Below are 67,943 nucleotides of genomic sequence, written 5' to 3' on the forward strand. Positions count from 1 at the left end.
TGTGCATTCAGTCCCCTGCCCCCTACACCGAGCTCTGGGTCCCCTTTCCACTGCCCCCTACCCAGCGCCGCCGGCATGCGGGCACCGGGCCCCTTCGTGCGCGTTCAGCCCCCGCTGCCCACACCGAGCTCTGGGTCCCCTTTCCACTGCCCCCTGCCCAGCGCCGAATGAGGCGGGGGGGGGGTTGACACCAGGGTGAACCCTCCACAGGGCAGAGCCCGTGCCCCAGGCGGTCCGCGTTGGATACTGTATCTGTGCACAGGGAGGTTATGTCACGGCAGGGCTGCCTTGAGCCTGGGGGCTCATGGGGTCAGTTGAACGCCCAGAAATCAAGAGCACCAACCCTCAGTGGTGCTGTGACCTCCGGTTTGGCCTGGTTGCCCCTCCGTCGGCGGCACTGCCATCCTGTGCGCCAGATTACAAAGCGGGGAGCCAGGCCGGTAGGAGCTGCTGCCCCAGGGCGAGTGTGGGGCAGACGTAGCGCACCCACTGAATCTGGAGGCTATGGCCACCCGGCATAAAGGCAACTCGGTCTCAGAACTTGTCTACACTCAGCTGTAGCACTTCAGTGTGGACACTACCCACCCCACAGGAGGGGCTCTCCCGTTGGCCACCTCCCCACGGGGCAATAGCTACGTCCCCAGAAGAATTCTTCCATCCATCTAGTGCTGTCTGTGCTGGGGGTTAGGTTGGCTAAACGACCTAAGGGCGGGGGGGCGGGGGCAATGTGTGGTTTTTCACACCCTTGAGTGAAGTCATTAAACCAATTTAATTTTCTAGTGTAGACCAGGCCTAAATCAAAGCCTCTGGGTAATGCCAATGCTAAACAATAATGGATTTGAGAGACCAGGTGAGGGAGGTAATATGTTTTATTGGACCAGCTTCTGCTGGTGAGAGAGATGAGCCACACGGAGCTCATCTTCAGGTCTGGGAAACCAACTCAGAACATCACAGCTAAATACAAGGTGCTAAAGAATCGGTTCCACCCTGTATTTAGCTGTGATGCTGGAAGTGCCTTTCCCAGCCCTGCAGAAGAGCTCAGTGTAGCTCGAAAGCTTGTCTCTGTCACAGAAGTTGGTCCAATAAAAGATATTCTTTCTAATCTCCTGGGGCCGACAGGGCTGCCATGTCTATTGCTGTGTTGGCAATTTCAGGCCTTCATAAATGATGAGCTTGGCTTAACAATCAGGAGATTCTAAAACCAGTAACTGCTGCGGTTGGTCTCCGTGGCCTTGTGGCTTGTCAGGCCTCGGGATTCATGTTTTCTGGCTTTTCTCCCCACCCACAAGGTCTAGAAACCGACGTGCTTCCCCTGAGAGCCCAGATTTTCACCCCGTCACTGGACTCCAGGAGCTGGGGCTTTGGGAGACATGCCAGGGGCGGAGAGATCAGACACAGGGGCTAGGGGCAGGGGAAGCCCGACAGGAGCGGAGGCAAGGGGCAGCAGCGCAGACACCTGCGGGACAGAGCGAGGCCGCACAGCCCCAGGGTGCCATTGCCAATAATCGCTGCATAAAGGAGACACTGTCTCTTTAAATGGTAACTCCGAGGAGAGCGGCGGTCGGCCCACCCCACAAACACGGACCGGACAGAAACCAATGCGCCTGCGCGAAAGGACGGGCGGCCTCTCGCTGTAAGAGTGCGCAGGCGCCAAACTGATCCTCGGGCCTCCCTTTGGACGGCTGTGCGCATGCGTCTGTTGCCGCACATGCGGGTGGGGGAGGGCAAAGGCGCCGGTGGGCGCGCGTGCGCAGCAGCGCTTGGACGCGGCGCGGGATGTCCGGCCGGGTGAAGCGGGAGCGGGAGGCCCGGGCGCCCCCGCGGAGCTCGGGCCGGGCGAGGCGGGAGCCGGCGGCGTCGCGCGGCTCCTCCCGAGGGAAGCGCGAGGCGGAGCCCGAGCGGGTCCGGGTGAAGCGCGAGCCCGAGGACGGGCCGCCCCGGGCCAAGCGGGAGCGCGAGGCCGAGGAGGAGCCGGAGCCGGAGCCGGAGCCGGCGCCGGCAGGTGGCGGCGGGGCTGGGGGCGGGGCGGCCCCTGGGGTGGGGGCGGGGCGGGGCCGGGGGCGGGGCCCCTGGGCTGGGGGCGGGGCTGGTGATGCTAACCTGGCTTTGCCCTCCCCAGGTGCGAAGCGCCGAGCACTGCGGGTGGGGGGCGCTTTCACCCAAGTGGGGAACGAGGGGGAAGAGGTCGTTTCTCAGCTCTTTAGTCAGTGTAAGTGGTGCTCTCGGGTAGGCAGCCCTTGCGGAGTGTGGCGTGCTGGTGTCATGCTCCCAGCAGCCTGCATGGGCTACTGTCGCCTGAGGAAATGCTGGGTGGTTTTGGGGTTTCTCTCTTGCCCTTCAGCGGCAGGTACCGCTTCAGGAAAACGGTTAATTTCCTTAGACCTGGGAGTGATGCTTGAGTTGTTTCTAATCCATTTGTGTGGGTCTTCGTTCCAGTGAGGTACGGCCGATTTGACCCCGAGGACCGGCGCAGCAGACACTGCCCATACCTGGACACTATTAACAGGTCAGTATAGAGACAAAGCAAACACTTGTAACACAGGGCATGGCAGAGCACTGGCCTAGTACAGTGGTTCCCAGCTTTTCCAGACTCCTGTACCCCTTTCAGCAGTCTGATTCGTCTTGCATATTCCAACTTCACCTCACTTAAAAACTACTTGCTTACCAAATCAGGCATAAAAATACAGAAGTGTCACAGCACACTAATTCTGAGAAATTGCTGACTTTCTCATGTTTAAATCAATTGTAATATAAATATTGTATTTACTTTACAAACAAGTCATTGTCTGTTTGAAAAAAGAAAAGGAGGACTTGTGGCACCTTAGAGACTAACCAATTTATTTGAGCATGAGCTTTCGTGAGCTATAGCTCACTTCATTGGATGCATTCAGTGGAAAATACAGTTTGAAATTTTAGTTTGTACTGACTTCGCTAGTGCTTTTTATGTAGCCTGTTGTAAAACTAGAAAAATATTGAAATGAGTTGATGCACCCCCTGGAAGACCTCTACGTACCCACTGGCCTAGCTGTTTGTTAGTACTAGATACATAAATGTCTGTGAGTGTATTAGGCCCTATCTAGTGCCTACAAAGAACCACAACTGTTTCTGGAATAGCAGTATCTGCTCAAGATTGGAATAGTAGCTGTTGCTATAGGGCAGGAGTGAGCTGCATCCGCAAAGGTTTAATAATGCCATCAGGAGGAGCAGGACTGGAATAGCAAGGGATGATGCATGTCAGGATTGAGATGCAGTTCTGATTTTTAAAATGATATGAGATCTTAGTTCCTCTGAGAGCCCAGAACCGGGAGGAAGGGGCTCTCTCATATTTGAGGTACTGTCACGTGCAGCATGGTACCAAGCAGCCTTCCAGTACTGTAGTGTGGGTCACACGTGATAATTTTTCTATTGCGCATGGTTCTCTTGAGTTCTGTCAGATTCATGAGAATGTAGGATTGGAGGGGACCATTGGGTAGGCAATATTTGTCTGACTGTTTCAGGGTAGCTCTGCTAACTTGCTATTAACCTGCTGTTTCAGGAGTGTTCTGGACTTTGACTTTGAGAAGCTGTGCTCCATCTCACTCTCGCATATAAACGTCTATGCTTGCCTGGTGTGTGGGAAATACTTCCAGGGTGAGTTCACTGCTGTACTGTATACCTGCCTCTGCAGCAAACAGAAGCACTGAATGGGGGTGTTACCCCGGCTATTTGAACACTTCGGGGTTCACTTAAAGAGAAGGACATTCCATTTGTCTTAAGTGGGAATTGTCTTTTGCCTTTTCCTGTGGGCCCTGAAATTCTAAAGCTATTTTACCTTCAAATCACTGTCAGAACGTGGGCAGATCCTGTTCTTAACCATTGCTGTGGCTTGTGCAGGGGATATAGTACATGTGAGTGGCTGGAGGTCAGTTCTGCATGGATTTATTGCTCGTCTAAACACGTGTTTAGGTGCTGTTCTATGGTTCCTTCTTTGCAAAGTCCCCTTGAAATCAACATGGCCAGTGGCTTATTTCATTTTACTGAAGCCATGTGCTGTTTATAAGAAAATAGTGTGGTAAGTAACTGAATGTGGGGAAACTAATTGTCAGTGTTGCAACAAGGCTCCCATTTTAACATTGGCAGGAATCCTCTGACTGGATCCCAGGGTTTTTGTAGCTAAATCCCACTCTGCCTTTATGGAAATTTACCTCCTGAGCATGTGTAGCTGTTTCAACATTTATTTTCCTTCAAAATACCCCCCCAAAAATTGCAGTTACACCTGGGAATAGGCCTCAGGTGGGTTAGATGTTCAGCAAAAGTGTCTAAAACCGGAGGATTCTAATGTATTCCCCCTGAATAAAATTAACAATGAGAGTGGGGTGTGGAGGTCTCTGGGATTCTCTTTTTGGATTGTAAACTTGTTTTACTTGATCTGTAAAGCACCATGTGCACCCATGATACGATACAACCATTTCCCCACCATCCTCTGTCACCTCTCTGCTTGAGGAAGGCTACGTATTGCTTTCCCAGAGTTCACTCTTCTCTTTGAGAGTCTGTGATTTCCTCCACTTGTTCCTGTTTCCAGAGGGCTGAGCAATCTTCCTCTAGCGCACAGCCAACCTCTCTCTAGGGAGGGAATGAACTGAGGTGAGGTGTCGGTAGCAATGCAGCATGCTGCACCTCTGTAGTGGAGATATCATTAAAACAATTGCTGCAGTCCATGCTGCTGCTCAGCACTTGCAGAAGGCAACATTTTTCTCTTACTAGTTCACATAGTTTCCTGAACATACGCCAGTGAAGGACAAAACCAAATACCGCTCAAGGTATAGAGAGCAAACCCTGGAAATTCTGTTTGTCCAGCTCATCAGTTGCCTTTGCAGTGAAGTTTAAGCCATTGGACATCTAGTCCGTGCTGTCCCTTTGGCTTCTCTTGCTGCGCTCCATGTTCCTGACCTGCCTTTTTTGTCCCTTCCACAGGCCGTGGGTTGAAGTCTCATGCTTACATTCACAGCGTACAGTTCAGCCATCACGTCTTTCTGAACCTCCACACGCTCAAGTTCTACTGTCTGCCAGACAACTATGAGATCATTGACTCCTCGCTGGAGGACATCACTGTACGTTGCCTTCTGGAGTTTTGCTGTCAGTAGTGCACAGGCAGAGGGGAAGGGAGGAAGGTGACTCCCTCCTCTCACATTGGAGGGCATAAGAATGTGCTCTTCGAGTATACAGTTCAGTTTGTACCTGCATGGGCACGCTGCCTGTTGTACTGTGTGGTCCAGATATGCACCTGCCCATTGATTTCCATGGGGACAGGATAGACTTGGTCAGACCAGAAGAGCTGGTGGAATTGCTCCTGTAACTCACTGTGTGTTTGGGGTAGAAGGGCCTGAATTAGATGGTTGCTTGTGATGCTGTATGCAGAGTGCGGGCTGGATACATGTGTCCCCAGGCCCAGGAATTTTTGCAGTAGAAAGGAGCAGTCTGCCAAAGGCATCAGCAGGATATTGTGGGAATTAGGGGCAGAGCTGTTATGAATGAAGCATTATCGGAAGAGGAAGGATGGGGCAGTGGCTAAGGCATTATCCAGAGACTCGGGTTCAATTCCTGCCTCAGACTCCGTGTATAACTTGGTCAGTCATTGAATCTCTCTGTGCCTTGGTCCCCGTCTGTAGCTTAACCTAGCCCTGGTCCTTCGCTTTCACGCAGCACTGCTTTTGATCCCTGTCAAACCTTCACCTCCTCCGCAATTTTTTGTAGATGTCCATGTTTCTGCGGCTGGTCTGGAGCTGTCTCTGCACAGCCTCTTTGCCCCACAGGCCCAGGAGATTCAATACCTCCTGCCTGCTCCAGGAAGGAGTGTGTCTAGAGTGTGTAGCCAGTTTGGTCAGTCGGACAGCTGCACACAACAAGGGGGAACTGCGAGGTGTGCTCGCCAAGCCAGACAGTCGGGGAAAAGCATTTTGAAAATAGGTGGGGTGTTTTAATTGGGGTGTGGCTCCCGGTTTCCTGACCAAACTGCTTGCCTTCTATGACGAGATAACTGGCTCTGTCGATACGGGGAAAGCGGTGGGTGTGATACATCTTGACCTTAGCAAAGCTTTTGATACGGTCTCCCACAGTATTCTAACCAGCATGTTAAAGAAGTATGGGCTGGATGAATGGACTATAAGGTGGATAGAAAGCTGGCTAGATCGTCGGGTAGTGATCAATGGCTCCATGTCCAATTGGCAGCCGGTATCAAGCGGTGTGCTCCAAGGGTCGGTCCTGGGGCCGGTTTTGTTCAGTATCTTCATTAATGATCTGGAGGATGGTGTGGATTGCACCCTCAGCAAGTTTGCAGATGACACTAAACTGGGAGGAGTGGTAGATCTGCTGGAGGGTAGGGATAGGATACAGAGGGACCTAGACAAATTGGAGGATTGGGCGAAAAGAAATCTGATGAGGTTCAACAAGGACAAGTGCAGAGTCCTGCTCTTAGGATGGAAGAATCCAATGCACTGCTACAGACTAGGGACCAAGTGGCTGGGCAACAGTTCTTCAGAAAAAGACCTAGGGGTTACAGTGGACGAGAAGCTGGATATGAGTCAACAGTGTGCCCTTGTTGCCAAGAAGGCTAATGGCATTTTGGGCTGCATAAGTAGGGGCATTGGCAGCAGATTGAGGGACGTGATCATTCCCCTCTATTTGGCATTGGTGAGGCCTCATCTGAAGTAGTGTGTCCAGTTTTGGGCCCCAAACGACAAGAAGGATGTGGAAACATTGGAAAGAGTCCAGTGGAGGGCAACAAAAACGATTAGGGGGCTGGAGCACATGACTTATGGGGAGAGGCTGAGGGAACTGGGATTATTTAGTCTGCAGAAGAAAAGAATGAGGAGGGATTTGATAGCTGCTTTCAACTACCTGAAAGGGGGTTCCAAAGAGGATGGATCTACACTGTTCTCAGTGGTACCAGATTGCAGAACGAGGAGTAATGGTCTCAAGTTGCAGTGGGGGAGGTTTAGGTAGGATGTTAGAAAAAACTTTTTCACTGGGTGGGTGGTGAAGCACTGGAATGGGTTACCTAGGGAGGTGGTGGAATCTCCTTCCTTAGAGGTTTTTAAGATCAGGCTTGACAAAACCCTGGGTGGGATGATTTATTTGGGGATTGGTCCTGCTTTGAGCAGGGGGTTGGACTAGATGACCTCCTGAGGTCCCGTCCAACCCTGATATTCTATGATTCTAGACTCCTGGGCAGTGAAGTTCACAATTGTGACTAGAGCAGTCACTTGTCAGGTGTTGCAGGATAGCTGCTGGAGGACTGTAGGGGTTGACCTAGATTGCACAATGTGCACACTTGTACTGTTTCAGCCTCTGTAGGTTGACCATGGCTCAACACCATTCGAGGAGGTGGTTTTACTGCATCGCTGTAACAGTGCGATTACATTGCTGGGAGACGAATCTGAATGTAGACACTTACATAAATAGGTCAATGCAAGGTGGCTTACATTGGTATAACTATAGTCATTAGGTATTTAACCTTTCATGTCTGAAGATGCTGACCATCCTAATTGTCCAGTGTGATCTGCCCCATGAGTCCCTAGGCCTTTCAGTGTTGGGTATGTGTCTTTTCATGCCAGGGTACTGGTGATGTTCTAGGGGCACTTTGAGCTTACAGATGTCTTTACTTCAGTTACAGGGAGGACTTTGCATTCTTCACACTGAATTTTAAAAATACAGATTTTCTCACTCTGTTTATTTCCCTTTTTGCATTTTCCTTGCTTGGCCAGAGCAAATTAATGGAATCTGTTCCACTTCCATTTATCATCAGTTTCCCTTTAGACACTGCTGCCCTAATGTTTGTGCTGTAAATGCTTTTGGGCATGTATATTATTTAAAACTGTTTCCAGTGAAATTTAAAAGACAGGAGGAAACTCATGTTGGTCTTACATTTTGTTAAAACCTTATTTTTTCAAAATCTTAATTCTGATCACTTAGAATTGGGTGCCCCTTTCAAGTGATAAATTAGTTGGAATAAACCTGTCCTGGAAATATCACCCAGTAATAAATATGGAACATGGTGCTGGAAGTCAGATCCCAGGAGCTGATGTAAAGAAGCTCTTAATTCTAAAGATGACTGGCTTGCTCCCTTTCTTTTTCAGTATGTGTTGAAGCCCACTTTCACCAAGCAGCAAATTGCCAATTTGGACAAACAAGCCAAACTTTCGCGGGCATATGATGGCACCACTTACCTGCCTGGCATTGTGGGGCTGAACAACATCAAGGCCAATGACTATGCCAATGCAGTACTCCAGGTACAATAGCTGTCGTCCTGCAATCTGTGGGGAGAAGCATAAAGAGTGGGCAAACTATGTGCATTCCCCCCCGCCCCAGAGGTTCTACATTTCACACCCACCCTCCCTCGGGATGAGTGGAATGATGTGTCCGCTTTTCTTGGCTCAAGATGGACTCCTGATTGCATGCTGAGATTTGTACTCTCTTTGGCCTGTGCCTCTGTGGTCAAAAGGAGTGTCTGCAGCTTGCTCCATTGTAAGCCAGTTGGACTCTTTCTCTAGGTTGGCCAAAAACTGGGTCTCTTAGATTTAAAACCTTTGTTTAGTTAATTGCTGGGGAATTCCCACGTGCAAAGCTAACTTAACGTGGGCCACATCAGTGTCTGAGTGGGAGAGCATTGTACAAATGTGTCTGCTGGCATGGTGCCATGCTTTTGAGAACAATTGCGGGGCTTTTCTTCCCTTTTAATTTAACTGTATCATAAAAGTACTGAAATAATAAATTATTCCTACAACAAAATATGGCAAAAAAGATATTCTCTATATATGTTCTCCAAAGTTACCATTGATCTAGATCTCTTTATATAGAGCCAAAATATTAAATTATCTTGCATGAGAATTTGAATCTCTGCAGATTTTCTCTGCCCCTTATCCTCATGTCCTGTGGGAGTACAAGGGAATCCTTCACCTGAAGCATGTTTCTACAGGAAGCACAATCAGTTGATCGGTTTGTACTTAATCAGTCTTCATTTGCTTGGAATCAAATCAGGCTAGAGGTCTGGAGAGCTCTGGCCCTTCTGTCAGTGGGCGTGCTGGGCTGAGTGATCGCTTTGCCACTGACCTTTGAATGTGTGTGCCCAGGCCCTGTCTAACGTCCCACCGCTGCGGAACTCCTTCCTGGAGGAGGAGAACTACAAGAACATCAAGCGCCCACCAGGGGGCATCATGTTCCTGCTCGTCCAGAGGTTTGGAGAGTTGATGAGGAAGCTGTGGAACCCCCGAAATTTCAAGGCTCACGTCTCTCCCCATGAAATGCTGCAGGCCGTGGTCCTGTGCAGTAAGAAGACCTTCCAGATTACCAAGCAAGGTGAGACCAAGGGGAGATCTTTAGCACACTCTTTTCCTTCAGCCACGCAGCAGAGCCCTAAAACATGGTTGCCTGGAGCAGTGGTTTGCACACTGGGAGGGTGGGTTGCACTGGGAAGGGGATTTCATGCATTATCTGCAGTGTGACACTGCAGAGGGTAAAGCAGAGCTCACACTCATGCTAGTCTGAGGTCCTGGGTGATATGTGTTTGTCCCTGGGCCAGGATCAGAACAATGCTAGATCAACGGACCTGCGATGGATGAGAGACCCGAATTCTTGCAAAACTGCAGGGCTGAAAATGAATGCTTTTTACCACTTGCAATCTGCTCTTCCTGCCTTGTATAAAGCATTCGTTCCTAGCCCTCAAGGTCTGTGAAGCAATGGACTTCAAATCACATCTTGATTTTTCTCTTTGGATTTCCTCCACTTGGATTCTAATGTGATTCTCTCCTGAGTATGAAATGGACATTCTGTGCTATCTGAATGCTGAGAGCAGCCAGCTCTGTGACCCTCCCAGCCCCAACTGTGCCAAGATATATATGTGTACTGCAGTAGCACCTAAGTCATGGACCAGTCCTCCTTCGTCTGAAGTGCTGTACAAACATAGAACAAAAAGGTGGTCCCTGCCCACAAAGGCCTTACAGATAAGTTTGGGACAGGAGACAGCAGGTGGGGACAGACAGACAGGGAAGCATGAGGAAACAGTGAGCTAGTACAGACCAGCATGATGGGCCGTGGCTGTGGCATGCCAGGTTCCTTATGGAGCAGCAGTATGAGGTTGAACTGGCAGAGCATTAAACACTTTTCAGTGTGATTGCCGTCATGAGGTGCCAGATAACAGGATACGGAGAAAGAAAAGGAGGACTTGTGGCACCTTAGAGACTAACCAATTTATTTGAGCATAAGTGAGCTGTAGCTCACGAAAGCTTATGCTCAAATAAATTGGTTAGTCTCTAAGGTGCCACAAGTCCTCCTTTTCTTTTTGCGAATACAGACTAACACGGCTGTTACTCTGAAACCCGTCAGGATACGGGGAAAGGAGTTTAACTCACTGACTCTGTGTAAACTCCTTCAGTGTTGGTTTTCTCTATTGCTTTGTTGCCCTGACTCATTTTCCTCAGTGTCTTCCTGTCTTCAGGTGATGGCGTTGACTTCCTCTCCTGGTTTCTAAATGCCTTGCACTCTGCTCTTGGTGGGACAAAGAAGAAGAAAAAGAGTAAGTTGGGGAAATGATGGTGTTTCTGCAACTGCTGCTTCTTTAACCGGATGTTAAATCATGTTTGGCCTAGCATGTGCTGATGTGGATTCTCTGGAGAATAGGTGTCCACGAAGTTAACAATTTTACTTTGCTTGTTAAAAAAGAAAAACCAAAAATAAATCTCTCAGCTAAGGCCTCCCCCCCCAGATTCCATCCTAAGATACTTGGTTTGTTTCAGAAGCAAGTGAGTTTCCTGTGCGCTCCTAATGCTTGTTTCAAACAGCAGCCACAGTGTAAAAGGAGAAGAGATATTGGCATGTATTCACAAGTTAGTTGGAATATTTACAATTGTAAAGAGTCCGAAACGAACCAGGCTTTCAAAAATAAGATGACCACTTTGAAGTAACTAAATCCAGATAATAAAAATCTCATCTGTGGTAACTAAGTGGGGTTTCTAGCACATCCTCTTTCCTCAGACTTTGTATTCAACCCTCCCTCCACCCCCCAATCCCCTGCACCAGCCCACACAAAACTCCTACCAGAGCAAAGACTTCCTCAGCTTGGCCCTTTTGTCTCATCTCTCCAAGTTAGGATTCCTCCCACTTCAGATGGAGCTGCTGAGCTCTTAACCCTGGTTAAACCATCTCTTCCCCATACAGATTCCAACTGAAGATACTGGCTTCTTTACTTCAGAGTCCTAAAGTAATCTTGGTGATTTCAGCAGTGCAGCCAGCGGCTCACTCCCTGGCACCTGTCTGTTAGCCACACGTTCCCTCAGCATTCTCTTCTCTAATCGTTCAGTGCAGTGTAACAGTCAAGGCAAGAAACCCATGACAAGAAAACCACGTCCAGCAATCTGTTTCCTGTGCAGCTCTTGTACATTTCACACGTTCCTCTGAACGTGCTGTTTCTGCATGTGCTGGTCTCAGGAGCTTTCTGTCTTGGGAATTTGCACTGCCCCAGCAACTGGGATGCATCAGAACTGGCTTTCAGACCAGAGCCTTCTCTTCAGAGCTCTACTTGATCACTTGTAACGTTTTTTTGCTCTGTGTGTGTGTTTTCACAGCCATTGTGACCGACGTGTTCCAAGGCTCCATGCGGATCTTTACCAAAAAGCTTCCACACCCTGACCTGGTGAGTTAACTTGGTCCTGACCTCTCTGGGTTTGTGCCCATCCTTCACACAAGGAAGGTCCAGGAGCAGCGGATCCCATGGTTGCATTGGGGGGCGTGCCACACATGCACTCCCCAGCAGGCCTGTTGCTGTACAGTTCCTGGGCGTTACTGCTTGTGACTGGGAGCCAGCTATTGTCACTCAATTAGGGTGAACTGCAAAGAATGGGGCAGACAATCCCCATAAAGCTGGTGGATATTCATGAATCTAAGTATTGGAAGCCAGCATAAAACAGCTGCCTTATTACCTTACTTGTTACTTGAAGTCCAAACAACACAGTTCCCTTAATGTGGTCCAGCCTCAGGCCTCCATCCAGGCACCTACATAAAATATGATGAAAATTTCTGTAAATCTTATTTCATCATATAAAAGAAAAGGTTCTACCAATCCCAAAGGATTGGACGCATTACCTCCCGGGTTATTAAATGTTTCAGATCTTACCCAAATACACACTATAGCCAATTCTTATTAACTAAACTAAAATTTATTAAAAAACGAGAGAATGGTTAAAAGATCAATATACATACAGACATGAGTTCAATTCACTGAGGTGCAGATTCATAGCAGAGATGGTGAGCTTTGTAGTTGCAAAGAGTTCTTTCAGAAATAATTCATAGGTTATAGTCCAATGTCCAAATATCATATTCAGGGGGTACCAGCATAACTGGGACCTCAGTCTTGCGACTCAACCTTCCCTAATGAAACCTAAGCAGATCTGAGATGACAGAATCAGGACCCAAGGATCTTTTATATAATTTCATGTCTTTTGACAAGTTGGAGTTCAAAAGGTAATTAGCATGACTTTGAAGGAGGTCCATCACCGGTACTTAACTATAGAATTAACATAAGGCCATTTGCTTTTTCCTCCACCATTCACAGATTATTTGCTATACATTTCAGAGAGAGATGAATACAGAGATATCCCGTGTTTACAGTTCATTTAAATGCTAGGATGTTCTTTCCATCTCTGAATTATCAGAATACAGCAGAGATAGGGACTGTTGGTTACATTGTCAACCCTACTCATACATATGTAAATACACAGAAACACAAACATTCTCTCCCCACATGTCTTTTGACGGTTATTTATTTTGCAGGATGTTTAACCCTTTCTAGCCATGCATGCTATAGGAAATTCTAGTGGAGGTTGCAGAGGCACTTAGAGGAGCTACAGAGAAAGCAGATCACCTCCCCCAACCCTGTTATCCTTGTGTCTGCATTGCCCATTGCAGAGCCAATGAAAGAGATGTCCAGCAATGAAGGTTTGCTATCCAAGACTGTCGTAATACAGGATCAGGGCGGACCTGTCTAGTCTGCGACCCTTTCCTTGTACCCAGTTCTACTGGGATGGGAGCATAGATGATCTGAAGTTGCTTAGAGACACTAGAGAGGCAGGGTGGGTGAGGTCTTATCTTCTATTGGACCAACTTCTGTGAGTGAAAGAGACAACCTTTCAAGCTTACACAGAGCTCTTCAGGGCTGGGAAAGGTACTCTGTGTCACAGCTAAATACAAGGTGGAACCGGTTGTTTAGCATAAGGAGTAATGAGTGTGGTAAGAGACCATTCAAGGTGAAATGTGCAGTCATAAAACCTGCAGTCATAAGACAAAAAAGGGGGATTAGAGGGTTATCGATTGTTGTAATTAGCCAGAAATCCAGTGTCTTTATCAAGTCCATGATTTTTAGTATTTAGCAAAGTTATGAATGTAGGCTCCCCCACTCGTCGTTTGCAGGTGCTGTGCAGGTTTCCTTTGAGGATTCGGACTGAGAGGTCAGATAGGGAGTGATCGCTTTGTGAAAAGTGTTTGCTCATGAGTGATAGTGTTTTTGTCTTTTATCACTTTTCTGTGTGAGTTCACTGGAGAGCGCAATGGTTTCACTCACGCAGTTGTTGGGCATTTAGTGCACTGGCTGAGGTACTCCACATGTTGTGACAGGCATGTGTAGGACCCATGGATCTTGAGTGGTGTGTTGTGGGGAGTATTGATCATCATAGCAGTGGAGATATGTCTGCAAGTTTTGCATCTGTTCTAGCAGGGTCTGGTGCTGCTTTGGTTAATGGGGCCTGGTCTGTGGGGAGTTTGTTTCTGTTGATGACCTTGGCAAGATTGGGGGGTTGTACGAAGGCCAGAAGAGAGGTCTGTGAAAGTAAGTGTGGTGATCTTGTATGTAGTTGTGTGTGAGGCTACATTGTTGAAGTTGATGCTGGAAGCTTTCCAGAGTGAGTTTAATGGATGGGTAGTGGTGGTTGTAGTTGTGTGGAAATTTGAGGGGGTTCAGATGGTCTGTCCAGAGGATGAAAATATCAGAGATGTATCTCAGGAATATCGCTGGTTTCATGGTGCATTTGTTCAGAAATTCTTCCTCAACGTGGTCCTTGAAGAGGCTGGCATGCTCAGGAGCTGTCCTAGTACCCATGGCTGTTCCCATGGTCTTTGGACAAATTGTTGCTGATGTAAAGTTGTTATGGGTGAGGGTGAAAGGGATGAGTTGTTGTCCATTGTAGATACTGGAGGTGGGCCGTGATGCTGTCATTGGGAGCAGTGGTGGTGTATAAGGAGGTGACATCCCTCAGAATGCCACTCTTACCACCTTGGAAGTGGTTACTGTTGCAGAGTTCCTAGAAGAAGTTGGTTGTGTCCAGGAGGAAGCTGGCCCTTTGCATGTTGAGTGGTTTGAGGATGGTTTCTATGAGTCCTGATATCCCTTCAGTCAGAGTGCTGTGGCCAGATACGATGGATTTGCCTGGGTTCCCTTGCTTGTGTGTATCTTGGGAAGCAGGTAGAAGGTCCCTCGGGAGGGTTCAAGGGGGATGAGATTGAAGAGTTTCTCTTGGAGTTGTTTGGGGAAGGATTTGATAGTATCCTTCAATTCCTGACTGAACTGTGGCGTGGGGTCTTCTTTGAGTTCTTTATAGCAGGTGGTGGTGGAGAGTTGCTTGTCCTCATTAACATAATTGTCATGGTGGAGGACTGTGATGGCATTCCCTTTGTCTGTTGGTCTGATCACTATCTGGAGGCTGGGTTTCAGAGACTGTATAGCTGGTCGAGTGATAGTCAGTGGTGGATGTGATGTTTAAGGATTTCACAGTGAACTTCCTGAAGCAATCAATGTAATGATCAAGTGTGTGGTTTCATCTGTTCTGGGGTGTCCAGTCAGATGGTTATTTTTGTGTGTGACTGTCAGTGGGGACCTAGTAATTGTGGGGGTTGGTGGTGTGGAAGAATTCTTTGAGATGGAGTTGGCGAAAGAATTCTTTTAGCTCTCCACATGTTAGTATGGTGTCTGGTTCCGTTGGGGGGCACAAGTTCAGTCCCTTGGAGAGTTGGGGGGTAGTCTTGATAAAATTGATGATGATGGGGGTGTCGCGTTGTGTCCACTTGGGTCTTGGTTCTATGGTTTCTCCCAGAGATGGTGTTCTGTGGCTTGTGGAGTTGTGGTTGGTTCTGCTTTCTGTTTTGGATGGCTGTCCTTGTGGGTTTTGATTGTTGTTTTGGGTTTCTTGCATAACCTCTAAGTAGGTTCCAGATTTTTTTTTCCCCCCTTCCAGTATGTGGGAGTGTGTGGTGATTCCTGGTTTGAGGTAGCCCCTTCTGGAATACGTAAGGTGCCAGAGAGAGTTCCCCAGTTTTTCTGAAGTCCTTCTATAGAGTTGGTCAACATATTTGGAGTTTTGTGTAGGGGCCAGAGGGTAACAGATGGTGAGCCCTCTGGGAATGATTTGCTCAGCTATTAAGTTTTGCTTTCTTTTTCATCTTCTTGTGGACTTTCCATGTCCATTTGGGGGACACTACACAGTATTGCCACTAGATGGTGCCAAAACTTAATGCATCTGTCCTAGACTAGCCTCACATACAGTATTGTCCATTCAAGGGTACAGGAGGCACTTTCATTCCTCAGCGGTGCTGGAAACTTTTACATTACAGATATGGTATGTTCTATTCGGAATGGAGCGACATTATTATTTATTTGTATTGCAGTGGCTTTCAGAGGCCCCCAGCTGAGATCAGGCCCCCATTGTGCTGGGCACTTCACAGACACATAGTAAGACAATCCCTGCTCCTTAAAAGCTTATGGTCTAAATAGACAAGAGAGATGCAGTTTTTAGCTCTTCAGTGCTACAAACCGTGAGGTTCCATTCACAGTTCTGACCCCTGCAATCCCCTGAAAAAACTACCATGGAGTCTGATTGTATAACAGGCCAACTTCTCAGGGGAAACATTGGGCCACAAGCCAAAACTAAAAGCTGCTGCTACAGATCTCTGCTTCAGAGCAAGCTGTGCAGCCTGCAGGAGTCACTGCAGGACTGCTGGAGTGGGAGGGGGGTAGGCCCTTCTGAGACACGTCACTTGAATTTCCTATTCAATTAGAAGAGACCATGAGCCGTCTATGACAGCTGGTCTTGGTTTGGTGCATGTGTAGATTAACTCTGTGGTGCGATTTCTGGTGTCTGTTTCAGATCATAGGTTTCCTTACGCTGGGGAAATAGCAATAGCTGCAAACGCTGTAGAAAAACAGTTCACAAATGGAGCTGGCTGATATGAGATGAACACTTGATGCTGTGTAGCAGACCTGGTTTTGTGCTGGGGCTGGTGGTGCAAAGATGTCCCAGTCCTGCACCTGCTGCAGAGCTAGGGGTCAAAGCTGGAGTTATTCTAGTGAAATTGGTTCAGTTCCAAAGCTCCCCCTCACCAAGGCCCTCATCCTACCGGAAAGTCATGCAGGCAAAGCCCTGTGGGTTTCCTTGCAGGATCAGGGCTGATGTCCTCATATAACGTAGCAGGGATAGTCTTTTCTTAATGATAGGTTTCAGAGTAACAGCCGTGTTAGTCTGTATTCGCAAAAAGAAAAGGAGGACTTGTGGCACCTTAGAGACTAACCAATTTATTTGAGCATAAGCTTTCGTGAGCTACAGCTCACTTCATCGGATGCATGGCTGCTGAAGATTGGAATGGAAGGCGATGCAGGTTGGGGCTGGGATGGCAGTGGATCCTTAGAGGGAACTTGCACTATGGCTAGCTGTAGGTAGTGCACACTGTATTAACTCTGGGCTCCACAGAATCATAGAATATCAGGGTTGGAAGGGACCTCAGGAGGTCATCTAGTCCAACCGCCTGCTCAAAGCAGGACCAGTCCCCAACTAATCATCCCAGCCAGGGCTTTGTCAAGCCTGACCTTAAAGATATCTAAGGAAGGAGATTCCACCACCTCCCTAGGTAACCCATTCCAGTGCTTCACCACCCTCCTAGTGAAAAAGTTTTTCCTAACATCCAACCTAAACCTCCCCCACTGCAACTTGAGATCATTACTCCTTGTTCTGTCATCAGCTACCACTGAGAACAGTCTAGATCCATCTTCTTTGGAACCCTCTTTCAGGTAGTTGAAAGCAACTATCAAATCCCCCCTCATTCTTCTTTTCCGCAGACTAAACAATCCCAGTTCCCTCAGCCTCGCCTCATAAGTCATGTGTTCCAGTCCCCTAATCATTTTTGTTGCCCTCCGCTGGACTCTTTCCAATGGTTCCACATCCTTCTTGTTGTGTGGGGCCCAAAACTGGACACACTACTCCAGATGAGGCCTCACCAATGTCTCACCATCTCCCAAAATGTATGGGTTAGGTCTGTCTGTCCCACAGTGCTTTGCTGTGCTAACCCAGGTGGTTGTGTCCCTGCCTCCCCTCAGCCAGCAGAGGAGAAGGAGCAGCTGCTGCAAAATGACGAGTACCAGGAGACAATGGTGGAATCCACCTTCATGTACCTGACCCTCGACCTCCCCACTGCTCCGCTGTACAAGGACGAGAAGGAGCAGCTGATCATCCCCCAGGTGCCGCTCTTCAACATCCTGGCCAAGTTCAACGGCATCACTGAGAAGGTAACTCCGCCCCTTCCCTGACTCTCCTGCACTGCTGCCCTCCTGCGTCTAGAGGCACACTTCCCTGCTGCCTGTCCCTATTAGACGCTTCTGCTCTGCAGTGCAGCTTGTGTTTGGGGGACAGCAACAAATGTGCTAAGGCGCCTGGCAGATCTAAGGCAGCATTGTTGGTGCTGGTAGCGTGGAGTGAGGGCTGGTGTGCTCTCCTATCCGTGTGGTACCTCTGCCCTGGCCATGTGTGGGTCTCTGGTTGCTGAGGGTTGTGTGTCTCTGTTCTTGCTCCAGGAGTATAAAACCTACAAGGAGAATTTCCTCAAGCGTTTCCAGCTGACCAAGCTGCCTCCCTACCTCATCTTCTGCATCAAGAGGTTCACCAAGAACAACTTCTTTGTGGAGAAGAACCCCACTATCGTCAACTTCCCCATCACGTAAGTACCAGCTCGGGGGGCTGCAGCTCCGTCTGTGCTTTCTATAGAAAACCCCTGGCTCTGGGAGCTGCGGCACTCGCTCTGAGAACAGAGTTCGTCTGCAGGGGATGAGCCCCAATGCAGCCCGTCTCCAGGTGGCAGCAGATGGGCGTTGGCGCCTGAATGGCGCTGCCAGGAGCTGGTGCAGATTACACCCTTGTGGGATATATTGGTTGGGTGCTCTCTGATCCTCTAAGGATTCCCTCCAGGCGTTGGTTAGCAGCTAGGCCTGTTTGGCTAGAAACATATTACTTACATGGACACTCGACCCTGGCAAACAGCCCTGTTTAGCAAACACTCACTCTGTACAGGCCATGCAGGCGTGCTGATACCAAGCACTGAGTTGTGATGGAAGGAGTGGCTTGTGGGTAAGCACAGGACTTGGACTCTGGAGACCTGAGATCAGTTCCCGGTTCTGCCACAAACTCCCTGTGTGACCCTGGGCAAATCCCTTCCTTTGCTGTGCCTCAGTTTCCTCTTCTGTAAAATGGGTGATCCTTCCCTGCCTCCTAGGGGTCTGTTGAGGATGACCTCAGCACTGTCTAGGGGGGGACTGTAGATACAGACACCAATGGAGCTCAGCCTTGTGAGGTCTTGTTTGGACCCCTCTTGGCTGCAGAGCCACGTGCAGTCGGCTGTTCTGCACCTGGAGCTTGTAGGCCGGCGTGTTGTGCGTCCATGTGGAGCTGACCTTTATACAGCCTCCGGAGTGGAACTCCCTGTTTGAATGGGTGCTAGGGCAGGGGTGGCACAACACATCCAGTTATGACTAACGGGGAACGTGACGTTTGGCTACTGCCCTTTTCTGGTGGCCAGAAAAGTCGTCTTTCTCTTTTGCTTTGAGTATTAAAAATGATCTGTGCAGCTTCCAACTGAACTGTGCAGACTGGTCTTGGCCAGAGCATATCCTCCCTCCTTGTTCTAGTGCAGTGCTGGGCTGTCTGCTGTGTGCTGGTGATCCAGCCTTGCATGGCAACAGAAGAGACAGCTCGGCGATAAGTGACTCCATGAGGAAAGCTGGGTGCTTTGTTCTGATTTACATGAATGTGGGGCTGACAGCTTGGTGACTGCAATCTCAGGTAGCTAAGGAGCTGGCCCCCGGGGCATCAGCATGCAATGTACAGGGGCACACTGGAACTCCCTGCCTTTTCAGGGCCTAGTGCAGCTTGCCCCTTGCACTCACAATGCTGCTGTTCCTCCTGCCGCAGGAACGTGGATCTCCGGGAGTACCTGTCTGAGGAGGTGCAGGCCGTGCACAAGAACACCACCTATGACCTTATCGCCAACATCGTGCATGATGGGAAACCCACCGAGGGCTCCTACAGAATTCACGTGCTGCATCACGTGCGTGACCGAAGGGGTGGGGTTCAGTGTCTGCTGGACACTGTGGGGGCTGGAGTAGCATGCACAGCTCCCCTCGTCCCTGCTAGCCCAGTGGCTTGCAGTGTTCCCTTGAGGTGTGACTGCTCCAGTCTCTGGGGGATTTAGCCCACGCAGAGGATGGCTGACACTAACTCGCTGCCTAAGGCTGATCTCTCGCAGCTGTTGTACCCGGGAGCTGAGGAGCTCTCCCCAGTTCGTTCTCCAGCCCTGCACAGCAGCTGAGGGCAGCACTTAGGGCTTGCCCCAGCAACTCTGCTCCCTGAATAGCCCCACAACTGACCTCAGGTAGCAGCTGGCCATAACCTGCTCCCCCAGTCCAGACGCATCTTGCTGCGATGTGCTGGGAAAGCAGTTTGCCTGCCCCGGGCTTCTGTGCTCATTGCTTGGTGCCAATCTGGATGATTGCTCGGGGAGCTGGGGATGAACTTCCTAGTGCATGCTTTGCTCTGTTGCTATGGCGAGGCTCAAAGCAAGAGGCTGGGCAGAGTGGATCTCTGGCACCATGCTGGAGCCTGGTGTGTCAGAACTAGCGCCATGGTAAGACCTGCTGTCACAACTCTCCTCACCCCTTTTGCAATGGCTTTTGGCAGGGCACGGGCAAGTGGTATGAGCTGCAAGACTTACAGGTGACCGATATCCTGCCCCAGATGATAACGCTCTCAGAGGCCTATATCCAGGTAAGTGCACTGTTCCCTTCAGCGCCGGGCTGTCTATTCCACTGCATGGGGTGACTCGTTCTACATCTGAGGGAATATACAAATCCCTGGTGACCTGACCAGGTGAGCTCTGCTGGCTTTCCTGCTGTCCCAGGTCTCTGCACAGCACAGCAGATGTGAGTTGCTTTTGCAGAGCTATTTAAAGCAAACTTGCTTTGCCACAGCTGCTCTAGCATGGTGCGCAGGCTGAGGCCCTCGGGGAAGGAAGTGGTGGTCCCTGTGTGGGAAGGAGGGCTGTGTGTGTGATGAGTCATTCAGTGCCTATGGTAAGTGCTGACCCCGTGGTGCAATGGTGGGACATGGGGGAGGCGTTGTTGTCACACCTGTGCTGGTGGTCATGTTCCTGTGCCTCTCATGCAGCATGCCCGTGATATGGACAGTGCTGTTGCACTCTGGGATGCGGCGGCAGCCCATGGGCTCTGGTCAGCAAGTCAGTAATGACTTAATGGGATAAATGATGTGGTAGAACAAAGGTGTGGGGGTGATAAACTTCTCAGGCAGGCAGCATTTGAGTCCCTGCACACAGAGGGGCCTACAGCAGCCTTGTGTGTCCTGAGGCAGGGAGTGGCGGCCTGAATTTAGCAAGTGGAACTCAAAGTAATACTTAGCGCTTCTCATCTGTACAGCCCAAAGGGTGGCTGGATTGCCCAGTGGTCAGGTCACTAGCCTGGGGCTAAGGAGAGCCAAGTTCAATTCCTGGCTCTATCACAAACTCACAAGAATGGCCAGACTGGGTCAGACCCATGGTCCATCTAGCCTAGTGTCCTGTCTTCTGACAGTGGCCAGTGCCAGGTGCTTCACAGGGAATGAATAGAAAAGGGCAATTATTGAATGATCCATTCCCATCATCCAGTCCCAGCTTCTGGCAGTAAAAGGCTTAGGAAGTTGCGTCCCTGACCATCTTGGCTAATAGCTGTTGATGGACCTATCACCCAGGAACTGATCTAATTCTCTTTTGAACCCAGTTATATTTCTTTTGGCCTTCACAACATCCCCTGGTAACAAATTCCACAGGATGACTGTGCGTTGTGTGAGGAAGTACTTCCATTCTTTGTTTTAAACCTGCTGCCCCCTTAGGGTGACCCCTGGTTCTTGTGTTAGGAGGAGGAGTAAATAACACTCCCCTAGTCACTCTCTCCACACCCATCATGATTTATAGACCTCTATCGCATTGCCCCCTTAGTCGCCTCTTCTAAGCTGAACAGTCCCAGTCTTTTTAGTCTCTCCTCGTATGGAAGCTGTTCCACACCCCTCATCGTTTTTGTTGCCCTTCCCTGTGTGTTTTCTAATGCCAGTGTACCATTTTTGAGATGAAGCAACCAGAACTGCACGCAGTATTCAAGGTGTGGACACACCGTGGCTGAATATAGTGACATTGTAATATTTTCTCTCTTCTTATCTATGCCTTTCCTAATGGATCCTAACAGGCTCTTAATTTTTTTGACTGCTGCTGCACATTGAGCAGATGTTTTCACAAAACTGTCCATGATGATGCCAAGATCTTTCTTGAGTGGTAACAGCTAATTTAGACCCTGCAGTTTTTTACATATAGTTGGGATTATGTTTTCCAAGGTGCATTACTTTGCATTTATCAACATTGAATTTCATCTGCCATTTTGTTGCCCGGTCACGCAGTTTTGTGAGATTTTTTTTATAGCTCTTTGCAGTCACCCTTGGTCTTAACTGTCTTGAGTAATTCTGCAAATTTTGCCATCTCACTGTTCACCCCCTTTTCCAGATAATTTATGAATATGTTGAACAGCACAGGTCCCAGTACGTATACTTGGGGAACCCTGCAATTTACCTCGCTCCATCGTGAAAACTGACCATTGTTTTCTGTCTTTTAACCAGTTAGTGACCCATGAGAGAACCTTCCCGCTTATCCCACGACTACTTACTTTTCTTAAGAGCCTTTGGTGAAGGACCTTGTCAAAGGCTTTTTGAAAGTCCAGATATACACCCTTGTCCACATGCTTGTTGACTCCCTCAAAGAATTCTAACAGATTGGTGAGGCATGATTTCCCTTTATAAAAGTCATGTTGACTCTTCCCCCAACATACTGTGTTTGATCAGACTCAAGAGATATTCTGTTTACTATCGTTTCAGCCAATTTGCCTGGTACTGAGGTCAGGCTTACTGGGCTGTAATTGCCAGGATCGCCTCTGGAACGTTTTCTTAAAAATAGGTGTCACAGGAGCTAACCTCCAGGCATCTGGTCCAGAGGCTGATTTAAGCGATAGGTCACAGACCACAGTTAGTAGTTCTGCAGTTTCACATTTGAGTTCCTTCAGAACTCTGGGGTGATACCATCTGGTCTCGGTGTTTTTTTTTTTATTGTTCTCAATTTGGTCAAAAACCTCCTCTACTGACACCTCTTGGACAGTTCCTCAGATTTGTCACCTAAAAAGAATGGCTCATGTTGGGATCTCGCTGCATATTCTCTGCAGTGAAGACCCATGTAAAGCATTGATTTAGCTTCTCCGCAGTGGCCATGTCTTCCTTGAGTGTTCCTCTAGCACCTCGATTGTCCAGTGGCCCCACTGACTCCTAGGCAGGCTCTCTGCTTTTGATGTACTTCAAACATTTTTGCTGTTTGTGTCTCCTTAGCTAGTTGCTCTTCAAATTTTTTCTTGGCCTGCCTTATTATACTTTTACACTTGACTTTCCAGAGTTTATGCTCCTTTGCATTTTGCTTAGTAGGATTTAACTTTCAATTTTTAAAGTACCCTTTTTGCCTGCATCCTTTTACTCTGCTATTTAGCCCTGGTGGCATTATTTTGGTCCTCTTACCATTTATTTTATTTGAGGGTATACATTTAGTTTGGCCCTCTATTATGGTGTTTTAAATAGTCTCCATGCAGCTCACAGGCATTTCACCCTTGTGACTGTTCCTTTTCATTTCTGTTTAACTAGCTTCCTCATTTTTGTGTGGTTCCCCTTTTGAAGTTAAATACTACTGTGATGGGTTTCATTGGCATTTTTCCCCTTACAAGGAAGTTAAATTTATGGTCTCTATTATCGTGTGTTCAGCTAGATTCACCTCTTGGACCAGATTCTGTGCTCCATTTAAGACTAAATCAAGCATTACCTCTCCCCTTGTGGGTTCCAGGATTAGCTGCTCCAAAAAGCAGTCGTTTATGGTGTTTGGAAACTTTATCTCTGCATCCTGTCCTGAGGTGACATGGACCCAGTCAATAGTTGAAATCCCCCATTATTGCGTTTTCTGCTTTTGTAGCCTCTCTAATCCCCCTGAACGTTTCCCAGTCATCACCACCATCCTGGTCAGGTGGTTGGTAGTATGTCCCAACTGTTATACGCGCATTGTTTAAGCGTGGAATTTCTGTCCCTAGAGATTGTATGGCACAGCTTGATTCATTTCAGATGTTTACTTTATATGCCTCTATGCAGTGCCATCCCCCCACTAGCGTGACCTACTCTGTCATTCCTATGTATTCTGAACCCTGCTTTTACCACTTCCCGTTGATTGTTCTCATTCCATCCTTTTTCCACGATGCCTGTTATAGCGATACCCTCATTCAGGCCTGGCACTTCAGTTCACCCATCTTAGAATTTAGACGTCTAGCATTTGTATAGAAGCACTTGTTCATTTTGTCAATACTCAGCTGGTTGTGTTTAAATGGGACTCATTAATGTGTGACTGTTCCTCACTAGCTCCTGTCTGTGCTCTACCAACTCCCTTCCTATCCTCTCTACTAGGATATGGAGCTCTCCCTTCCCTAAGGGGGTGAATGTATTGAAGGGGGAAATCCCTGGGCAAGTTATTTGATGTTCTCAGTTCCCCATCTGCAGAGGGGCACTGCCTGGCCTTGTGGCGGTGAGAGGATATGTACCCTCTAGATTGTGAAGTGCTTGGATACTGTGGTGACGGGGGCCAGATAAGAACTGCAGGGGGGTTAGTGAGGGAGTATCCCTATTTTACAGAAGGGGAAACTGAGGCACAAGTGCCTTGCCCAAGGTCACTCGGAGTCAGCGTTGGTCAGTAGCAGAGCCTGGCTTTCCTGACTGCCGCCTTGTGCCTTTTCCACTCGGCCATGCTGCCTTCCTGAGCTCTGCTGAGGGCAGGAAATGAACCCCAAAGTGATGGGTTTCTTTTCTCTTTGCAGATCTGGAAGAGGCGGGATGAGGATGAGACCAACCAGCAGGGGGCGTGAGAGGAGAGCGGAGTGCCACAGTTGTTTTCCACCATCCTCTCCCGGGTTTTGGGGGAGAGACTGGGATGCTGCCTGCCACCCGCAGCTGGATGGTGCTTCTCATCCCTGGCCTAGCACAATCCACAGTACGTGCCAGCAGGACTCAGCCCGATCAGCTTCTCCACCAGCCTCTGAGGGCACAGTGGGATGGAGTCTTGCATCACCCAGTGCCCTTTTGCTGCTCAGCTGCTCTCTGGCTGCACACAGGCCCTAGCAAACACTGGCCTGTGTTGCCCGTGGCAGAGGAAGCTGATCTCGGCTATCGCAGGCAGCCGTCTGTCTGGAAAACTCTTCAGGGAACCCAGGCTGTTCCCCTCATTTCATGTCTCACTGACGTCCCCATTCCAGCTGCACTGCCGCTGGCTGGTGGCTGGAGCAGACCGTGCCCCGGGCACAGTGACTAGCGAGGCCTGGAGCAGGAACGGCCTCTCTTCTACTTGCCAGTCCTGCTTCCTCATGTGCATTAAAGGAGTTCAGGCCTGTTTTTTATTTCCCTCGCCTGGCCTCATTGCTTCTGAAATCCCATCTGTTCCGTGCGCCTGCTTCTGTCTCCACTCAGGAGTTGCGGCCAAGCCCCTGTGCTGCCCCACAGCGGTGGGTGGGGCCAGGAGGAGTGCGGGATCTCACACACCCTGTCAGAGCGGTGAGAAGCCTGCCATTGGCTGTTGGAGTTCGGCAGGGCTTTCCCACCTAGCCCAGCTTCTGTTTGAGTGCCTCCTTTACAAACTGCCCAAGCGCATCCTCTCCCCCTCCTTTTCTAAACGAGGCACAACTCCTTTCCCTGGATCCAGGGTCTCCCCTTAAGGATCGTGAGAGGGCCCCTCTCCGCTCCCAGCTCCCACTTTCCTAGGGAGCCAGCAGGGGCCAGACCCTCCAAGGTATTTGGGTACCAAACTCCTATTGAAATGGATGGGACTCAGGCACCCCAGTACCCTTGGGGGGCTGGGCGTAGCTCCCCTGACTGCTCTCGGCCTCTTCCTGTTGTGCCCCTGCCTCCCCTGGAGAAGGTGCTGGTCGGGTGTGGGGGCGCCCTTCAGAAGGGGAGGAGCGCTCGCCCACCACATCTGAGGGGGTCAGAGTGGAACCAAACCGCTGGGGTCTCTTTGAAGCGGTCCCACGGTCTCTTTGAAGCGGTCCCACGAGCCTGTTGATGGAAAAGTCTCAGCTGCTGATGGTGGGAGATAGCAGGTGGAAGCTGGTCACTGTGGCTTTAGCAAGTCAGGGAGGTGACAGGGCTATTTGTGTCAGTATGGAAACAAAGGCACGTAACCCTTTTGCTGCTGCATGTTGGAGACTCTGCAGAGGCAGGCCCTGGAGGAGCCCTGCGGCGGGTGGTGCGTGTATGGAGCGTATCCGCTCAGGAGGCTGCTCCTGAGGCCTGCTGCCTTCCCTCTGCCACTGTGTAAATGGCCTGCTTTCCTGCCCAGCCTCTGCTTCCTGTGTATGGCTCTGGGTTCCCAGGGCATGGGAAGGGTGGGCAGAGGATGATGGGACACATTCAGGGCTTGGTGGCAGTAAGTGTGAGAACTGCCCTTCCTGTGTTTAAGCCAGCAATTGCCCTACCCTCTTGGTTTCACCCTGTTGTGCTATAATCCTCCTCTTAGGCCTTGTTCCTGCTCCGAACAATCGAAGGTGTGGTTTGACACTGGTTTCAGACGGCACTGTGGGCACTTGCTTTGAGAGGCAGTGTGGCCTAGTGGATGGAGCACTGAGCTGGGACTTGAGACCTGGGTTCGAGTGCCGGTTCTGCTGCTGGCCTGCACAGTGACCTTGGGCAAGTCACTGTCTGTCTGTGCCTCAGTTCCCTCATCCTTAAAATGGGTTGATGGCACTGACCTCTCTAAAGTGCTTTGATGAAAAGCACTCGATAAGAGCCAGGATTTGACTCTAAGCTACAGGCTGTCCACAGGGGCTGGCACAGCCGGAGCTAAGCTGATGCAAGTCTGTGTCTAGAGAGGCTCTTCAGTCACTGTTAAACGGGTGCAAACCCCTGAGTGTTGCTGCTCTTGTTCCAGCATCACAGCGGCTCCTTTCCCTTCCTCCAGTCACCTGGAGCTAAATCCCAATGAGCCTCTCTGAAATGGAAATAAGAGCAGCACCCGGCATGCTGCACTGGTTTAAATTCACATGTTGCATTGTGCTGGCACATCTTCCCCCAGCAAGGAGCTCCTAGGACCTTAGTGTCAAAGGGTCAAACTAGGTGATTTAGGAACCTGTATCCTGCTTTCACAAGGGATTTAGGATCTTAGAGCTGGATTTTTAACAGTGTGTGAGCAGCTAAAACTGCAGATAGATGCCTGGTGGTTTTCAAAAGTGCCCCATCTGCCCCTTGAAATGCACAGGTAACTGAAATCTGTCCTGCCCTAATACCATCTCCCCCGGCTTGGAGCATCCGCTCTTTGTCGTGGTTGGTTCTTGGCAGGTTTTACGCTCTGCTGCTCTGACCGTGGGCGTTACAGCAGCTGATAAAGCTACAGCAGCTCTAACCGCACCAGTGAAAACCAGCAGGACTAGCCTGAGCCGGGGGCCTGGTTGGCAAATTGTCCCTTTTTTCACATACCCCCTCCCAAGTACAATCTTCATGAAACTGCTTCCTGCTCTGTTGTTTACAGTCACCGACAGCCGGGCCCATGAACCTACAGCCAGTGCAGGGAGCCTCTAAAAGAGGTGTATTCACCATCCTGTGTTTGTGGGGGTCGAATGGAAATTCAGCTTTATGCTCAGTGCAGATGAGCAGCCACAAGTGCTGTAGAGCTACTAAAAGCTTGGCCAGACACTTTTGAGAAAAAGTGCCTCGGGGGGATGGCGTCTTCCCCAGCCAGGAGATCGGAGGAACTGCTTGCCGTGAGCAGAGGGCACCATGGAGGCCTGTTCGGACTCCCATGGGAAGTTGTCATGTGGGAGCCAAGTCACGTGAGGAAAGAGGGCGGCTGAGAGAAACCTTTTGAACCCTTCGCAGGAGGGCAGGCTGGTGGCGGTCGGTCCCACAGAGCCACTGGAAGCAGCAGCCAATGCCAGAGCGGAATGGAGGGGCCTGGATTGGCCTTGGCTGCCAACACTGGCACGGGAAGGATGTTAAAAAACAAACAAACAAACCCCAGCAATCATCAATGGGGGGTAATAGAGAGTGAAGAGGGGACGTGAAGGGCTGTAATCTCACCCTGGCCAGCCAGTGTGAATCCAAAGCTTTATTTGTCAGGCACATTTCCCCATACAGCAAGCTGGAGCCTTCACCCACTATACCAAGCCAGGGGAGCAGAGGGGCTGACCCTCGGCGGTGGGTTTCTGAAGCAGCTGAACCTTGGGGGCGTTTCAGACGTGCAGTTGGTGTGTAGAGGCTGCTGTGGGTTTATCTCTACAGCGAAGCTCGGAGTGGGGGGAGTTTGCGTCTTCGGATGTGGGAGCCAAGCCAGCGTGTGGTTCTTGCTGAGACTCTGCTGCCGTGAGACTCTTCTCTTGTACAGCAGGCAGCCCCCCCCGGCTCCCTTCTGCCCCAGTGCCCCGTGGCCAGCGGGCTCTCAGTGGCACTGGGGCAAGGAATAGAGTGTGCTGTGTTTTAACTCCCCCCCCCCCCCCGGCCTCAGCCAATGGATGTAATGCCTCAAAATCTTGGAGCCAAAGTTTTGCAGGGGCCATGTCCCTTGGAGGCTGCTCCCTTTGTGAAGGGAGGGGAGGAGGAGGCGGCAGCTGCATCGCACCCGGGCCCCTTGCTGGCCCAGGGGTGCAGGAGCAGAGCGGTTAGAATATGCTTCCTGCAGGTGCATGAAATACTGTGTCATGCTCCCAGTGCAGGATGGGATCTGCCCAGCCCCGGGGTGGGGGGCGTCTCCTCCCTGCAGCAGCCGCGCCCCTCGTGGGGGGGCATGTTAAGGGCACAGTTGGGCTGGTGTTGCTGGCAGTGGGAGTTGTAAGTGGACAGGCTGTGGGGCAGCTCCCCCTTTCTGAGGAGCACTCGGCGGTGGCCCAGGAGGGACAGAAGCTTGGCAAGATTCAGAGCTTGGCCACTTCTCCTCTCCCACCCCTGTCTACGGTGCAGGTCTCCCAGGACCAGGGCCCAGAGTGCTCTCTGGGGAGCCAGCGCCCTGCACAGCGACTGCCTAAGTTGCTCGCAAGTGGGGTCTCAGCACGTAGCTGGATCTCAGCAGGGATTCAGGCCACGGCTGCCTGGGAGATGTATCACGTGCCAAACGCTGCCTTGGACCCCCTTTATAGGCATGTGAGGGAGCTGCCCGGTGGGGCTGGCCTAGCCTGGCAATTCTAGCCAGGGGCCTTGGAGGTCTGACATTGGCTCCGGCTCTGCACAGGAATCTCAGCGACGCAGCTCAGCCCAGCTGCTCGCCCTGGCCCCAGCTGGCTAGTTACAAAGGCAGGTGTCTCCCCAGCAAGGAGGCCACTTGGGGATCTCTCCAAGCTGTTGTGAGCCAGCCCAAGGCCTAACCCAACAGCCCTGGAGCCGCAGGCGTCACTCTTGGTGCACGCACCCTGGGGCAGAGCATGGGCGTGGGACAGCAGCACTGAGGAGGTAGCCAAGGCTGGCCAGAGAGGGGGGTGGCAGAGGGGAAGAAATCGCTCTCGAGGGGGTGAGACTGAAAGTGGAGGCTGCCCTTGGTGGAGGAGGGGGATCGGCTGGGCTGGGGGCGCAGACAGGGGAGAGTTGGCTCAGCAGCCTGGCGTGTCTCCGGCTATGCCCAGCCATGGGCCTGGCAGTGCTGCACAGCCTGGAAGGGAACGGGGAGAGGAGACGTTAGAGCCAGACAGGGTCCCCTCCCGCTCATGTTCCAGCTGGGGTGACCTGCCCAGGCAGGAGGAATCTGGGCCCCAGTGCTGATGGGAAAGAGACCCCCATGCCTCACGATGGACCTGGAGCAGGGCTTGTGTCCCCTGCCTGCCTGGAGGGTGGGGAGCTGGGGTGGAAAGGGGCCTCTTAGGGGATTGAGGGGAGGCAAAGCTGAGTGTGCATCTGCTGGGCCCTTGCCCGTCTCCACCTCCCCTGGCACGGTACTCACCTGGCACTGCTCGGCAGCCTCCAGGCTGGAGCACCAGTAGGCTGGTCCCTGCGTGCAGCCCTCGGCTCCGGGAGCAGGGCCCGTCCCAGCCTTGCACGCGCCCAATTCCTGTGTGCAGGTGGCAGAGAAAGCACAAGGCCCGTCAGCCTCGGGAGCAGGGCGGGGGCAGCTCGCCTCTGAGTGGCGATGGAGGGAGCTGGGGAGGGGAGCCCGGCTGGGGGCCGCAGTAGCTCAGAGAGTCTCCCAGGATTTTCCTTTCAGGTCCTGGCGCCATCTGGCTGGGGCAAGGGGCCTGGAGCCCTGGCTGGGGATGGGGGTGTTTGTGGCTACGACACGTCACCAGAAGGTGGCTCTTACCTGGCACATGCTCTGGGGGTCCCAGGCCTTTGGCAGCAAGGTCAGCAGCCGGGGCTGGTGCTGCTCGATGAAGCTCTTGCACTGGGGAGGGAGGAGGCGGGTTAGTATCTCCACCTGGTCTTCTGTCTGTGGAGCCCCAACTCCCTCCCCACTGACGCTCTCCTGCCCCCCGGGCGCTCCTTGCAGATCTCAGGGGCACGGCTGGCTTCACCTGTGAGGGTCTCGATCCTGCAGGGAGAGCCACGTGGGCCAGACCTCATGGCCCCAAGGGCGAGGCCTTTGGGACCCCGCCAGGCAGGGAGCTCAGACAGTAGCACAGCACGGACCCCATCTTCCCAGAGAGCCCCTCGTGTAGACCCTCCAGCCCCGCTCTGCCTGCCAGGATCCCCACTCATCATGTCACGTCCCTCGGCACTGACCACCATGTCCATGGAAACAGGACATTGGGGAGGAGCTGGGAACTAGGAGCCAGTTGGGGAGGGCACCCAATGCCTCTTGGCCTCATCCCTCCTGCATCACTGCCAGCAGCCTTGGCACCCACCTCCTGCCAGCCCAGGTGGGCACCGCTGCAGGCCCCAAGCAGAGCTGCCTCCACGTCTGCCGCAGTGCTGTTCACCTGCACGGTCGACTTCGCCAGGCCCGTGACAGTGACGCAGGCCTGGCACTCGGTGCTCCGGGCAAGGAGCGGCACCAGGGGCGGCTCTGCAGGGGCAACAGGGAGCAACGTGAGAGACACAAAGGCTGGGGCAGCATGGCAGCAGCCAGGGGCAGGTGTGAAACACACACGAGCCGCAGGGAACGTCTCCCCCAGTGCCCTGGTCTTGCCCCCGTGGGCCATCACAGCCCAGGACCAAGGCAGCCTGGCCAGGACAGCATTAAAATACAATTTATTTATAACCTTCCCCCATCCCAGCATGCCTTGGTGCCACAGACTCCACCTCCCGGCATCGTTTCAGGCTACAAATCCCAGAATGCCTCAGTTCTGGGCTGCAGCCATGATGGCCTAGTACTGGGTCGGGGAATTGCCGTTCAAGGGCCAGCACACCCTGCTCTCTAGCGTGTCTACACTGCAATGTAAGCCCATAGCTTGAACCTGGGCTCAAGCCTAACCCTCCTTGTGTCTACACTGCAGTTGTGCTAACCCAGGGCCAGATCCCGGGACGCTGCAGGGCTGGCAGGTCCGAGCTCGGGTTAAGCTGGTGGGTCTGCGCACTGCAGTGTGGATACCAAAGCCCCAGGTTCAAGCACGGGTCTGAAAATCCTTAACCTAGGGTTAAAATGCAGTGTAGACGCTCCAACCCCCAAGCCCAGGAGCAGCAGAGCAGGGCCAGGGCCAGGACTCACCCGGGCCGCAATTCTCCCCCGTGGCGCACATGAGGAGCATCCCACAGATCAGCCGTGGGCCCACTTTGTCCAGGATCAGGTCCAGCACAGTGGTGGTGTATTTCTCCATCAGGCCCTGGCACGTGCCACCAATGGTGCCCGGCAAGAGATGGCAGAGCTGTGACATGGACTTGGCGATGGCCCCCTGGGGGAAGGGCAGACGGCCTGAGTCAGTGCCCCCCCTCGACTCTCTCACCCCTTGCCCCCTTAGTGATGTCCCCTTCCCCCCAGGCCAGCTTCTGTGGCAGGAGTGGCTGCAGCAAGGCCCTGGGTAGACCTGTTGTTTTTTTGCTGGACATTTTGGAAAATTCCAGGTTTTTCCCCAAAAGATCCTGCCATTTTTTTCATTTTGTGGATGAAAAAACTCCCCAATTTTTTTTTAAGTTAAAATGATTTTGATATCGAATTTCAAGGGTTAGATCAAATGTTTCCATTTTTAAAAGCCAAAGAACTTTGACCAAAACCCAGAGATTTTTACCCAAAATTTTTTTTTACTGAAAATGGTTGTTTTTCATAGAAAAAAATCAGGAAAATTCCATTTCTTTTTGGACAGAAAAGCCATTATTTGACTACCCATGTCACCCTCTGGGTGGTCTGCCCCACTGCCCTGGCCTGTGCCCACTGGGCACAGATGCCAGCTGCAGCTGCCACTGCAGGAGGCAATTTAGGCTGCACAGGTGTTTCTCTGCAGTGTGGTGCCAGAGGCCACGAGCGTGGATGCCTGGCACCATGTAAACAGCTGAGATGAACCATGAGCAGGGCACGAGGGCTGATAGCTCAGATTTACCCTGGGCATTGCTCTTCTGGGCAGAGCGGAACCTCTGCTGCACAGGAATTGCCACAGGGCATTGGCAGTTCCAGGCTCACAGCCTGGGGGCCTAAAGTGTCCTTCAAGCTGACTGGGAATTTTCTTCTAAATTTAGTTTCCAACCAAAAATGCCGTTTCTGCAAACAATTGAAATTTTCCTCATGAAAAACTCCAACCAAAGGGTTTGGTTTTGAGTCAGTTTGATGTTAAACTGCATCTGCCTGTGGTGCCTCATGGGAGTTGTAGTTCTCCCCTACTCGGACTACATCTCCCATGATGCACAATGGTGTGCCGGCTAACCAAACCATGTAGTGCATCATGGGAGATGTAGTTTGGCTAGTGAGTCCAGCCCCTAGGGGAGAGCGTGGGCAGGGGACATGAGGCACCATGGCACCCTGGAAAGACACAGTTTGGTGTCAGTGTTGAACCGACTCCAAACGAAACACGTTTGAAGATTTTCCCATAGAAACACTTTGATTTTTTGTCCCAATTTGGGAGCAAAACAAAGGCTGAACTCCCTCAGGTCCTGATTCCTGCTCCCTCCTCTCCAGTTCAAGGACGCCTAGGGTTATTGTCCCCATGCGGACACCCCCACTGCCCTAACGAACTGGCATTGCCCGTTGCCAGCCCCTCATGCTCCCCCTTGGCTCAGCCAGCCAAGCCAGGCTCCGAATTCCAGTCACTCTCGGTTCTGCCCTGGGGGCAGCCCCATCTCTGAAGGTGACCAATGGCATCTCTTGCCCAGCACGGGGAGGGTCCAGCTCTCCCGGGGCTGCATTGGGATGCAGGGGACCCAGAGGAGCCGTGGAGCGAGCAGGGCTGCTCCCCAAGTCATTTTTTCAGAGCTAAAATGCACTTTAGTTTCCTCAGGCATTTCCCACATGGCAGAGCGAGTGTCCCCCACGCCCTGCCCTGGGAGCTCAGCCCTGGGCATCTCCCTCTGGGCTGCCAGCACCTGTACCAACCACTGCCGGCCGGACTGAGACCTGCCTAGCTCATTTCACAGCCTCCCGTTTGCTGCCATCCTGGGCAGGACTGGAGCTGGTGGCCAGCTTTGGGGTCTCTCCCGTGATGCCCCGGGGGCGCAAATGGTGGGCACAGCACCTTGGGGATGGTGGACTCTATCCGGCCGACGAAGGAGCGGCACATCCAGCACAGCGGAAGCGGGAATGGCAGGTCCTTGCTGGGGCCTCCCTTGGGAAAAGAGAACAGGGTCAGCTCCAGCAGCCGGGGCAGAGAGTGGGGCTGGCATCTAGACTGTTCTCAGTGGTGGCAGATGACAGAACAAGGAGTAATGGTCTCAAGTTGCAGTGGGGGAGGTTTAGGTTGGATATTAGGAAAAACTTTCACACTAGGAGGGTGGTGAAACACTGGAATGCGTTGCCTAGGGAGGTGGTGGAATCTCCTTCCTTAGAGGTTTTTAAGGTCAGGCTTGACAAAGCCCTGGCTGGGATGATTTAACTGGGAACTGGTCCTGCTTCGAGCAGGGGGTTGGACTAGATGACCTTCTGAGGTCCCTTCCAGCCCTGATAGTCTATGGTTCTATGATTCTTTGAAATGAAGATGACTTTGCTTTGGAAAAATCCAGTGTAGATAGCTTAAAGGAGGCTTCATTAATTGATATTGGAAGTGAACAGTTTGTGTCTCAGGTCAAAAGGAGGGCTGGATTCCTGGCTTTACACAGCAGAGCAACCTTGTGAATAGACCCATAGACACTTTGGACACATCAGGTGATTTCTTAGTAAGCTCTAATGCATCTGATGCCTTGTGGATGCAGAAATTGGTAGCTTAAAAGCAGGAGAACTGTAGTTCGGACATAATGATAGAAAATGGTTGTGTCTCTATAAGGCACATTGTCCATGCAAATTACCTAGCTGACAAGGGAGGAACAAAGTTGCTCACAGTGGCTGGCAATAAGAGCATAGCTGGCGAGCCCACAGACTAAGGTATACCAGAAAGCTCAAATTTCAACCGTCTACAAAGGGAAAAGAAGGAAGGCAAGCTGACCCTTGAAAGGCAAAGTGCCCTTACAGACTTGCCTCACTCATCTCTAAAATACCGAAGCCCCGAGGACGTGGTTAAACTAAGTGTCTATGTTAAGAAAAACCCTGAGGTAAAGGAAAATCTACAAAGGTTCAAAAGGGATATTGAACATGCTGACCTAAAGAATGATTTAGCTAAACAAAAGGCTTGGCATGACAAAAATGACTGTGATTGTACACTTGAGATAGATTTGATGTTAATATTCATGCTAATGTTAACTCTTGTAACTAGTTCACAGCTGATGCCAAAAACATGACTTATGGGAAAAATCCTCAAACGTGTTAAGAGTGGTACATGAAAACACACTATGTAATCGAAACCCTTATGAGTATGGTGTTTGAGTCAATAAGAACGCACTTTGTATTAGAAAGCCTAATAATGCTGAGGTTTCACAGCTAACGCCTATACACAATCCTAAAACTTTCCACAGCAGAAAAACCATTACAAGCTTGGACTGCTGTGCAAAAAGGGAAACTGAGGTACAACAACTCACCGCCTTCGTGGCTAAATGTCAAAGTCAGTGCTCTCTGAAAAACATTGATGTCTATAAAAAGAAAAGGAGGACTTGTGGCACCTTAGAGACGAACCAATTTATTTGAGCATCAGCTTTCGTGAAGTGAGCTGTAGCTCACGAAAGCTTATGCTCTAATAAATTGGTTAGTCTCTAAGGTGCCACAAGTCCTCCTTTTCTTTTTGCGAATACAGACTAACACGGCTGTTACTCTGAAACCTGTCATTGATGTCTATGTTAACACATAGGCTCAACCCTGAAATCACTAGAGTGTTTGACAGAGTATGGACTAAATTGTCAACTTGGGCCAAAGGATGCACATTGGTCTTACAAAGAATTCAATATAAACACAGCTCATATCAATATTGGGAGGTCCTTAAGGTGTACCCAGGAGCTCCAAATACTTCCGGCTACACAAATCTCACGTTGAGGGTGTGATGCATGGCCAGAAAGGGTTAAGCATCCTGCAGGATAAATGACCCAAATTCAACCTTTAGAGACATGTTCGAAAAGTATGTGAATGGTAATTAGGGCCATTCCATGTTAGATAGGCCAGAACTTTGAAATGCAAACCTATATTGTTAAAGAATTAGAGGTGATACTAATTGTATGAGAGTACTCATATCTTGTTAAATGTTAGTCATGTAAACAGACAGTCCCTGTCTATCACAAACTTTATAGAGACATATAGACAATGACATTATTTCACCCAAGATTCATCTAAATGTTAACATTCCCTTTTGATCTCTGAATCAATAGCTATAGTGACAAACTGCCTAATGGATAAATTGCCTTATGTTAATCCATGTAGCTAATTACCAGTGATGCTTAGGAAATAGGTCTACTTCAAAGTCTCCATGATTGTCTATTGTTCGCCTAGGGACTCCAAGCTGTCAAGAGAAGGCCTGGAACTGTATAAAGACCCTAGGGTCCTGATTCTTTTTATCTCAGATCTGCTTGATGCTTCATGCAGGGGCAGTTTAAGTCATAAGACTGAGCTCTCCAATCCCGCCTGGATCACCCTGAATATGGACATTGGACTATAACCTATGGACTAATTCTGAAAGAACATTTTGGAACTACAAAGCTCACCATCTCTGCTATGAATCTGATCTCAGAACTGTACTCATGTCTGTATGCGTATTGATCTTTTAACCAACAATCTCTTAATAAATTTTAGTTTAGTTAATAAGAACTGACTGTAGCATGTATTTGGGTAAGATCTGGAATATTCATTAACTGGGAGGTGATGTGTCTGATCCTTTGGGATTGGTAGAACTTTCTTATATAATGAATAAGATTTCCCGTAACCCTCATCAGCTTTGACTTGGGTGTCTGGGTGGAGGCCTGAGGCTGGGTGGCTTTGAGGGAACTGTGTGTTGGCTTCTGGGTGACCAGGGAGGTGCTACAGAAGCTGGTTTGGGCTGGCTGGGTAAATCTAAGTTTTGGAATATCCACCAGCTTTGGGGATTGTCTGCCCCATTCTTTGCAGTTTACCCTAAGTGAATAACTTCAGTGTGGCTCCCCGGGACCTCTGTTACATGCCCCAGGGCAGGCATTGAACCTGAGAATCTAATTGCCCAAGCCTCTGGTTGACCTAAAGGACCCAGCTCTATGAGCTCAAGGCTAGGTAGCTTCCCTGCTGTCCCTCAGAGTGATGGGCTCAGGCTCTAAGCAGACTCAGGCAGCCAGACTGCGCCGGGAGGGTTTCCTTGTCAGTCATCGGGGGTTGTCAGTGAAGCTGGGATACAGGAGCCCGATTCCATGATGCAGGGATGGGCTTGGTGTCAGTCTGTGTGGTGTCATGGGACACCCAGGGTGAGGGGGGGACGTATGGGCACCTAGGCCTGGTGCTGGCCCTCTGTGTGGGGGGAGCTGCCCCCAGAATTCAGCACATCAGCCCTGCTGAAGTAGGTAGCGGGACCCCACATGGCAGCAGGATCGGGCCCAGCCGGGGTGGAGGTGCCTGTACCTGGGTCTGACCATCTGGAAGGTCCAGGTGGAGACCTTGCAGCAGCTGGAGAACACACTTGTCCGAGCTCTTGTCCTGCGACGGGTCCGTGGGACACAGGCCCAGCTTGCCGCAGATGGAGGCGGGTTTCTGAGGGGCAGAGCAGTGGTCAGTGACATGTGGGGGAGCGGAGGCGGGAGTGGAGGGGGACGTGGTTTTGTGCCTTGGGATCCACAAGTGATGCAATGGGGAGCTCCCTGCGTTCTGGCACTGCCCTGGCCCATGGGGCCGGGAATTCCTCTGGAGGGGCGGATCCCCGTGGTGCAGGGGGCTGTGGGGTGTCTCTGCCTGCGCCCCCTGCCGGACCTGCCCAGTTCGGCTGCGCCCCGGTTCTGATCCGATCTGCCCCAGTGCTGCTCTCCTGTCTGCCAGGCAGGACTAGCAGGAGGAGAGACCCTGCACGACAGAGTGACCCCAGCCCATCATGAGGTGGGGTGACCAGCCAGCGCTGCCCAGCCCTTGTGCCCACGGCCACCGGCAGAGCAAGACTGGGGCTCAGTGGGTTGGGTTACCATCCCCTTGGCACAGCATCTGCCAGTGAGTCCAGGGCAGTCTCTGGTGCCTGCTGGGTCCAGCAAGGGATCAGGCAGCAGGACTGGCTTTGGCTGGGGAGTGGGGTCGAGTGGGGTAGAGCAGACAGGGCTGGGACTCCTGGGTTCTAGTCCTAGCCTCTGACCTGGACTCACTGGGACCCCGGGTAAATCCTCCTCGCTCTGTGCCTCAGTTTCCCCACCAGCCCATGTCCCAACTGTGTGGCTAGTGCTCCCTTGGGCTGCTATCCCTTGGGGTTGGCTTTATTTCCTGGCATGGTGCCATCATGCGAGGGCAGCAGGGCCCCCCCATTATCTGATTGGCTCGGTGCTGAAAGTCTGGTGGCAATAGGGATCCTCCCCCACCCTGGGGAAGGGGCCAAGTGGGTCCCACTTACGATCTGCCCCTCCAGGCAGGTGATGAAGAGGGTGAAGTATGTGTCCACCACCTTCTGGCAGTGTGGCACCAGGATGCTCAGGGGCAGCAGGGTGCACTCATGGGTCAGGTACTTCTGGATGCTGTCCTGTGGGGGGAAGGAGGATGTGAGTGGGGCAGAGCCTGGGCTGTGGCCAGCCCCCACCCCCCAGGCCTAGCAGAAACTAGCCCTGGCCCCCCATGGTACCTTGAAGGCTGAATCCTTGGCCATGCGAGTCAGGATGGTGATAATTTGCCCGCAGTCCGCGCACATGTCCTCCTGGTGGGGGAGAGACCACGTCAGGGGCTGAGTCTGAGGGGGCTGGGGTCAGGGCCCCTCTGTAGGGCCCCAGCTGCTCCTCTGGCTCACCCCACACCCGTCAGCAGGGCATGGCCTGGGACCAGCGTGCCCAGGGCACCCCCCCAGCGCCCCTGCCTCATGGCTGAGCCACCAGCCCCTGGGACCCTGCCTCATGGCTCCCATCAAGCCCATAGCCATGGCTCCTGCGGGGACCCCAGTGCCGCTCAGCTGCAGCCCCCCGAAACCAAGGGCCAGCTGTGGCCACCCCCCTTCCTGGGACCCGCGGTTCTGGCCCCACCCAGCTCTCTCCCTGCTGGCCTCCCGAGGGCTCCCTGGATGGGGCTGGGGCCAAGCCCTCTGGGGCTCGGGGACAGGCTGACTGCCCCTAGCCAGGCCCCCCCGCTGGCCCCGAACCCGGGACCTGTGGGTCTGATGGCACACACCTCTGCCTGAGCCGCTGCCCCCCGACTGGAAGGGACTGGCCCTCGCGGGGCCAGAGAGCAGCCCTGGCTCCCCCACTCCCCGGGCGGTCATCCCATCTGCGGCCTGGGGAGTACCAGCCAATGCTCAGCACAGGGGAGCTGCAGGGTCGCTGGCTGGTGCCCGGAGCCCAGGGCCTGGGGGTGCTGCTGGGGGCCTGTCTCCCTCCGCCCCAGCATCTCACACAGCCCGACCGTGGCAGCTTGCGGGGCATGGACGGGACCTGCCTTAGCAGCCTGGTTCCACCCGGCCCGGGCACAGCTCTGCACTGCACCGCACTGCACGGCCGTCGCCAGGCTCCGGCACCAGAACGTCGGGCCCTCGGCACAGCCCTGCTGGGCCAGCAGCCTCCCGGCTAGGGCTAGGAGCAAGAGAGGCCAAGGCCCGGTTAGTGACACGCAGCTGGGGCCTGGTCGGCACCAGGGACAGACAGCCTCCGTGCTGGGGCAGCCGTCCTCTCTCCAATGCCCCCTCCGTCCCCCCCGTCCCTCCATCCTCGTCCCTCGATCCCTCCATCTGTCCCCCCATTCCTCCGTCCCTCCATCCATCCCCCCATTCCTCCGTCTCCCCTCCTCCAACCTTTTGTCTGTCCCTCCGTATGTCCCTCCATCCCATCCGTCCCCTCATCCCTCTCTCCATCTCCCCATCCCTCCCTCCCTCCCTCCATCCATCCATCTCTCCATCCCTCCATCTGTCCCTCTGTTCATCCCGCCCTCCTTCTCTCCATCCATCCATCTGTCCCTCTCTCCGTCCCTCCCAACCCAGCGGTGATGAGCATGTTATCAGATCCAGTACAGAACAACACTGGATCCGGGGGACCTGTCCATCTGCCGGCTGGGGGCTCGATCTGACCCTCTGGGCTCTGGGACAGGGCATCAGAAACTCTCAGACCCCTCCTGCCCCATTTGCTCACACACCGGCGCCAAGAGGGACCCACCCCACTGAGTTGCCCTGGGGAGGGTTCCCTGCCCCTGTGTAGCCCAGACACGGACTCCCCACATGGGGTGTGGGGCTGCCCACGCAGGATGTGCCGTCAGCCCTTTGTTCCCCCTCCCTGTGTTTTGGGTGTTCGGAGGCGGAGCTGGGCGGGACCACAACCCATCCCCTGCCCCTCCATTCCTAGCCCCCTCCTCCCTCCAGGACACCAGTCACCAGGCCCAGGGGCGTCACCACTGGATCTGCCCAATTGCTCTTCCAGCCCAGCAGCAGCCAATGCTGGATACATTGGGGGAGGAGAAACCCCAATAATGCACCTCGTCGTTGGGCACTGCGCTAAGAATCCCTTCCTGACCCCTGTGCCCTGAAGCATGAGCTTGGATCCCCAGAACTGCCTGAGCTCCTGACGAAAGGCCCCGGCGGAGACCCATTCCAAACAGCCAGGGCATGCGGGGTGGTGATCTGCCCCAGCTGGCAGTGTTCTCTGGCTCTGCATCTTCCACCAGCCTCTGCCGAATTCCCCACCCCCACAACAGCGTCAAAGACGGGACATGTTTCCAAAGGGGATGCTCCAATGTGGCTGAGCTGGCCGGTCCACACCCGCAAAGCTGACGCCAGCCACAGAATGGCAACTGGGCTGCGGGAAGTCATTGAAAGACTCTGTCAAAACCAGGTGACCAGGTCTGGCAGTCAGAGGTTTCTCTCCCCACAGCCAGATCAGCCCTTCTAGAGGTTTCTGCATCTCAGGATCGCAAAGCACTTACCCAGGGTGGGCCAGCAGCATTAGCCCCTTTTACAGATGGGGAAACTGAGGTACAGCACGGGAAAGGGAAGTTACACAGAGTGAGCAGCACAGCTGGGATAGAACCCAGGAGTCCTGTCTCCCAGCCCCCCTGCTCAAATCATTAGACCCTACTCCCCTCTGAGGGCTGAGGAGAGAACCCAGGAGTCCGAGTCCTGTCCCCTGGACTCTTACACTGTGAGCTCTCCCATGGCTGGGCTGCACCTGCCCCTCCAGGCTCTATGTTTCCATTGAAGTCCCACGGTGTCCCAGGGGCACCCTGGCCCTGCACATGCGGCGGTGACGCAGGGGTTTGCCCCGGGTCCAAGGAGCAGCTCTGGCCCATTGTGGGGAGTGAAGGACTCTGTGGAAGGACCCCTCCTGCCTCCGCCCCATGCGCTGGGGAGGAGATCCAGGCCTGGAGGGCAGAGCTGACAGAACCGTCCCTGTCCCATCTCCCCCAGCCTGGGGCAGGAAGGTCCATGAGGTCCCATCTCATCACTCCCCCAGGGGCTGGGCTGGGTTCCCTACACCCCACTCCCCACGGCTCTCACATCTCAGCCCCCAGCCCTTGCCTTGTGAGAGGTCCCCCCGCCTCGCAGATGCCTCCATCAGGGGCTCCCTTCATGTCTCCATCGCTCCCCTCCCAGCCCAGGGCCATGCACCCTCCTGGCTGGATCCGTGGGGCCGATGCCCCACCCTGGTGCAGGGGTGGAGGGGGGCAGCCCAGTCCCCGTGGCTGTCCCTACCTGAGCCTCCGCAGAGCAGGGCGAGCAGAAGGAGCTGGGACCCGGGCATGCTGAGCTCAAGCATTCGAGCACCCGCATCCCGCGCCCCATTTATAGCCATGCTGGGCAAGGGGGGCCCAGCCCGGCCAATGGGGCTGTGGCCAGGATCACCCTGGAGGAGCAGGGGTGGGGCTTGGATTAAACTCAGCAAAGTGAGTGGCTCAGAGGCAAAAGTACTTGGCTGGGCTCCAGCCCTGGTGCCCCTCACTCCCGATCTGCAGCTCCTGCTATCCCAGCCCTGGCTCCCCGTCTCTGCCTGCCCCTTGGTAGGAGCCCTGTAAGGTGCCGTTTGCAGTCTGACTCAGCTTTCTGTCTGCGGTGAGCCGATGGGGGCTTGACCCCCATGTGACCTGGCCAAAATGCTCAGGGCTCAGTCTGTGGCTGAGCTCAGGCCTGGAATCCCCCCAAATGTGGGGTGTGTGACCCAGCCCCCGCGCCTTGTGCCTGTCCGAGGGCACATGGGGGGCACTTGGCATGGGGCTCCCTGTGTCAGAGCCCCGGGCTGCACAAGACCCCAGGGAGGTTGGGGCGTTTTGGACCGGGAGTGGGGGTTAGACCGAGCAGGGCCAGACCCCCAGCCCTAGATCAGGATCCAGCCCCACACCACTCGGAGGCTGGCCCAGCTGAGCAAACAGCCTGGGAGTGGCCCATTCACCACCAGGCTGGGCCAGGGGAGTCGCATGTTTGCCCCTTTGCTGAGGATTGGGGGCTGTTTGCAGGGGCGGGGAGTGAAATGAGGTCACTGTTTGGCAGGTGCGAATCCCCACCAGCTCCGTATGCAGCCTGCCCCAGCCCCACGGCCCCATTCTACCTTCCCCCCCGGGCCCTGGCTGCCAGGCCCCTCGATTGCCCCGACGCACCCCCGGGCAGGACTGTGTCCCAGGCGGTTGGTGCCTGGCCCAGGGCATGTGCCCCCAGACCTGTGGGGAGGGCAGGCTGGCGCCATGGAGTCCTGGGCTCCTGCTGCCGCCACCCGCCCCGTGATGGGGGCCCAGGCCCCCGCCTGCCCCACCCGGGGTGTATTGACATTGCCCCCGAGGGACTCAGCTGTTTCGGCTGCGGGCGTTGGCCTCTCCCTGCGGCACAAGGGCCCTCAGGGGCCGGTTCCCGGCAGCCAATGGCCCCAGACCACGCCGGGGGTGGGGGAGCCGCTCCCGATCCTGGGGGGGCCCCCGCCGGGTGACAGCGGGCAGCACAGATTGGGAGTGAGGGTCTGTCTGTGCCCAGCCCCCCACATACAGAATCGCCTTGAGACCCAGCTCCGGCCCCAGGGGCGACCCGCTGGCAGGAGTCAGGGCACCCCATTGCTCAGCCGGGCTGGATCGGAGACCCCAGGGCAGCGGGGAGTCTGAGCTGGCATAGGGCTGTGGTGGGGGGCCTGGGGCGGGCGTAGTGCATGGCAGGGGCAGTGGCGATAGCCCCCTGGGAACAGGGGGAAGGGGGCAGCCCCCAGGGGGAGGGGGAGGAGTAGAGCTAGGCTGTGTGTAGGGCCCCCCCCAGTTAGTTGCCTGGCAGCTGAGTGGCGAGACCTGCACCCGCAGGCTGGGGGTGCCTGGCACGAAGGGGAGCTGATTTGCATGCAGGCAGAAGCTTTATTGAAAGGCCGGGCGGCAAAGGCAGGTTCCCGGCCGGGCGTCACAGCTGGGGGCAGCCCCTCCTGGCCGGGGCTACGGGCGCCGCGGGGGCTCCGCTCTGCCCTGGGCCCCAGAGCTCAGGCGCCATCTGAGGAGGAGAGAGAGGCCAGTGAGGGACAGACAGACAGACGCAGTGCAGGGAATCGGGGAGCCTGACCCAGGCCGGACCGGCAGAGGGGCACTTAGGGGACACCCCTGTCCAAGCAGCCCAGCTGATCTGTGGGGCCTCGGGTCAAACCCCCACGGCTATGTGTGCTCCACCCCTGGGGTACTGCACCATCCTCCGGGGCTCCCTGGGCAGAGCGGAGGAGCGGTGGTCCTCACGCCCCACTGGGGACAAAGCCACTGGGCTGGGAGTGCCCAGCCCTGCGCCCCCATGAGCTGGCTCAGCTGCCCCATGGCATGGCCCCAGCTGGCACTCACGGGGCACCAGGAGGCTGGTCCCTGGCTACGCCCCCAGACACGGGGGCAGGTTGTGGGGCCAGGCAGGCTCGGCCTTCTGGGGGCAGGGGAGGACCAGCCAGCACTAGGGGCAGGAGGGGCCCCAGCTCCACACTGCCCCCGGACAAGGCGTCTGGTCTGGGGCTGGGCCCTGGGGCTGGACTCCGCAGCCATGGCAGGATGGGGAGGCTTTGCCCTGCCACTGCCTGGACTGGTCCCTGTCCAGGGGGCACAGAAACTCCCAAACTTGGGCCCAGATCGGCCCGGCTTCCCAGCTCAGGGCAGCAGCCCAGGGCCCCACGCTTTGCTCAGCGCCCAGCCCTTGGTCAGGGAAGATCGAGCCTAGAACCCCATGGAGCTTGTGACTCTACCCCCCACAGTGCTGAATGGGCCCCCCAGGGATCTGTCCGTCACGCCCATCACCCTGGCATCAGTCCCCCACCACCTGCCCTTCCCCCGCCCCCATTTTCACCGAGTCAGTGTCACTCTCTGCCCCCCATCTGTGGCCCACCCATCCCCTCAGCTCTGCCCTCACCTGGCAGAGGGCGTCACGGTCCCGAGGCATCCACCAGGCTCTCTGCAGCCGGGGCCCGCTGCAGGCCAGGAACCTGCCACCCTGGAGACCACGGAGAACATGGGTGTTATCTCAGCCATTGCCACCCAGCCAGGGCCCAGTCCCCCGGCCGCTCACAGCCATGACCACGGACCCTGCATCCCCCCGCAGGGATCGAACCCGGGGCACTCAGAGCCCAGTCGCTCACCCCTGAGCTAAGGGTGCAACTCCCTCCGGGCGCAGCAAGCAGCCGGCTGGTGTAGTGACAGGGGCCGGCCGCTAGAGAGCGACAGGCACTGGGCCAGCGCTTCCCATGGGGAGGGGTGCGAGGGGGCTGGGGCTGGGGCCCGGAGAGAGGTTGTAGGAAGTGGGTGCACAGAGCTGTGGGGGGAAAGGGTGCTCTGCAGAGACGGGCTGAGCCCCCTTCCTCCTGGCTGCAGCTGGCAGAGCCAAGCCCTGGCCCCGCACGCCCCACACGGGAGGGCTGGGAATCCAGCGTGGTCTGTGCCAGAGCCCTGGAAATCAGCCCATGGGGTGGCTGAGCGGAGCCCCTTTACCTCCTTGGCCCCCGATCCCTGTGGGGGCGGGGTGGGCAGCACATTCCTGCGGAGGGGGGCACCGTGCCCACTTCCGCAGCTGCCACTCTTGTGAAATCGCTTTTCTCTGGAGCGGCTCCTTTGATACGGGCAGGCTGCCCAGCCCTGAGCGCTCCCTGGTCTCAAGTGCCCTCGCGGGGTCGGAGATGCTTTGTCGGCACAGACGAGGGCCCTTCGCGGCGCAAAGTGGGGCTTGGGAAAGTCCGGGGGAAGAACGGGGGGTGGGGGGAGTCAGGCAGCTGTGGGAAGGGGGCCCTGGGGGGTGATGGCTCGGGGCACTGGCCTTTCACCTCTCGGGCACCGTGAGGTACCAGCGCCGGGGTGGGGGCCGGTGCCCGGATGCCTAGGTTCAATTCACGCCTCTGCCACAAACCAAAACCAGCGGGCTCTCTGGGGCCTTCAGGCCTGGCCCTGTGCCTCAGTGTCCCCTTAGGCAGGGCTCTCGCCCGCCGTGGGTCCCAGGCGCTCAGGCAGGGGTTAGGGAGACAGGATGGAGGAGCAGCTTCGGGGGTGGGGGGCGCTGGGCAACAGGGACCCATGGCCAGCTGGGGGCACCAGAGGGCAGCAGCCCGGCCGCAGGGCTGGGGCTGGGTGACCCCACAGCTCCCGTGCCCAGGAGCAAGCCCCCTCCCCCTCCATTGACAGGAGTAGTACTCCCCTCCCCCGCTGGGTTCCCAGCCCAGGTGGGAGCAGGGGGCACCCATGGGCCAAGCTGGGGGAGGTGGGACCCTGGCAAACGCCCTGACTTTGGTTCCCCCAGACCTGATCCCTGGTGGGAGGGGGCGGGAGGCTGCGGGGGAGCCCCGAGCTCTGCCCTCCAAGAGCCAGGGGCCCCACAGAGCCAGCCTGGTGCCCAGCCCCCAGCGCGCCGGCCCCAGCTCCCCAGGGGTCTGCTCAGCCGGGCGCGGTGGGCTCGGGGCGGCCCCTCCCCCTCACCTGGGTGGCCCGGGCTCTCACACATGCCGATGGAGACGCAGATGTCGCGGGGCTCCAGGTCCTGGGCCAGCCCGTCCTCGATGGGCTGCACGTACCGATCCACCACCCGGTGGCACTTGCCTGCCCAGCCGAGGACGAAGGTGGAGCAGATCTTCTTTATGGCCGTTCCCACGCTGCTCTGCGGGATGGCAGGGGAGCGCTGGGCAGGCACTGGCTGGGGCCTGGTGCACACCCACCCTCTCACACTCCCACCCGCCCTTGCACACTCCCTCAGACATACCCACCCATCCTCACACGCTTCCACCCACCCTCGCACACTCCTTCAGACATACCCACCCACCCTCGCCTTTGCCCGTGCCCTCTCCCTTGCCCGTGTTCACCCACCCTCCCATGCCGCCTGGCACGTGCCCACCCTAGCACGCTCACTCTTAGGCTCCCCTCCTTGGCCCGTGCACTCTATGCCCTCTTGCACACTCGCTGCCCAGCAGGGGGTCCTTACCTTGTTGTGCGTGTTGGATACCATGCTCTTCAGCTTGCCGATGACCTTTCCGCACACCCAGCACTTCACCAGGGGTTGCCGCTCGTCAGCGCCCTGAGCCGGGACACAGCAGCCGGGTCACGTCCCAACCCATCCGCAGGGGCCGCCCGTTCTGGGTGCATGGGGTCCTGGGGCAGCGGGGGGCGACGGGGGGAGTGGGGGAGGGAAGCGCACCGGGTCCGAACTGTTTGGACTGAGCAGGCTGCTCTCGGGGGCTCTACAGGCCCCAAGCCAGGGATGGTTGTGTGGGACGCCACCCGGCCTCCCGCCATTGGGACCCCCTGCCTGTGATTGACACAGGAGTGGGCATGGCCCCTCAGTGCCCAGTGAAGGCAGGTCCCAGTGACAGGTTTGGGCTCTGGAGCTGGCGGGGGTGAATCAGGGCCCCCCAGGGGCGTACCGTGGGCCCCCTAAGGGCAGGAGCCTGCGCTGGGGACTGGGAGGGATGGGAATAAGCCCCCGATGCCAGCCGGGAGGCACTGAAGCCCCCAGAGGCAAAAGCTCGCTCACCTTGGGCAGCTCGTCCCAGTCGTACTCCAGGCAAAACTGCAGCTGGCTGCACTGGGCTGCTGTGGCCATGTCCTGGCACCAAAACTCAGGGCCTTGCAGGCACTCGGGGGGTTCCCCTGGCAGGGCCAGGGCTGGAAGTGGAGAGAATTGGTAGAATGAAGGGCCTCCCCAGCTCTGCTGATGCCCTGACCCGCAGCCCCCTGCTAGCCCAGCCCTGGGCTCTCCACCCCCCAGCTCTGCCGGTGCCCCTAATTCCCGACCCGCAGCCCCCTGCTAGCCCAGCCCTGGGCTCCCCTCACAGGTCTGTTGGTGCCCCTCATTCCGGACCTGCAGCTCCCCAACTCTTTTCACGAGGGGAGCTGGAAATAGGGAAAAGAGACACAAGGGGGGGGGGAAGGGGGAGCATGGAGTGAATGGGGGGGGCGAGGAGCCCAGAGTGGAGGGACAATAGAGGGGAGTGGCGGGAGCAGGTGATGGGGACTGGGATGATCAAAGCAGTGGGGGTGCTGACAGGAGCTAGTGGACAAGGGGGTGGGGTGGGGACCCGGCCGAGGTGCTCGGAGCTAACAGGCTGTCCTCACCCCTCTGCCCCATCTCAGGCAGGGGTACTCGGGCCTCCTGCTGTCCTGGGCCCCCTCTCTGGACACCTGGGTTCATCTCCCATCCCTTAGGCATTGCTTTCCCTGTGTTGCTGGGGGGCTCAAAGGCCCCCCCCCCCAGCTCCTACCAGCTGCCCCTGCAAGCAGGGAGACGAACAGAAGGACTGCGGTCATCTGGCCTCCCAGGTAGTCGCCTCGTCTCTTCGCTCCCTGGCCCTATATCCCCTGAGGGGGGCGGCCACGCCCCGTTCCTGGGCCCCAGGAGCCAATACCAGGTGCTGTGGGGAGCCCCCCCATCCTGGTGCGGGGGGCGGGGCAGGTGTGGTCTCTATAGCAGGGACAGGAATAGCAGCTTACGTGAGCGCCAAACACCTCCTGCCCCCCAGGAAACCTCAGTGTCCACAAGTGGCCCAGGCTGCAGCAGCAGCTCAGGGCTCCTCTGCTGGTGGGGTCCCTGCCCCTCACTCTGCAAGGCCCCCCGTGTCCTCCTTGGACCTGCCCCCTGTCCTGCTACTGGCTGGGGGGGCCAGGGTACATGAGGCAGGATCTCTAGGGTCGGGGGGTGTATCGGCCTCGAGGGTCCTGCTGCAGGGGTGTTAGGAGCCCTAGAGCATGGAGGGGAGGGAGGTTCCCAGAGGATCCCCTGCCCCATGCTGCCCCCGTTGCTGGGCAGGGCTCTGTGCCTGCCCTGCTCCCAGCCGCCAGCACAGGGCAGGGACTGGGGCGTGGCCGGGGCACCCTGTGCTGCGGCTGATCTCTGCCCCCACTCATTGATTAGGGTTACTCTTCTGGGGGGTGGGGGGTCTGTATGTCTATCCATGGCCTGCTTGTGTCACTTGTGTTCTCACATGGAGCTCTACTTCTCCCTGCTGCAAGTGCCCCCCAAGGGAGCTGTCCTGCAGGACCTAGTTCCCCAGGGCTGGGTTCCTCCCGCCCCAGAACCAGACGAACACACAAACACCCAAACCGGGTTAATCAGCACTCCCAAGCTGCCACCCTCCTATGTCCCAGGTTCAGCACGTCCCTATCCCCACTTTCACCTTCCAATTGTTTTGGTCATAACCCACTTGAAGAGCAAACCCCACAGGACTTTGGGGCAATGAAGCGATCTTTAAGCTTAGGTAAGAGGAGCGTTGCTGCAGAGTGAATGAGGAAACCGAAAAACACCCACAAGGGAGAGAGAGAATCGTAGAATCGTGGACTCTCAGGGTTGGAAGGGCTGGCTCATTGAGTTTCACTTTCAATCCAATTGCTGCTTGAATCGCTGAAACCTGCACGGCTTCAACATTGGAACTTCTGCTCCCTGTTTGTCGTTCCTTACACGTGTCCATGGTGTAACTCAAACTCCATTTTAACTTGTCCCAAACTCCATTTTAAAATGCTCACTCCATTTTGTAAACCCTGCTGCACCCTTCATTTTGCAAAACCCGGCTGTAATCTGATTAGTGTAGTTTAGATGTGGGAATGAGGGATGGATGGATGATGGACTCAACCTCCAGCCCCAGCCTGTCCTGATGAAATAAGTGTAAATGCCAACGGCTGAAGATGCAGACAACAGCCCTGACAAAGCAAGAAGAGACCACCCTCAAAAGAAAAGGACAAAAGTACAACTGAAAAAACATCAAAGCTGAAAGTCATCAAAGCTGGACATGCACAAGTCCATGGGGCCGGACGAGTTGCATCCGAGAGTGCTGAAGGAATTGGCGGCTGTGATTGCAGAGCCATTGGCCATTATCTTTGAAAACTCGTGGCGAACCGGGGAAGTCCCGGCTGACTGGAAAAAGGCTAATGTAGTGCCCATCTTTAAAAAAGGGAAGGAGGAGGATCCTGGGAACTACAGACCAGTCAGCCTCACCTCAGTCCCTGGAAAAATAATGGAGCAGGTCCTCAAGGAATCAATCCTGAAGCACTTGCATGAGAGGAAAGTGATCAGGAACAGCCAGCATGGATTCACCAAGGGAAGGTCATGCCTGACTAATCTAATTGCCTTTTATGATGAGATTACTGGTTCTGTGGATGAAGGGAAAGCAGTGGATGTATTGTTTCTTGACTTTAGCAAAGCTTTTGACACGGTCTCCCACAGTATTCTTGTCAGCAAGTTAAGGAAGTATGCGCTGGATGAATGTACTATAAGGTGGGTAGAAAGCTGGCTAGATTGTCGGGCTCAACGGGTAGTGATCAATGGCTCCATGTCTAGTTGGCAGCCGGTATCAAGTGGAGTGCCCCAAGGGTCGGTCCTGGGGCTGGTTTTGTTCAATATCTTCATAAATGATCTGGAGGATGGTGTGGATTGCACTCTCAGCAAATTTGCGGATGATACTAAACTGGGAGGAGTGGTAGATACGCTGGAGGGGAGGGATAGGATACAGAAGGACCTAGACAAATTGGAGGATTGGGCCAGAAGAAATCTGATGAGGTTCAATAAGGATAAGTGCAGGGTCCTGCACTTAGGACGGAAGAACCCAATGCACCGCTACAGACTAGGGACCGAATGGCTAGGCAGCAGTTCTGCGGAAAAGGACCTAGGGGTGACAGTGGACGAGAAGCTGGATATGAGTCAGCAGTGTGCCCTTGTTGCCAAGAAGGCCAATGGCATTTTGGGTTGTATAAGTAGGGGCATAGCGAGCAGATCGAGGGACGTGATCGTTCCCCTCTATTCGACATTGGTGAGGCCTCATCTGGAGTACTGTGTCCAGTTTTGGGCCCCACACTACAAGAAGGATGTGGATAAATTGGAGAGAGTCCAGCGAAGGGCAACAAAAATGATTAGGGGACTGGAACACATGAGTTATGAGGAGAGGCTGAGGGAGCTGGGATTGTTTAGCCTGCAGAAGAGAAGAGTGAGGGGGGATTTGATAGCTGCTTTCAACTACCTGAAAGGGGGTTCCAAAGAGGATGGATCTAGACTGTTCTCAATGGTAGCAGATGACAGAACGAGGAGTAATGGTCTCAAGTTGCAGTAGATTGGATATTAGGAAAAACTTTTTCACTGAGAGGGTGGTGAAAGACTGGAATGCGTTACCTAGGGAGGTGGTGGAATCTCCTTCCTTAGAGGTTTTTAAGGTCAGGCTTGACAAAGCCCTGGCTGGGATGATTTAACTGGGAATTGGTCCTGGTTCGAGCAGGGGGTTGGACTAGATGACCTTCAGGGGTCCCTTCCAACCCTGATATTCTATGATTCTATGATTCTATGATTCATGTCTGCAATTGACGGGTGATCAGTCACACCGACCCCAGAGGCAGCGTGACACAGCAAGACCTATAGACTCTGGATTCAAATTGAAGCCTACAAAAAGGATGGATGAGATGGAAGACTTTGGAGGGTAACATTCTGCTGCCAACATGGAAGGGCATCGGTGCATGCCCCACAGAGACCCAGCCCTTCCTTGTGCCCAGCTTTCCTGGCCAGTTAGCCACCACAAGCTACGAACCCAAGCCACAAACTCAAGCTACATTCAGGACTGGTAACTATACAGCGGCTGCAGAACATCTGGGGTGTGTGTGTGTGTGTATATACACATAGGTATTAGATATTAGTTATTGGCCATAAATCAAATTGTGGCATAATAAACGTGACGTCTTGTCTTGTCCCCTGAAAAGATCCTATGTAGTTTTCTCTGCATAACAGCTCTGCAGCCCCACTGTCACAGTTCTCACGCTGGGCAGGGATTCAGCAGCCCAGGTCAGGCACTCCCATGGGGGAGCATGTGTGGGGGGTGGGCTGATATACAGAAGGTCAGACTAGATGGTTACATCGGTCCCTTCTGGCCTTGGAAGCTATGGGCAGTTTTCCTTCCTGACTCCAGCCATTAGTGGTAGCTCTTGCCCTGAAGCATGAGAGTTTTTAGCCCTTATAAATACTATTCTGTGTGATCATGGAGCGGAGCGACAGATCAGTCAAATCCGGAAACTGAGTGGAGCTGTGGGTGAGAGATGGCAGGGAGGGGCTGTGATGGGTTTCCCCTGCGTGCCACCTGGAACTGAACCCTCTGACCCACCAGCCTGGGCTCCCTCTCACCCTGTGCTGCTGTGACAAGCTGCAAAGCCCTCCAGCCTGCACTTTCACCAGCATTCACACAGGTAGGGACACACCCAGCTGCAGTTACATGCAGGCTCTCTAACAGCCAGCCTCCCAGCTTGGGACCCCAGAGCAGTACCATCCTGCCCTGGTCCAATCTGGCCAGTATGTGGGTTTAATACCTGGTCCGCCTCTCCCTCAATGTGAAGAGGACCATGCACACTTGTGGTAACCGAGCTGAGATTTTCCCCAGGCACCTTAGGCAAACGTACACTGGTTTAGATTAAAACATAAAATGAGTTTGTGAACTACAAAATGATAGATTTTAACACACTAGATAGGTAGGAGATGAATTAGCAAATTCTTACCCTGAGTGATAAACAGGCTGGCAGATTCTTAAGGCACAAGCTGCCTTGGCTTTGCAATGTGGGTTTCCCAGGTTTTCATACACAGGGTAGAAATCCCTTAGCCTGGGACCATCACTTCTCCCTGTTCAGTGTTTATTCCTCAGGGGTTTCCAGGTGTGTTGTAGGGAGAGTGAGTACCCGCCCATGATGTCATTTCCCCCTTTTATATCTTCTTCCCTCTTGCTTGAAAGCTCTTCCTCTGTGACCTGGGTCAAGCAGTTCCCATTGTGTAGAGCTATCTCTGAGAGGTTTCTCTTGCACACAGTTCCTGGGGTAATCCTGGTGCCTGTGTGCATTTTCTCAGTGAGCCATTAGCATTGTTTGCCCTTTTGACTGTTGTATCTGAAAGGCTGCTTGTGGGTGTTTTCAACCTCACAACACAACACGTACACAGCCCAACTTCATAACTTCACACATGACCATAGCACACGCAATCCAACAAGATATTAATGTCGAGCAGATCAAGACTTTTAGAATGATACCTCACAAGTAGGGCCCTACCAAATTCTCCCTCATTTTGATCAATTTCACAGTCATAGGATTTTAAAAATAATACATTTCATGATTTCAGCTATTTAAATCTGAAATGTCACAGTGCTGTAATTGGAGGGGTCCTGACCCAAAAAGGAGCGGTGGTGGTGGGAAGGGGGAGGTCTGCAAGGTTATTGTGTGTGTGTGGGGGGGCGGTCCTGTTACCCTTCCTTCTGCGCCGCTGCTGGTGGGGGCTCTGCCTTCAGAGCTGGGCAGTGGGGAGCGGCGGCTGCTGGCTGGGAGCCCAGCTCTGAAGGCAGAGCCCCGCCAGCAGCAGGGCAGGTGGAAGGGTGGCCTGGTCTGGGATTGTCACCCTGAATTCTGCGCTGCTGGGGGCAGGGCGCTGCCTTTCAGCTGGGCACCCGGCCACCAGCCGCTGCTCTCCAGCCACCCAGCTCTGAAGGCAGCGCAGAAGTAAGGGTGGCAATATCACGACCCCCCTAAAAAACAGTGTGACCCCCCTGCAACTCCCTTTTGGGTCAGAACCCCCAATCTGAGAAGCACCGGTCTCCCCTGTGAAATCTGTATAGCACAGGGTAAAAGCGCACAGAAGGCCAGATTTCACAGGGGGAGACCGGATTTCATGCTGCAGGAGGCATTTTTCGTGGCTGTGAATTTGGTAGGGGCCTACTTACAAGGCATATTTGTCCAAAACATTCACAGAGGTGAATATTGGGGTGCCAGGGTATCACGGGGCTCACCAGTAGGGCTGCGCTGGCCAGTTCAGCACCGTTCCTCACTTCTGTGCTTTATGCGGCGTATTGCCTTTTCCCCTGAAAAAGGTCTTGTGCGCTTCTTATAACATCTGCACTGCGTTTCCTCTGGGCAGAGCTCTGCTTCCCGCAGAAGATGCCTGTGGCTGGCCACGGAGCCTTGTGGGGGGAGAGGAGACCAACCACTTGGGTGTGCTGCCAGCTCTGGGTCCCCCCCTCACTGCCTGGGCCCCCCCCTCACTGCCTGGGCCACTTGCAGAGCACTGTGGGTCTGGGAGCTCATGGGCAAATCCAGGGGAACCTCCTTCTTTGAGCTTCACTTGCCTGGCCGTGACTGTTGGGAGCCGGCCTCCCAGGGGTCCCGGTGCTCTGTCTGGCAAAGGGCATTTCCACCGGCTGGGGGGCTGGCCTGACAGGCCTGGGAAGGCAGAGGGCTTGCACTGCAGACTTGGCCTCCCCTGGTGCCCAGCCTGGCCCCTGCCCTGGGATGACAGTATCCGCAGGCATCAAACCCAGCGTGGGGGTAAGGCTGCAGGCCAGGCGTGTCACCCTGGCTCACCCAGGCAGCTTGCCAGCCCCCTCTGCTGGCTGCACCATGCAAAGAGGCTGATGAGTCTGCTACTGCCCTGGGTGTTACAGCTGAAGGCTGGGTAGGGAGCCCCGGGCGGCGTGGGGGGAGCGAGCTTAGCTCCTGGTGGGGCAGGGGAGGGTGTTATGGGGGCAACCCAGGCCAAAGAGGGCGAGCGGAAGCTGGGTGGAACTGTGGGGGAGAGGTAAGGGCTCTGGGACAGAGGCTGTGGTCTTCCTTTGGAGCAGTGTCACCGGGGCAAAGGGCTGGCCAGATGCCCACTGGGGAGCAGGAGCTGCTCCCTATGGCCTGGCTGCAGCATTGGGCTGGGTGGGGAAATCCAGATGAAGGTGCCGCCCCCCTGCACACAGCCCATGGTCTCAGCGATGGCAGCAAAGCCCCAGTCCACTGGGGGGGGCTGTGGAGACAGACGCTCCCATCCCATAGGGGCCCCCATGGGGTCGCTGGAGCCCAAAGTACGGGCTGCGTTGGCCGGGGCCCCTGCCGCAGCAGCCCGAGGGCAGGGCTCCTGGGCCCCCGCAAAAGTCACCCCCTTGTTGGAAATGCCACCTGCCCTCCCTGGAGAGCAGGGGCCAGCTTGGCTGAACCTAGCCCCAGTGCCTGGGGGAATACTCAGGGATCTGCAGTTGCGTAGGGTTTATGGCTGGCTGGTCCGAGCCCCCGCGCACGCCAGAGCCGCTCCCCCAGCCCCACTGCTGAGCCCATTTTGGCCCAAAGCGTTTCAGCTGCAGGAGACCAAAGTGGGGCGGGGGGGCACAGGTGGAGAGCAGGAGAGACAAGGGGCCCCTGCGATGGTGAGGGATCGACTCTGTGTTCACCCCACACCTGCCCCTGAACGGGTTAAGGTGGCTGGGGACCAACTAATCCCTAGGCTGCCCCAGAGGGGGCACCAGGCAGCAAGAAGGGCTAATTGAAGGGTGAAGCATGCAGCCTGCCCCAGCCCCATGGCCCCATTCTACCCTGCCCCCCGGGCCCTGGCTGCCAGGCCCCTCGATTGCCCCGACGCACCCCCGGGCAGGACCGTGCCCCAGGCAGTCGGGGCCTGGCCCAGGGCACGTGTCCCCAGGCTGGTGGGGAGGGCAGGCTGGTGCGACGGAGTCTTAGGCTCCTGCTGCCACCACCCGCCCCGTGATGGGGGCCCAGGCCCCCGCCTGCCCCACCCGGGGCGTATTGACATTGCCCCCGAGGGGCTCAGCTGCTTTGGCTATGGACATTGGCCTCTCCCTGCAGCACAAGGGCCCTCGGGGGCCGGTTCCTGGCAGCCAATGGCCCCAGGCCATGCCGGGGATGGGGGAGCCGCTCCCAGTTAGTTGCCTGGCAGCTGAGTGGCGAGACCTGCACCCGCAGGCTGGGGGTGCCTGGCACGAAGGGGAGCCGATTTGCATGCAGGCAGAAGCTTTATTGAAAGGCCGGGCGGCAAAGGCAGGTTCCCGGCCGGGCGTCACAGCTGGGGGCAGCCCCTCCTGGCCGGGGCTACGGGCGCCGCGGGGGCTCCGCTCTGCCCTGGCCCCCAGAGCTCAGGCGCCATCTGAGGAGGAGAGAGAGGCCAGTGAGGGACAGACAGACAGACGCAGTGCAGGGAATCAGGGAGCCTGACCCAGGCCGGACCGGCAGAGGGGCACTTAGGGGACACCCCTCTCCAAGCAGCCCAGCTGATCTGTGGGGCCTCGGGTCAAACCCCCACGGCTACGTGTGCTCCACCCCTGGGGTACTGCACCATCCTCCGGGGCTCCCTGGGCAGAGCGGAGGAGCGGTGGTCCTCACGCCCCACTGGGGACAAAGCCACTGGGCTGGGAGTGCCCAGCCCTGCGTCCCCATGAGCTGGCTCAGCTGCCCCATGGCATGGCCCCAGCTGGCACTCACGGGGCACCAGGAGGCTGGTCCCTGGCTACGCCCCCAGACACGGGGGCAGGTTGTGGGGCCAGGCAGGCCTCGGCCTTCTGGGGGCAGGGGAGGACCAGCCAGCACTAGGGGCAGGAGGGGCCCCAGCTCCACACTGCCCCCGGACAAGGCGTCTGGTCTGGGGCTGGGCCCTGGGGCTGGACTCCGCAGCCATGGCAGGATGGGGAGGCTTTGCCCTGCCACTGCCTGGACTGGTCCCTGTCCAGGGGGCACAGAAACTCCCAAACTTGGGCCCAGATCGGCCCGGCTTCCCAGCTCAGGGCAGCAGCCCAGGGCCCCACGCTTTGCTCAGCGCCCAGCCCTTGGTCAGGGAAGATCGAGCCTAGAACCCCATGGAGCTTGTGACTCTACCCCCCACAGTGCTGAATGGGCCCCCCAGGGATCTGTCCGTCACGCCCATCACCCTGGCATCAGTCCCCCACCACCTGCCCTTCCCCCGCCCCCATTTTCACCGAGTCAGTGTCACTCTCTGCCCCCCATCTGTGGCCCACCCATCCCCTCAGCTCTGCCCTCACCTGGCAGAGGGCGTCACGGTCCCGAGGCATCCACCAGGCTCTCTGCAGCCGGGGCCCGCTGCAGGCCAGGAACCTGCCACCCTGGAGACCACGGAGAACATGGGTGTTATCTCAGCCATTGCCACCCAGCCAGGGCCCAGTCCCCCGGCCGCTCACAGCCATGACCATGGACCCTGCATCCCCACGCAGGGATCGAACCCGGGGCACTCAGCGCCCAGTCGCTCACCCCTGAGCTAAGGGTGCAACTCCCTCCGGGCGCAGCAAGCAGCCGGCTGGTGTAGTGACAGGGGCCGGCCGCTAGAGAGCGACAGGCACTGGGCCAGCGCTTCCCATGGGGAGGGGTGCGAGGGGGCTGGGGCTGGAGCCCGGAGAGAGGTTGTAGGAAGTGGGTGCACAGAGCTGTGGGGGGACAGGGTGCTCTGCAGAGACGGGCTGAGCCCCCTTCCTCCTGGCTGCAGCTGGCAGAGCCAAGCCCTGGCCCCGCACGCCCCACACGGGAGGGCTGGGAATCCAGCGTGGTCTGTGTCTCCCCAGATAGGGGCGCATCGCGGCTGTGAGCAGAGAGCCCAGAGTGGGGGTTGTGGGTCAGACCGAGGGGGTGCTCTGCTCTGACAGCCCCCTGGAAGGAGACAGGCTGTGGGGGGCTGGGCCCGGCCAGAGCCCTGGAAATCAGCCCATGGGGTGGCTGAGCGGAGCCCCTTTACCTCCCCAGCCCCCGATCCCAGTGGGGGCGGGGTGGGCAGCACATTCCTGCGGAGGGGGGCACCGTGCCCACTTCCGCAGCTGCCACTCTTGTGAAATCGCTTTTCTCCGGAGCGGCTCCTTTGATACGGGCAGGCTGCCCAGCCCTGAGCGCTCCCTGGTCTCAAGTGCCCTCGCGGGGTCGGAGATGCTTTGTGGGCACAGACGAGGGCCCTTCGCGGCGCAAAGTGGGGCTTGGGAAAGTCCGGGGGAAGAACGGGGGGTGGGGGGAGTCAGGCAGCTGTGGGAAGGGGGCCCTGGGGGGTGATGGCTCGGGGCACTGGCCTTTCACCTCTCGGGCACCGTGAGGTACCAGCGCCGGGGTGGGGGCCGGTGCCCGGATGCCTAGGTTCAATTCACGCCTCTGCCACAAACCAAAACCAGCGGGCTCTCTGGGGCCTTCAGGCCTGGCCCTGTGCCTCAGTGTCCCCTTAGGCAGGGCTCTGGCCCGCTGTGGGTCCCAGGCGCTCAGGCAGGGGTTAGGGAGACAGGATGGAGGAGCAGCTTCGGGGGTGGGGGGCGCTGGGCAGCAGGGACCCATGGCCAGCTGGGGGCACCAGAGGGCAGCAGCCCGGCCGCAGGGCTGGGGCTGGGTGACCCCACAGCTCCCGTGCCCAGGAGCAAGCCCCCTCCCCCTCCATTGACAGGAGTAGTACTCTCCTCCCCCGCTGGGTTCCCAGCCCAGGTGGGAGCAGGGGGCACCCATGGGCCAAGCTGGGGGAGGTGGGACCCTGGCAAACGCCCTGACTTTGGTTCCCCCAGACCTGATCCCTGGTGGGAGGGGGCGGGAGGCTGCGGGGGAGCCCCGAGCTCTGCCCTCCAAGAGCCAGGGGCCCCACAGAGCCAGCCTGGTGCCCAGCCCCCAGCGCGCCGGCCCCAGCTCCCCAGGGGTCTGCTCAGCCGGGCGCGGTGGGCTCGGGGCGGCCCCTCCCCCTTACCTGGGTGGCCCGGGCTCTCACACATGCCGATGGAGACGCAGATGTCGCGGGGCTCCAGGTCCTGGGCCAGCCCGTCCTCGATGGGCTGCACGTACCGATCCACCACCCGGTGGCACTTGCCTGCCCAGCCGAGGACGAAGGTGGAGCAGATCTTCTTTATGGCCGTTCCCACGCTGCTCTGCGGGATGGCAGGGGAGCGCTGGGCAGGCACTGGCTGGGGGGCATTGCTGGCACATGATGGCTGATATCACATTGGTGGATGTGCAGGTGAACGAGCCTCTGACCGTGTGGCTGATGTGATTAGGCCCTGTGATGGTGTCCCCTGAATAGATATGTGGACACAGTTGGCAACGGGCTTTGTTGCAAGGATAGGTTGCAAGGATAGGTTCCTGGGTTAGTGGTTCTGTTGTGTGGTGTGTGGTTGCTGGTGAGTATTTGCTTCAGGTTGGGGGGCTGTCTGTAGGCAAGGACTGGCCTGTCTCCCGAGATCTGTGAGAGTGATGGGTCGTCCTTCAGGACGGGTTGTAGATCCTTGGTGATGCGCTGGAGAGGTTTTAGTTGGGGGCTGAAGGTGATGGCTAGCGTCGTTCTGTTATTTCTGTCCTGTAGTAGGTGACTTCTGGGTACTCCTCTGGCTCTGTCAGTCTGTTTCTTCACTTCCGCAGGTGGGTATTGTAGTTGTAAGAATGCTTGATAGAGATCTTGTAGGTGTTTGTCTCTGTCTGAGGGGTTGGAGCAAATGCGGTTGTATCGTAGAGCTTGGCTGTAGACGATGGATCGTGTGGTGTGGTCTGGGTGAAAGCTGGAGGCATGTAGGTAAGTATAGCAGTTGCCAACTGTGTTCACATATCTATTCAAGGGACCGCATCACAGGGCCTAATCACATCAGCCACACGATCAGAGGCTTGTTCACCTGCACATCTACCAATGTGATATATGCCATCATGTGCCAGCAAGGCCCCTCTGCCATGTACATTGGTCAAACTGGACAGTCTCTACGTAAAAGAATAAATGGACACAAATCAGACATCAAGAGTTATAACATTCAAAAACCAGTTGGAGAACACTTCAATCTCTCTGGTCACTCGATTACAGACCTAAAAGTGGCAATTCTTCAACAAAAAAACTTCCAAAAGTGACTCCAACGAGAGACTGCTGAATTGGAATTAATTTGCAAACTGGATACAATTAACTTAGGCTTGAATAGAGACTGGGAGTGGATGGGTCATTACACAAAGTAAAACTATTTCCCCATGTTTATTCCCCCCCCCCCCCCTGTTCTTCTCAACTGCTGGAAATGGCCCACCTTGATTATCACTATAAAAGGTTCCCCCCCACCCCCACCCTCCGCTCTCCTGCTGGTAATAGCTCACCTTTCCTGATCACTCTGGTTAGTGTGTATGGTAACACCCATTGTTTCATGTTCTCCGTGTATATAAAATCGTCTCACTGTATTTTCCACGGCATGCATCCGATGAAGTGAGCTGTAGCTCACGAAAGCTTATGCTCAAATAAATTGGTTGGTCTCTATGGTGCCATAAGTCCTCCTGTTCTTTTTGTGGATACAGACTAACACGGCTCCTACTCTGAAAGCAAGAAGAGTCCACCCTAAAAAGAAAAGAACAAAAGTACAACTGAAGAAACATCAAAGCCAGGTCCTAGGCTGAAAGTCAATTGCAGACATGACTAACCCCTAGGCTGCCCCTGGAGGGGGCGCCAGGCAGCAAGAAGGGCTAATTGAAGGGTGACGCTCCCCTGGGCGGTAACGGTGGGGCTAGTATAATGCCAGGTAGCTGAGGGCAGAAGGGAGCTGCGGGGAGGAAGTCGGCGGTGCCTCTCTCTGAGGCTAGGGAGAGCAGGGAGCTGGCCCGGAGGGCAGGCTGTACCCAGATGAGCCTGAGAGCCCAGGGAAACAGCTGCCAGGTGTGGGACTGTGCAGACCTTCGCTGCTGGTTGCAGGGTCCCTGGGCTGAGGGGTCCCGTCCCGGAGCAACAGGCCCGCTGTGAGGCATGGCTCTGGAACAGTCCCTGGGAGGAGCCCTTCAGTGTGTCAGCCCCCCTCAGGGTCACACTTTTCCACTAGGGCTGGCCACTTGGCTTCCCCGCCTCCTGGGACTGACCCTTGGAGCTTCAGCACCCCTGGATCACACCACAAGCTCCCTGCAGCGAGTCCACCTGGATCAGAAAACTGAGGGAGTCTGGTACCCCCAAAGGTAGGGTTACCATACGTCTGTATTTTCCCAGACATGTCCGGCTTTTTGGTTCTTAAATTGCCGTCCGGGAGGAATTTTTAAATATCTAAAAACGTCCAGGATTTTGCCATTATTATTTTCCCCCAAAGACGAGTTGATCATTCAAGAAAGAGAGTGAATGTTGATCACTCGAGAGAGTGCCCGCTTTCCCCCCCTAGCTCCCAGTGCTTGCGCTGCAAAACAGCTGTTTGCACAGCTGGCGGGGGAGGAGGGGGAACGCGGTGCACTCAGGGGAGGAGGCAGGGCCGGGGCGGGTATTTGTGGAAGGGGTCCAATGGGGCAGGGAGGGAGCGGAGTTGGGGCAGGGACTTTGGGGAAGGGGTTGGAATGGGGGTGGGGAAGGGCGGGGAAGGGTGGAGTTGGGGTGGGGCTGGGAGCAGGGAGGGGCACGGGCAAATACCCACCCCCTTGGAGTGTCCTCTTTTTTGAATGTTCAAATATGGTAACCCTATCCCAAGGGAGCACTGCACCCCCCCTGAGCCAGCACATCTGTGAACACCAGGAAGGACTGGTCCAAGTCTGGATCTACCACCCCAGGCCCTGGCTTAGAGCTTCCTTCAGCGCACAGTGTCTCCCCGGCACTGCTCGGTCCAGACCAGCTCGTCTGGCTCACAGTTCTCGTAGTGTGGTGATGGGAGCTGCTAGGAAGCTAAAGTGGAGTACAAACCTCTGGCAGGCCAATCTCTGATTGCCTCCACTTTGGCCGGCTCTGGCTATACACAGCCGCTTCCCACCTCGTGGCCCAGCCAGGTACGATACCTTGGCCATCCCCACTTTGCACTCAGTCCTGCTTCCTAAGGCGGCCCAGCCCCCTCCTCACCTGGGACACATGGTCCTCCCAGGGCTGGCTAAGGACACAGCTAGCATCAATGTACGCCAGGACAAAGTTCTCCCTCCTGCTCAGTAACTGACCCGCCAGGCGGTGGCAGGTGCCCCCTTGAGGCCGAAAGTCAGGACCAGGAACTCACAGAACCCCAAAGGGGTGATGAGGGCAGATTTCAAGCTGGCCTCTGGGTCCAAGGCACCTGCCAGTAGCCTTGGCTGAGGTCCATGGTGGGGAGGTAATGAGCTCCCCATAACTTGTTTAGGATCTCACCAGACCTAGGCATGGGGCAGGCACCAGACATGGTGATGGCACTGAGCTTCTGATAGGCTACACAGAATCGGATCAACCCATCTTTCCTGGGGATCAGCCCCACAGGTGAGGCCCAGGGGCTGGAGGATGACTGGACCACCCCTAAAGCCAGCATTTCTCCGACCTCTCTCTCCAGGACCTGGGCTGTGTTCCCAGTGACTTGGAACAGGGAACACCTGATGGGAGGTTTGGCTCCTGTCCCCACCTGGTGGACAGCCAGGTTAGCGAGCCCAGGCCAGTTGGAGAACAGCTGCTGGCAGGAAAGTAGCACCCCTCTGATCTGTGCCTGCTGGGCAGGGGCTAGCCCTTGGGGGGTCATGAGGTTATTACCTGGGGGGTTGTGAGCTGTCAGCCTCCATCCTCAAACCACACTTCGCCTCCAGCATTTACAATAGTGTTAAATATAAAAAACGTGTTTTTAATTTATAAAGAGGGTCACACTCAAAGACTTTCTGTGTGAAAGGGGTCACCAATGCAAAAGTTTGAGAACCATTGGATTAGCTGACCAGAGGGGGATTGATTCCAGCCGGAGGTTGGCTCATCTCAGGGAAGAGACCCACCAGGGGACCCTCCTCCTGCTCCTCCCACTGGCCACACACAGCCAGCATCAGCCTCTCCCTGTCCCAGTATGGCTTCATTACACCCGGTGGCTGTGAGCCTGGCTGGACAGCTCCACCACATAGTTCACCTCATTCAGCTGCTTGATGACCTTGAAGGGCCGTCCCAGGTGGCCTGGAGCTTATTCCTCCACACTGGGGCAAGAACCCTCCCTGGTTCTCAGTGCCATAGGAGCGGGCACGCACTGTGTGCTCATTACCAGGCCTTCTGCTTCCCTGGGGCCCTGGCTAGGTTCCCCCAGCCAGACCCATGAGCTCCGTGAGCTTTTCCCGGCAAGCTCAGCACATACTGCACCACCAATTCCCCAGTGGAGAGGCTGTGACGAAGTGGGACTCTTCTTAATGTTTCCTCTGAATAGTATGGGGGTGCCTCAGTTTCCCCTAGGCAGTTCTTAAGTATCTAGGGGGTGGGGTAAGGGTGTATGATCATTGCAGAGCCCTAGAGGGCCGGTGTGTGCAGGAGTCTGGACACAGAGAATGGCCGACACCCTGTTTCCTGGCAACTGATGGCCTGGGCCCTTCCCCCCTGCGAGGTGAGAGCTAAAGGGTTGGAGAACAAAGGAATCAGGTGACCACCTGGCCCGGGAAAGGAACAAAGCCCAGAGGAGGAGGGGCTGGGGGGAGTTTCAGTTTGGGGCTGGCTGGGACATGGAGTGAAGTGCAGACGTGGTTGTCTGGCTCACTGCCCCCCAAAATGGACCCAGCTGAGGGGTCCCGTTCTCTGCACCTGCAAGCTCTGTTTTAGACCATGTTCCTGTCGTCTAATAAACCTTCTGTTTTACTGGCTGGCTGAGAGTCCCGTCTGACTGCGGAGTTGGGGTGCAGGACCCTCTGGCTTCCCCAGGAGCCCCACCTGAGTGGACTCACTGGGGGGAAGCGCACGGAGGGGCAGAGGATGCTGAATGCTCCGAGGTCAGACCCAGGAAGGTGGAAGCTGTGTGAGCTGTGTGTCCTGAAGACAGGCTGCTCACAGAAAGGCGACTACCCCAGAGTCCTGACTGGCTTCATGGGGAGCAGTTCCAGAGCATCGCCCAGGGACTCCGTGACAACTGGTGGCAGCGGTGGGATCTACTGCACCCCGTGGATGGCGCTTCCTGCAGTAAGTGACTGGGGAGCAGTAACACGAAGGGGGATTGCCGAGGACCAGGCCTGCTGAAGGCTCAGAGAGGAGCGGTTTCGGGGGGCGGTTAATCCCTGGGAGTGTGTGACCAGCGAGAAGGACTGTGCAGTAATGGGGTCCCCCTAGGGACTGCAGTGAGCAGTCTCAGGGGCGGAGGAGCCTGCAGCTTGGCCCGGGGAGAGAGAAGGACTTTTGCAGTAACAGGGTCCCCCAGGGGATTGCAGTGAGCACTCCAAGGGGCGGAGGAGTCTGCAGCTCGACCCTGGCAAAGAGGTGGTGACCTCGAGAAGGGCTGGCACACTAGGGGTTCTCCCTGGAAACCGTGGGGAGCTGAGAGTACACAGGCCTGTGAGTCCACAACAACTTGGGAAGAGCGGAGTGAGGGCCTGTCACCGTCTCCTTAAGAAGGACATTGTAACCCTGTGCAGAAAGAGAGGGTCGCGCATTGGAAAGTTCACCAAAGCAGAGTTAATCGTGCAGCTGGAGGAGGATGACCGCTCTAAGGAGCAGATTCCTGACCCCAAATGGGGCTATAGCAGGATCTGGGAGTAGCTGGAGTGGTAGCCGGCATCCCCAAGACTCCTGTCCCCGACCAGACGAGGGTCTTCACGATCGGGTTCCCCATCCGGGGATCGGAGATGGATGGGATTGGAGCTGAGTCCGAGGGAGCAAGAGGACTGTGAGAGACAGCGAGAGCCTGAGAAAGAGCTGCAGAAGCAGCAGCAGCATGAACTGGCGGTGGGGGAGCGGAGAGGCCTAGGGGACCTCCCAGGGGCGAGTGGGGTTAGACACTGGGGTGCCAGTTCCGCAGGGAACCTCGAGACTAAATTGCTGCCCCTGGTTGAGGAGGGGGGGATGTGGATGCCCACCTCACTGCCTTTGAGCAGGCTGGCGATTTGAACCAGGGGGACCCTGCGGAAAAGCCCCAGTGTCTAGCTCCCTTGCTGGGTCCCAAGGCCATAGACTCCGTCAGCCAGATGGTTGGGGATGTGGACAGGCTCCCACTCCTGGTCCCAACCTGTATGTCTCTGTGGAGTTTCCTGGGGCCAGGCCCCTCGGATCTCCAGTGGGAGCAGAATGTGATGGTCAATGGGGAGACATTCTTGGGGTGGCCAAAGGGCATGGGCTGCATAAACCTTCCCACATGCGGCCTGCGAGTGCTATCGACCACCCCTGACCTAAGGGAGGGCGTGAAACTGGAAGGGCCTGGTGTAACTCCCACCAAGGAAGGCTGGGGCATCCATGGGAACGTTGGTGGCTTCGAACTTCCCCAGGTCACCGGCTAAAGTGACCCCGCTCAGTTCGATCTCGAAGGGGGGAGAGATGTGACGAAGTGGGACTCTTCTTAATGTTTCCTCTGAATAGTATGGGGGTGCCTCAGTTTCCCCTAGGCAGTTCTTAAGTATCTAGGGGGTGGGGTAAGGGTGTATGATCATTGCAGAGCCCTAGAGGGCCGGTGTGTGCAGGAGTCTGGACACAGAGAATGGCCGACACCCTGTTTCCTGGCAACTGATGGCCTGGGCCCTTCCCCCCTGCGAGGTGAGAGCTAAAGGGTTGGAGAACAAAGGAATCAGGTGACCACCTGGCCCGGGAAAGGAACAAAGCCCAGAGGAGGAGGGGCTGGGGGGAGTTTCAGTTTGGGGCTGGCTGGGACATGGAGTGAAGTGCAGACGTGGTTGTCTGGCTCACTGCCCCCCAAAATGGACCCAGCTGAGGGGTCCCGTTCTCTGCACCTGCAAGCTCTGTTTTAGACCATGTTCCTGTCGTCTAATAAACCTTCTGTTTTACTGGCTGGCTGAGAGTCCCGTCTGACTGCGGAGTTGGGGTGCAGGACCCTCTGGCTTCCCCAGGAGCCCCACCTGAGTGGACTCGCTGGGGGGAAGCGCACGGAGGGGCAGAGGATGCTGAATGCTCCGAGGTCAGACCCAGGAAGGTGGAAGCTGTGTGAGCTGTGTGTCCTGCAGACAGGCTGCTCCCAGGGAGGAGACTTCCCCAGAGTCCTGACTGGCTTCATGGGGAGCAGTTCCAGAGCATCGCCCAGGGACTCCGTGACAGAGGCCCTCCCCTCCCATTTATCCCTCACCAAGTCCAGGGGCCCCTCACCCTCAGACAGCCATTCGAAAGGGGAGAACCGCCTGGATTCCTAGGGCACATCCCGCTATGCAAACAGCAGGTGGGGTAAATACTTGTCCCAGTCCTGCAGGTGCTGGTCCATAAAAATCCTCAGCACCATCTTCAGGGTCCCATTAAATTGCCCCACCAGCCTGTTGGACTGAGGGGGATACACCAAGACCATTTGTACTGGACCCCATGCTTCTCCCACAAGCCCCAGATTGGGGCTGGCATGAAATTGGACCCCTGCTCTGTGTAAGTGGGGGAACAGTCCCGCTCTTGTGGGGAACTTTCCTGGCTTCTGCACTACCCTGGTGAAGTGGGCTAGCGAAAGGATCTGAGTCCTCGCTCCCACTTCCTTTACCCAGTGGCCTCCCTGCCCTGCCCTTGCTCCCCTTCCACTCTCCTGTCTGGCAGAGTCCTCGTAACTCCAACAAGGCTGGGCCCAGGAGTCCTGGGGGTCTCGACCCCCAACCCTGCTGTGGTCACCTAGGACAGGGGCTAGGGTGTCCCCACTCCGGGGTACTCTCTCTGCACTGGGAACTTCTCTGACCCACTGACCGTTACATACACTTTAAAGCAAATGCAAGTTATTTAATCAACAATTAATTTTAAAAAGAATAATGGGAAAGGTGAAAGGAAACACATCACCCCGGCTCTGTGGCAGGGAACATCACAAACAGTGGCTCTGTAACGTCTGGGCAGTTCCCAGTCTGCTCCTTGTAGGTCCCAGGCCCCTCCTCAGGCCCTGGCTGTGCTGCAGGGATGCTGTGGGTCGGACACTTGCTCTGGTGGTGGCCACATGCTTTCAGGCTCTAAGTGATAGGACCCTTCTGCCCAGTGTCGCCCCCGCCCTGTCGGGGTTACGATCCAAGCCTGGCCTGCAGAGCCCCTTGGCTGAGGCGTCTCCCTGTGCTGGGCCTGCTGCCCAGGGTCCCCCTCGCTCTCCCCAGCTGCTCCCTGCACCCAGCTCCGGACGGCTCCAGCCGCAGCCCCACCACTCGGTCTCTGCACCGCGGCTGCTCTGCCTCCAGCTCCCTGGGCTGCTGCTCTGGCCCCTCTGGCTCTGGTTGCTGCAGCTCTGCTCCCAGGACAGGTCTGCTCTGCAGGCTGCTTCTGTGACTCTGCTCCCGGCACTGACCTGCTTCCTGGGCTGCTTTTCTGGCCCCTCTAGCTCAGGTCGCTGCAGCTCTGCTCCCAGGGCAAGTCTGCTCTCTCTGGGCTGCGCCTCTGGCTTTGGGGCTGCAGCTCTGCTCCCAGGACAGGGTCCGCTCTCTCTGGGCTGCTTTTCTGGTCCCTCTGCATCTGGCCCAGCTCTGCTCCCCAGCTGAGCTTTGGCCCCTGCTTTCTCCTTAGCTCAGCCCCACTCTGTCTGACCCAAATCCAGCTCACACAGAGGATGGGACCTCCGTGGCCTCCTGACTCCCTGATTAGCCTGCCCGCCCTATCATTCAGGCTGACCTGGAGCATTGGCCTCTCCCCATTGTTCCTGGGGGCTGTCAGTCTCAGGGTCCTGATTCCCCATTGACCCTTCCCCCTTTTTAGTACTGGGAGCTAGCAACTAAAACACCCCAGTGAATGTTAGTAAGGGGGCAACAGTCCCCTTACATCTGTAAGGACCTCACTGGGGAACCCCACCCTGCCAGGGGGTGAGAGCCCCCACCTCCTGGCAGCAAATTCTGTCCCCACCAGAATGTCTGTCCCCCCGGCGAGTCGTCTTCCTGAGGGGCCCCTCTACGTCCACAGCCGCCTTCTAAAAAGGGTCCTGTGATGGGGTCTCAGGGTGGCTTTACCCTAATCCCTGCCCTCTGGCAGGAGTCACAGGACCTGCAGGGCTGCATCAGAGACTCGGAGCCAACAGAAGGTCTGCAGCAGCCTCTGCTGGGTGCGCTGGATCCCCTGGTGTACCGAGAGAGGGACATCGCAGGCCAGGTCCAACAGCCAGTGGTGGTGTGTCTGGCGGACCACCAGCTGCTTCCTGAGCCCCCCAGGTTCAGCTTCCCCCTGGGACCCCATTCCCGGGGAAGGAATCCCTCCTCCCACGGGAATCGTCCCCTGCAGCCCTGCTTACGGAGTTTGCAGCGCTGCGGCCAACTTCTGAAATTCAGCTGCTGGGGTAGGGAGTGGAGCCTGTGCCACCTTGCTGGCTGTGCCTCGGTTGCCCCACCTCAGGAGAAGTCTGGAGCGCAGCCTGGTGAAGCCTTGTCCCCGGGAGCTCCCTTCCCCTGGTCAGAGGCTCCTGCGTCCCCTGCTGGGTCATCTGTGGCACTGTCTAGGGTGGCCCCCAGCCGTGGCCATTTCATCACACAGGCCAGTTTCTGAGGCAAGACAGACTGGGGAGTCCAAGGGGACTGTCTGTGACTCCAGGACCAGACTATCTGTCACAGCTGCGCAGAAGCGGTGTGAGAGGAAGTGGGGAATGTCCTTTATGCTGTGAGTGCTGTGTGTGCCTCAGTTTCCCACTGCGCTGCATGTTTACGAGGTGTTTGTGGTTGCAGAGGGCCAGATGTGACCCCACCTGAATCCTGACAGTCTCCGCACTTTGTAACTTAGCACCTGACGGCCCCAAGGCCCACCCCATGGTGGGAGCAGCGGGAGGGCTGCAGAGAGACACAAGGTGATGTGTTTGCCCAGGAAAGAAGTCAAAGGAAGGGGGAGGGCGGGCTTGGAGGTGATATAGTAGGAGCTGCTGGGAGGAGTGTGTGTGTGGGGGCTTCTGGACTGGGGCCAGAGCAGTGTGAGCCCACCTGGCCTGGGACTGAGCCAGCATGGGCTGTGCTGAGACTTTCTAGGCTTGAGGCCAGATGGCTGGCGAGTGGTCCCCTGGGTGTGGCAGCCCGGTGCGAGTGGATTCCCTGAGGAGGGGGCTCCCAGAGAGAGACAAGTGTGGTTCCAGGAGGCAGCGGTGCCAAAGGGCCTAACCCCAGAGAGAGAGTGCGACCCCTGGGGAGGGCTGTCACGCTGACGGGGGTTCCTCCCCAGGACAGTGGGGAGCTGATGGAGCACTGGCCTGTGCCCCTGTGCCCCTGTGCTACACCCCAGCTTTTAAACAGCCCCCGGGGGACCACTTCAGCGTGCCAGCCCCCCAGGGGTCCCCCTTTTCCTTCAGGGTGGGCCATGGCATCCCAGCCCTCCTGCGTCGCACCCAGAGCTCTGCCCAGTGAGCGCGGCCGAGCCAGACGCTGGGCAGAGCCTCGCGGGGCCCAGCGCAGCCCCGTGGGGTGTGCACGGACCCCAGGCAGCCTGTCCCAGCAGAGCAGGGTTGATTGGTCAGCCTGGCGCAGGCCGGGCTGAGCTCAGCACAGAGACGTGAAGGCTGAGACATAGCCCTGCTGGCCAAGCTGGTGCCCCCCAGCCACACGGCCACGGGCGCCTGCCAGGCTCTGCCTCGCCGGCCCATTGCCCATCCTGCTGTGGGTTGGTGTCAGCCAGGCCCTAACGCCCTGTTCACCCTGCCCCAGACACACACCCACCATGGCTCCTGCTCGGCCTCAAGAACAGCTTTTTAACCCTGTTGCACCCACTGGGTAGCAATGCAAAGAGGGAAACTGAGGCACGCATCAGACTCAATTAAAAATACTGTAGAACAATCCCACTTTGTCATGCTAGATATGGCAGGGGAACTTGCCTGCTAACTGGTGTCAGAGGGGAAGCCGTGTTAGTCAATGTGACGAAATGAGGGATTTTTTTGTTTCTTCCTTGTTTTTCCGATGGTTTGCATGCAGAGGGGGGTGGGACTCGGTTTCCCTGGGTGTTACTGGTTTAACAAGGTGATGGGAGAGGGAGTTTGTTGTTACAGAGGACCAGCGAGGGAACTTGGGACCCCAGCCAATGCCCTGGAGAA

General features: G+C 55.6%; 3 protein-coding genes across 3 annotated transcripts; 1 reads left to right on the forward strand and 2 right to left on the reverse strand.

The window, feature by feature from the left end:
* The first annotated feature begins 1,735 nt into the window (after positions 1–1,735).
* USP39 (ubiquitin specific peptidase 39) lies at positions 1,736–24,841 on the forward strand. Its single transcript, XM_084615031.1, has 13 exons — positions 1,736–2,002; positions 2,437–2,506; positions 3,536–3,630; positions 4,954–5,090; positions 8,115–8,267; positions 9,108–9,333; positions 10,472–10,549; positions 11,598–11,665; positions 17,387–17,575; positions 17,861–18,003; positions 19,251–19,386; positions 20,016–20,102; positions 24,266–24,841. The coding sequence occupies exons 1-13, from the start codon at positions 1,777–1,779 to the stop codon at positions 24,311–24,313; spliced, it is 1,656 nt and encodes a 551-aa protein (XP_084471157.1). The 5' UTR covers positions 1,736–1,776; the 3' UTR covers positions 24,314–24,841.
* A 4,091-nt stretch (positions 24,842–28,932) lies between these two features.
* Positions 28,933–40,763, reverse strand: SFTPB (surfactant protein B; the record flags this gene model as incomplete). Its single annotated transcript, XM_084615033.1, has 11 exons — positions 28,933–29,070; positions 29,359–29,466; positions 29,716–29,796; positions 30,257–30,417; positions 31,060–31,243; positions 33,011–33,100; positions 36,433–36,561; positions 37,400–37,525; positions 37,625–37,696; positions 38,425–38,558; positions 40,664–40,763. 11 exons carry the CDS (start codon positions 40,761–40,763, stop codon positions 29,035–29,037), a joined length of 1,221 nt encoding a protein of 406 aa, XP_084471159.1. The 3' UTR covers positions 28,933–29,034.
* A 1,610-nt stretch (positions 40,764–42,373) lies between these two features.
* On the reverse strand, positions 42,374–46,714 carry LOC311513321 (antimicrobial peptide NK-lysin-like). The gene is made up of 6 exons (XM_084615053.1): positions 46,638–46,714; positions 45,911–46,041; positions 45,362–45,454; positions 44,863–45,040; positions 43,313–43,393; positions 42,374–42,424 (listed from the first exon to the last, which is right to left on the reverse strand). The coding sequence occupies exons 1-5, from the start codon at positions 46,681–46,683 to the stop codon at positions 43,326–43,328; spliced, it is 516 nt and encodes a 171-aa protein (XP_084471179.1). The 5' UTR covers positions 46,684–46,714; the 3' UTR covers positions 42,374–42,424; positions 43,313–43,325.
* Positions 46,715–67,943: the final 21,229 nt, after the last annotated feature.

Source organism: Lepidochelys olivacea, assembly GCF_965140295.1.
Source record: "Lepidochelys olivacea isolate rLepOli2 genome assembly, chromosome: 26".
NCBI classification, from domain to species: domain Eukaryota; kingdom Metazoa; phylum Chordata; order Testudines; family Cheloniidae; genus Lepidochelys; species Lepidochelys olivacea.

Coding starts and splice junctions, on each gene's coding strand:
- USP39 (XM_084615031.1), top strand. CDS start 1,777: ATGTCCGGCCGGGTGAAGCGGGAGCGGGAGGCCCGGGCGCCCCCGCGG. Junction 10,550..11,597: donor GACAAAGAAGAAGAAAAAGA/GTAAGTTGGGGA, acceptor GTGTTTTCACAG/CCATTGTGACCGACGTGTTC. Junction 11,666..17,386: donor AGCTTCCACACCCTGACCTG/GTGAGTTAACTT, acceptor GCCTCCCCTCAG/CCAGCAGAGGAGAAGGAGCA.
- LOC311513321 (XM_084615053.1), bottom strand. CDS start 46,683: ATGACCGCAGTCCTTCTGTTCGTCTCCCTGCTTGCAGGGGCAGCTG. Junction 45,455..45,910: donor ACTGGGACGAGCTGCCCAAG/GTGAGCGAGCTT, acceptor GTCCCGGCTCAG/GGCGCTGACGAGCGGCAACC. Junction 43,394..44,862: donor TGAGAGCCCGGGCCACCCAG/GTGAGGGGGAGG, acceptor CGTGGTCTCCAG/GGTGGCAGGTTCCTGGCCTG.